Source organism: Felis catus, chromosome A1 (genome assembly GCF_018350175.1).
Source record: "Felis catus isolate Fca126 chromosome A1, F.catus_Fca126_mat1.0, whole genome shotgun sequence".
NCBI lineage: Eukaryota > Metazoa > Chordata > Mammalia > Carnivora > Felidae > Felis > Felis catus.
This window is the reverse complement of record NC_058368.1, coordinates 93,506,583-93,578,671: the sequence shown is the minus strand read 5'-3', so window position 1 is coordinate 93,578,671 and position 72,089 is coordinate 93,506,583. Positions and strand designations below refer to the sequence as shown.

The 72,089-nt window shown below is 41.8% G+C and overlaps 1 long non-coding RNA gene across 1 annotated transcript; it reads left to right on the top strand.

The window, feature by feature from the left end:
• The first annotated feature begins 53,168 nt into the window (after window positions 1–53,168).
• Window positions 53,169–64,814, top strand: LOC123385406. The gene is made up of 2 exons (XR_006597854.1): window positions 53,169–53,231; window positions 64,706–64,814. It is a non-coding gene; the product is annotated as an uncharacterized LOC123385406 (long non-coding RNA).
• The last annotated feature ends 7,275 nt before the right edge of the window (window positions 64,815–72,089 follow it).

Sequence of the window (72,089 nt, the reverse complement as noted above, 5' to 3'; positions counted from 1 at the left end):
TCATGACTTGAGCCGAAATCCGGAGTTGGGCATGTAACCGACGGAGCCACCCAGGTGCCCCAGCTGCCCGATTTCTCTTAGCTCCCCCAACCTGTGGTACCATGTTTATCTTCACCGGTTCCCCCAGAATCCCACTCTCCAGTGTGATTCTGCGTTGTCAGGAGAGTGAATTAGTGATCCCAGCAGAGCCCTTGAAAATGGAGCTGTGTGGATTTTCCTGGACTAACTCTGCTGCATGGCTTGTGTAACCCCTTGCTGTGGATAAACAAAGGCTCAGTTAGGGGAGCTTGGGTGGCTCAGTCGGTTGAGCACCCGACTCTTGATCTCCACTCAGGTCATGATCCCCTACTTGTGAAACTGAGCCTGTGTTGGGCTCCTTGCTGACTGCGGCACCTGCTTAAGATTCTCTCTCTCTCTCTCTCTCTCTCTCTTTCTATCTCTCTATTTCTGCCCTTTTGCACTCTTTTTCTCTCAAATTAAAAACAAAAAAGGCTTGACTAAAAAAGCTAAAACTTGAGTACGTGAGTTGCCAAGGGGCCCGACGAGTCCCCCAGCAGGACGACCCTTCATTTGAAGACCTGCTGAGTGCGTGTCTCATCGTGGACACACCTCATGAAACTCAGGATGAGTTAGGAATATTTGTTCTCTCTCTTTATGAGCTTTTTTGTTTTTTATGATGGAAAAAAAAGCAACTTTGGTTCAAAATAAAAGTTAAGCCCTACAAACCTAAACCAAAGCTCTCCTCCCTTTTTATTTTTAATTTTTTTAAATGTTTGTTTATTTTTGAGAGAGAGAGAGAGAGAAAGCACGAGCAGGGATGGGGCAGGTAGAGAGAGAGGGAGACACAGAATCCGAAGCAGGCTCCAGGCTCTGAGCTGTCAGCAGAGAGCCTGACGAGGGGCTCGAACCCATGAGCCACGAGATCATGACCTGAACTAAAGTCGGACACTTAACCGATTATGCCACCCGGGGTCTCCTCTCCTGTCTTTCTTTTGAGCAGTGAACAAGCCTCTGCTCTTCTCTTATTTTTTAAAAATGTTTTATTTATTTTTGAGAGAGTGCAAGTGGAGGAGGGACAGAGAGAGGGGGACAGAGGATCCAAAGCGGGCTCAGTGCTGACAGCAGGGACCCTGATGTGGGGCTTGAACTCACGAACCAAGAGACCAAGACCTGAGCTGAAGTTGGATGCTCAACCGTCTGAGCCACCCAAGCACCCCATGCCTTTCTTCTATTTCTGTTTGTGTTTTCACTTCTGATGGATTCCACAAAGCCGTATCTACATAGGGTTTTTGTTTTGTCTCCTTTCCACGCACCTCTTGAGGAGGTATAGTATCTTTCAAAGTAGACTCTGTTGGTGACCTTGACGTTCACCTCTGGTGGTCCCGGTCCAGCTGGGTGTGCTGGTGGAATTCCAGCAGGAGAATGACCACCCTGCCCATCTGAGGTCTGCTTGGTGCAGCCCTGCTGGTGGGGGCAGAATCCTGGGATCTGACAAGGGGCTCCCTGGGTTACATTTTGCCTTGTTGGGTTCATTACCGTCACTGTCCCTGAATCGCAGTGTGACGATTTTAAACGTCTAAAGTGAACGGATAATACTGCCTTTCATGTGCTGACTCTCAAGGCCTGCTCCTTTTCCAGATCGCCTTTCATCTCTGAAGGGCTGCAGGAGGCTGTCTGCCCTTGAACTTCCTTCCTCCTTGCAGACGTCATTCACTATAAAGACAGAGTCCTTCGCATTCATTTTGGTTATTGTTGGCAAAGCTGCTGCATTTTTTTTTTTAAGTGTTAATGCTGGATGCTGCTCGTGACCTTTTAAAAAAATCAGGTGCTCAGAGGTCTCTTGATAAGTGCTGTTCTGATCTGGTTTTACCAGCCACGCAGAAGACTGTTTTGGGAGCATTTATGTTACTTACTCTAGGAAAGGCGGGGGAGGGGGGGCATGATCCACAGCCTCTCCCCATGGCCCCCTAATTGCTGCCCCTGGAAAATGGTTGTCTGTGACCAGACTACTACTTGTTATGCTAGACTACTCTGCCCTCGCTGATTACGATCTGCACTTGGATGTGCCACGCATTTTGCTCTGTCTCAGTTCGTAAGAAAATACAGTCTTGGGTAATAGGAGAAATTGGACGTTGCAGCTACCCAGAGGGCCTGGGTGGAGAGACTAGGTTTCAGGCAGGCCTGCTAGGGATAGGCGGGCCATGCATCCTAGAAATAGGGGGTCCTATTAGGCAGGAGGTGGTGACTGGGAAGGTGCTTGGTGGCCTGTGACTCTGTGAGACCAGGCTTCATTTGGCCTCTGAAGCGCCCCTTCCCACCACCTTCACTTGACTTTGTGCTCTTTCTTCTAGTTCCACCAAAGTGCAGTTGTGTTTCTGCCTCAGGACCTTTGCGTGTGATCCCTTCAGTACTCCTTTACCTCCTTCTCTACCGCCCCCCTTCTCACAGCCTTCCCAGGAGTGCCTTCCTCAATTGTACTGTAGGCCAGCTCTTCTCTTACCCGCCTTCCTGGCGCTCTGTGCTTTTTCGCTCTTGGCTTTTACAGTCAGGTTAACAGTTACGTGTTGATTAGTTTGGTTATTCATTTTTGTCTTTAATGCCATCAGGGCAAAGCCTGTCAGTTGCACCTACTACTGCAGACAGCAGGGTGCTTGGTGCACAGGAAGTGTTCAGCAAGGATGTGTTGCATTTGGACAGACCAACAGGAGGAAAGAATGGTCCCCTCTGTGGTCATGGTGTCCTTGGCGGTCATGTTCTTCTGACGGTAAAGAACCCTGTGCCATTTCATGGCACGAGTGGCTGCCTGCTTGAGCCAACCATGAGCTGGCCTGGCTTGTTGCGGCATGTTTGAGGATGGTGGGCTAAACGGCAGAAGGTGATGTTGTAGAGGGAAAATACACTGACGTAAAAATATTTGAAGATGTGATTACAGAGATCTCCATAAAGTCCTTGTGGAACTGGTTAATTTAACCATTTCACAGGTGGCTCAGTCGGTTAAGCGTCTGACTTCAGCTCAGGTTGTGATCTCATGGTTCATGGGTTCGAGCCCCGTGTCAGGCTCTGTGCTGACAGCTCAGAGCCTGGAGCTTGCTTTGGGTTCTGTGTCTCCCTCTCACTCTGCTTCTCCCCTGCTCATGCTCTGTCTCTCTCTCTCTCAAAAATAAGTTAACGTTAAAAAAAAAAAAAGTTCCACAGATGAGGAGTACCTGGGTGGCTCAGTCTGTTAAGTGTCTGACTTTTGATTTTGGCTCAGGGCAAGCCCCACATCAGGCTCTGTGCTGACAATGCAGAGCCTGCTAGGGATTCTTTCTCTCCTCCTCTCTCTACCCCTCACTGGCTCAAGCTCACATTCTCTCTTAAAATAAATAAACTTAAAAAGAAAGTTTTGCAGATAAGTTGATGATCAGAAAAATAAGCTCAAGGGGTAAGAATGCCTGTTTTTCAAATTTCAAATGATATCATTTCAAAAGGGAGTGCTTTGCTCCCATGTCTTTTTTATCCAGTGTGTTGGTAAAGGTCAGCAGCCTGAACCTGGAGGGGCTGAACCCCAGGACCCTATGTCTTTGAGTTCCACATATCCTACCTCTTCTGTGGGTTGAGTGCTGGACATTTTTTTTCTTTTTAAAGTTTATTTATTTATTTTGAGAGAGAGAGAGAGAGAGAGAGAGAGAGAGAGAGAGAGAGAGAAAGAGGGAGAGAGAGAGAGAGAGGATGAATGGGGGAGTAGAGAGAGAAGGAGGGAGAAAGAATCCCAAGCAGGCTCCGCACCACCAGCACAGAGCCCAGTGCAGGGCTCAAACTCACAAACTGTGAGATCATGACCTGAGCCTAAATCAAGAGTCAGATGCTTAACTGACTGAGCCACCCAGGTGCCTCTCTCTTAAATGATTTCTAAGGATGAAGGATAGTGCACATTCCCCTGGGATTCTGGGCATTCAGTTCAAATCAGTCTGCTACAAATGCCACATTTATTTAAAGTTGTTTGGAAAACTCAGCTGATTTCTTATTCTACTGTATAACATTTGTTGTTTCTGTAGTATAGTAATGCTATTAAAAATCTTTACCTTGGAGTAGAATTGCTAATGCAGGAAAGTGCTAGGAGTGTATCTGGGGTGATGGAACCATGTGTCCAGCTCCTGTGCCTGGGCACATCCCATTCGAGTGGCATGGCAATCTGCTTGTCACAGGACAGGGAAACAGTTTGTGGAATGACTCGGGAATGGGAGAGATTATAGGTTCACTTGTGAACACGTTGCTGTGATGTGCACTTGGCCCTAATGTGCAGCAAAAGAAATACACCAATGGGCCCGTGACCATGGGATCCAGGGTTATCATGTGCAACACCCTCGTCCTGACAAACCACGCCAACCTAGAAGCTGCAGCCAGAGAGACAACAGCATGGTCTTTCAAGGACACGGCTGTGGCTCTAGCTTCTTGATAATACCCTGTGCGGATGGGCCTCATGAATTCTACATCAACAACCGACACATGGTGTTAAGTCTCAAGAAGGTAGAATATATGAGTCTGGAAATCAAAGGGGCACAAGTGGAAGGTTGCCTCTCTTGCTATTATTCCCAGTGGAATTTGTTTCTCATTTCTGTGACTCTGAGTTGCATGGGTTTAGAAGTCCTCGTTCCTAGAAGCTCATGTTTCCACTAGGAAACACAAGAAGAATCTCTAGGAGGGTCCAAGCTATGATTGTCTTCCCCTTAGTTACATCAGGCTCCTTGTGCTACGAGAGCACGAGGCAAGGAGAGAAGCCACCATCCTGGCAGGGACAGGTGCCTCTGATTATCAGGAGGAGGTAGGGCTGAGAGGTACTCATTTCCTCAGCTGCCTGGGAAGTCCATGGGCCTGGCTAAAAGCTAATGCCTTCTTGGAAATTGCCCTGGGCTGAAGAGAGCTGCCTCACTCAAGACTATACCCTTATGTCCCTGGGGCAGCCTCCAGCCAATGGCTGGTGGGTCCGTGGATACAGTGTCTGAGCCTCCTTGCCCCAATTTGGAATAGATTTCAAGGATCATCCCAGTTGCTGTGGGATTGACTCAGCCTTTTGTTGTGGCTACATCACCATTCAGTCTGTCCTTGTCTAGCCCTGCTGCCATGACTCCTTTGGTGGTGGTGGTCTCGAAGAGTGCCCCCAATACACCAGCCACATGGAAATCTCGATCTCAGATCTGTTTCCCAGGGAAGCCGAGCTCAGTAGCATGGCTCAGAGATGTGTCCGATAAATAGCTGAAAATAGAGGCTGGCATTTAGAAGGGAGATCGGTGCTGAAGATATAGACTTGGGCACCGTCCATCTAAAGACAATAGTGAAACCACGGTTGGATAGGATGGCTCCGGGAGACTGATGGATTCTGATAAAGAGGAGGACATCTGTTGTATTAGAAGCAATAGTAGTATGTAGATATATAAATGTTACTGTTGATATTTAGTAAGAAGTCTTTTTTTTTTTAAGTTTTTAATGTTTGTTTTTCAGAGAGAGAGAGACAGAGAGAGAGAGAGAGAGAGAGAGCGAGCGAGAGAGACAGAACGTGAGCAGGGTCGGGGCAGAGAGAGAGGGAGACACAGAATTTAAGGAGGGCCCCATCCAGATTCTGAGCTGTCAGCACAGAGTCCGACCTGGGGCTTGAACTCACACCCTGCAAGATCATGACCTGAGCCGAAATTGGATGCTTAACTGGCTGAGCCACCCAGGTGCCCCTTATTTATTTTAGGGAGAGAGAAAATCCCAAGCAGGCTCTGCACTCTCAGTGCAGAACCCAATGTGGGGCTCAAACTCACAAACCGTGAGATCATGACCAGAGCCCGTGGGGTAATTTTCATACAACATCACACTCCAGTTATGTTCCTGCCCAGCTGATTTCAGGAGGCTTTCCTCAAGTTGTTTATTTTCACGCTTGTTCCCTTTTCTGGTATATTTGGAGGGGTGGGGATACTACGTGCCTCTGATCATTCACATTTCCCTGTTACATTCTTTCTCCAATTCCTCTAATTCTGGAGGCTTTTTCTCTGCTTGACTCTCTTCTTTTTTTTGTTACACAGGTGGTTTGGGCCTGTATAAATGAAGTCTGTCTGCCTGAATGTTGGCAGTGGCTTAATGTTGGAATGAAAGTGGTAACTTCTGGGGACACACAGGGGTCAGGTTTCCAAGGACAGTACCAAGGGGCATCATTGGAGCACACGCGAGCAAAGAGGAATCTCCGTGGCCATAAATTAGAACGATTGCCCAACACTGCAATCTAAAATTTGCTACCTCTAATGCTTTAAATAGCTCTCTCTCTCTTTGGCTTGAATATTTACTCGAAGGTCTGTAACAGTGCTCTTTGAGAACAGATCAATGCTATTATTCAAGTTGTATTTATCTTTTAGGTGAGTGAAACTTCCCATTGGCCATAATCAGATTGGATATTTTATAAATGTGAAGAGCTCATCCTTTTAGGCGGATACAAGGAAGAAATCCTTGTAGAGAAGGTGCAGGAATAAAATGATCTTATGTGTGACTTATAATTTTTTTTAATGTTTTTATTTATTTTTGAGACAGAGACAGAGCATGCACAGAGGAGGGGCGGATAGAGGGGGAGACACAGAATCTGAAGTGGGCTCCAGGCTCTGAGCTGTCAGCACAGAGCCCAACGCAGGGCTTGAACCCACGGAGTGTGAGATCATGACCTGAGCTGAAGTCGGACGCTTAACCGACTGAGCCACGCAGATGCCCCTCTTATGTATGACTTTAAAAAAAACTGAGCTTTTTTTTAAGTTGTGCAAAAAAGTAAAAATCTGCTCAGATATTTAAAGGAAGGGGTTCCCTCCCCCTACCCCGCTCCCTTCCTCTCCCCGCCCTCCTTCTTTTTCATGTTTGGTGAAGTAAGGAAAAGCTTAAATTTCAATCTTGGTAGAATCTAGTTTTTCCCAAGAATGGGTTTTTGGTGATTAAGATGATAACGGATGTGTACTAATTTCGAACCAGTAGGAAGACCCTGAGAGGAATTTTTCTGAAAGTTGGGTGAATTTGTAGCATTTCTACCACACTCTTTATTCTGAGTTTTTTTTGACCCCGAGTTACATTTTTATTAGATGTCCAGCTGGGGTTCGTGTATGGAGTGGTCTTTACTGGCTAGGCTCACCCTGAAGTGTCATTTGTTGTTAGATGTCACAAGGGTTCTTTCTCAAGCATGGTGTGTACCCAACAAAGGCAAAGGGAGAGGAAAACGCTGCTCTTTGTAGTTCTTCAGAGAATTGGGCTGATGGCAGCTCCGCCATCTTGGAGATTGAGCTGCTGGAACAGTCATAGGTTGCTGTATCCAGAAGGGCAGAGTTGAGTGTCATGCAAGATGTTTTTAAGAGCGGGGCTTGGAAGTGTCTTACTTTACATTTGCAAACATGCTTTTTGCTAGAACCCAGTCCTATTGCCCTAACCAACTCTAAGGGTTGCTGGGAAGTGTGGTCTTCCTGTGTGCACCAGATTCTGTGAATCCATGGAAGTGTCCCTGCTCAGTCCCGTGATCTTTTTTGCAGTAGATCATACTCACGGCACCTCAAAGGGAGATGAACAGGACACAGATCCAGTCACCTCACCTAGCTCAAAGTCTGAGATCTCCAGGTGGTGGAGTGGTAGTTCAAGTGGGCTCCCTCTTGGTCCTGTGAACCAAAGAAAGAAGATATTTGCCCCCCTTCCCCATATATAATTATGGAGCTACTTTATACTCCCATTTGGAAGGGGAAAGCACGGTAGACCTATAGCAATCACTGGTTCATGGCACTTAGGAAATCCCTCTAGGCAGATGTGGTGACGACCACCCCTCACTTTGGGGATGGGATAGACTTTAATTAGACCCTGCTATTCTTGGGATAATGCGTGCCTCTGGATGCATCTTGACTGTCCTTACCTGATGGAGCCTTTTGAGCAGGTGAGTAATGTCATTGGGGCTGCACTTTGGGAAATGTATTTGGGTCCAAGAAACATGTTAGGAAGTTGTTGAAGAAATATGAACGTTACAGGGGCACCTGGGTGGCTCAGTTGATTGAGCATCCAACTTCATCTCAGGTCATGATATCATGGTTCATGAGTTCAAACCCCTTATCAGACTCTGTGCTGACAGCTCAGAGCCTGGAGCCTGCTTCGGATTCTGTGTCTCCCTCTCTCTCTGCCCCTCATCCACTTGTGCATGTGTTCTCTCTCAAAAATAAACAAACATTAAAAAAAATTTAAAAAAGACACTCAAAAGTTGGAGAATTAGCCTCGGAACCAGTGGGGGTGAGTCAGAATGGGAGAAAGTGATGAATGTTACAGACATGTAAAAAGCCACATTCCAAGGTCTTGCTAACTGGCTGGATACAGTTGAAGAAGGAGAGGAAAGGAGATCTGACTCGAAGGACTTGTTCCTGGGTGACCAGGTCAGTGGTGGTGATACAGGGAAATCAAGAGTCGGTCCTGACTTGGAGGAAGATGACTTTGGTTTTGCCCATCGTGCCTGATCTCACAGAGGAAATGAGCCCATGTCCTCACTTCATTAATGGACAGGAGCCTCCTGGTTATCAATTTTAGTGAAAAACATTTTAAGGTTTAAGAAACTTTAAATAGGGGAACCTGGGTGGCTCAGTTGGTCAAGCCTCTGACTCTTGATTTTGGCTTGGGTCATGAGCTCGTGGTTTGTGGGACTGAGCCCTGTGCCTCCAGTTTGGAGCCTGCTTGGGATTCTCTCTCTCTCACTCTCACTCTATGCCCTTCCCTCGCTGGTGCTATCTCTTTCTCTCTTTCTCAAAATAAATAAATTAAAAATATTTTTAAGTAATCTCTGCACCCAACGTAGGGATCGAACTTAAAACCCTGAGATCAAGAGTTGCCTGCTCTATGGACTGAGCCAGCCAGCCAACCAGCCACCTAAGGGTAACCAGGTTTTAACTCCAGAAGTACACACGGCAAGTTACAGCCTTTTAGGGTCTGGAAGGCAGCATCTGTCCCCCTTTATCTTCTTTCTTTGAGCCAAACAACTTTTGTCTCCAGGCATTGTTTTTGTATGACTTAATCTGTAGGACTCTATAGACTGCTGCTTGAGGTGTCTGCGGGGGCTCACTCTTGCTGTCTAGGGGATGATGCCTCTGTAGTTGCCCCCTCTTTTGTGTATGGTACAAATGATGAATGTCTCTAGCAGGTGCTGTTGGCAGCCCATCAGGTAGCCAGTCCCTTTCTTCTTGCTAACAGAGCCTGTGTCTGTTCAGGCCTCCAGCCCGCCTTCCCATGTCCCCATGCTTCAGGAGAAGCTGTGTCTACTTCAGCCCTGAGGGTGGGTCCTAGCTGATCTCTGAAAGCACTGGGAATCCCAGTCCCCCTGCGAGGGGCTGCTTTAGGTGTGGGATTGTAATCCAGGTCTGATTAATGAGATGTGAGGGGCGATTCCTTGAGGAGAGGAGCTTCTGGGCATGTGAGGGGCGATTCCTTGAGGAGAGGAGCTTCTGGGACATGTTTCCTTACTCCTAAGTAGGAGGCACTGGAAGAAGTGACAGCTTTCTGCCTGTGGACCTTACTGTGTCTGGATGGGAGCCTCCAGCTCTCAAGTCATCTGGAGAGTAAAGCCAACACATGGCAAAAAACAAAGCCAAGTCAGTCCTAGGAATTGGAAGGCCAGGTTTCTAAAATTCTTATTTTTTTTAAAGTAGGATTCATACCCTGTGAAGAGCTTGAACTTACAACCCTGAGGTCAAGACCTAAGCTGAGATCTGAAGTTGGATGCCTAGGGACGCCTGGGTGGCTCAGTCGGTTAAGCATCTGACTTTAGCCTAGGTCATGATCTTACGGTTCGAGAGTTTGAGCCACACTTCGGACTCTGTGCTGACAGCTCAGGGCCTGGAGCCTGTTTCAGATTCTGTGTCTCCCTCTCTCTCTGCCCCTCCCCCACTTATACTCTGTTTCTCTCTCATTAATAAATAAACATTTTAAAATATTTTCAAAGTTGGACACCCAGCCGACTGAGCTGCTGTACCCCACTGAACTTCTGGGTTTTAAAGTGAACCTATTTTTTGGGTGCCTGGGTGACTCAGTTGTTTAAGTGTCCAGGTCTTGATTTGGCTCAGATCATGATCTCATGTTTTGTGAGATCGAGGCCCATGCTGGGTTCCGCACTGAGTGTGCATTCTGCTTGGGATTCTCTTTCTGTCCCTCTCTCTCTGCCCCTCCCCTGCTCACAATCCTTCTCAAAATAAATGAATAAACATTAAAAAATAATCAAGTGAATACATTTCATTGTCATCTGTGGTAGTTTCTGTTCGAGTTTCCAAGTTACCAGCAGCTGAAGGCATCCTAACTGATAGGGGGAACTCTTTCCACGTGAGGCCCTTGGAAGAGAACACAGAACCAGAATGGTGGAAATCCCACCTCTGATATTTCATACAGTGTGCTTCTAAAAATGGGACTTCACTCTGAGATACCTTGTTTCCTTTCTTTTTTTCATAACCCCAGCACACATTTGGCACATACTGTTCTCGTGGACAACTAAGACCTTGAGGATCTTTTTCTCCACAAATTTCTTTCTGTGTGGTGATAAGATTCCTGAAAACCCTTTTTCTGTATGATGCTGTCATGCCAGGGAAATGGTTGGAAGGAGCCAGACTTCCTGATCTGGTCAGAAAATCTTCTGGGGGCGCCTGGCTGGCTCAGTCAGAAGAGGGCAAGACTATTGATCTTGGGATCATGAGTTTGAGCCCCATGTTGGGTGTAGATATTACTTAAATAAATAAACTTAGAATAAACTGGAAGAGAACCTACTTTATGGCATTCTGCCTACAAGTCCACCAATGGAGATACAGTTCATGGATACTTGCAGAAGTTCCTCCAGCTAAATATGCACCTGTGGAGATGGCCCAGTGGCTGCCTCACACATTACTTCTGGACATAGTAGCTCTCCGTTCAGCCAACTGTGAACTTGTCAGAGAACCCCAAGTCTTTATCCTCACCCTACCCCCTTTCTCAACATATCCTGCACAGATTCCAGCCGTCCAACTCTTCCTAGGGTCCACCTCTACTTACGTTCCCAAACACACTGACGTGTGAGCATTTTCCTCTTTCCCATAAACTCTGTCGGTCTGAGCTCACTTGAGAGGTACAACCGTTTCTGTATTTTAATTAAAAATTTTAGAAATGTTTGTTGATTTTTGAGAGACAGAGGGGGAGTGGGGGAGGGGCAGAGAGAGAGGAAAAGACACAGAATCTGAAGAGGCTCCAGGCTCTGAGCCGTCAGTGCAGAGTCCAATGCAGGGCTCGAACTCACAAGCCGTGAGATCATGACCTGAGCCGAAGTCAGATGCTCAACCGACTGAGCCACCTGGGCGCCCCGGCAAGTCCTTTTCTAATCCACTGGTGTCCCCTCTGAAACGAGCTTAGGTTCATCCAGGCTCAGGAGGGTAAATTCATTACCTGCACTGGTTTCTCCTTGCAGGCAGGTGTCCTGGGACTCTGACAGGAGGTTGCCAGTCACATCTGCTTGTGTGTGAAGTCAGTGAAGGGGGAACAAAAAAATGCCAGGTCCTTGACCCTTCGCCTTTCTTAATATGTTGTCAGCTGCCAAAGACAGAAATGTCACCCCCTTCATCCCCTCCCTTCTCCCGAAGCAGGAATTGGCTTTGATGGTTTTGGAGGAAATTCAAACAACCACTTATTTGGGTGCTTGCTGTTAGGTAACCTCAGATGGCAGAGAGGACCATGGCAGAACCTTCCCGCGGAATCCTTTAGCTAAAGCGCTGGGGAAATCCAGTAGCTCCTGGGCTTGCGGCCAATTCTTACAAACCCGATCAGTCATCCCTTGTGCTTCAAAGCCGGTGTCCCCTCTGTGAGAGACAAAAAGGCCCCAGAATGTGAGAAGTGCCTGCAGGCACGGTGCACGTTCCCTGTGTCGTGTAACCGTGCAGTGGCCATGGCTTGATGAGCAGAGAGACTTCTCATAGGGAAGCTATTTGGTGGAGTCGCTTTAGTGGTTGTCAAGAATCATTCCTGACTTTGCATATAGTGAACGTCACGGCAGCTTCTGGCTGAGCCAAGCAGTACAGGGATGTAGGTGTCCTTCTGGGTGCTACCCCAGATAGTATAATGATAAAGCACTGAGAGGAAGAGGGTGTGGAGCATGCAGAAGTCACCGGTCTCTGCTGGTGGCTTTGTGAAAACCGTACTTTTTAGTATGTGTTATCAGGAGGGTCCCTTGAGTCTATGCATTTGGCCTTCTTCTAGAAGAGTCCCAGCTAGCTCTTTCACATAAATTACATCCCATGTTATTTTATCTTCCCGCTAGGTAGCCAGAGTGTCAAGTTTGTTACTTGTTTGTTAGGAGCGATGGAGAAATTGGAACTATCGGATGGGATCCAAGAACGCCCATCATCAGTTACTGCTCCCTATTTAGGTTTGGAGAGAAATAGAATACACAAGGAGGCAATGATCTGTACATCGGGAGCAAAGGTAATTATAAGCAAAGGTAATAATAAGGTAGACCTTGCTGCCTTACTGTTGGCTCCAGTTCTGAACCCAAACCTTGGCTTCTGGGAAGCTGGATAAGACCACCTGGAGTTTGTTTTCAAAGCTAGTGAGCATTTTTGGTTTTATCTCCTGGAACTCACACCTTAGTCTTCAATTTCACTACCAGAAGAAGACCATCCAACACACACATTACCTGTCCATCTGGCATAGGGTGGAATTAGTGGAGGTGGCCTGATGACCCCAGCTCCTCTCTGGAGGGCTGGGTTGAGGTACTTTACAGGAAGCTTGAAAGTGTGCTTAGAACACCTGCAAAACTGAGGCATGGAGAGGAAAACTGAGTTTTGGGGGAAGATTTCTAGAAAAATCTAGAAACTTGTAAGCATATAGTTTTATATTGAAAAAAAAAATTAAGTTTATTTTGAAAGAGAGAGCACAAGGAGGGGAGAAGCAGAGAGAGAGAGAAAAAGAGAATCCGGAGCAGGCTCTACACTGTTAGCACAGAGCCCAATGTGGGGCTCAAACTCATGAACCATGGGATTATGACCTGAGCCCAAATCAAGACCTGGATGCTTAACTGACTGAACCTGAAGTGCCCCCTCTTTCCTCTGTCTTCAAAACCAGCAGTATAGCATCTTCTGACATCCCTCTCTGACTCTAAACCCCTGTCTCCCTCTTACAAGCAACTTCCAATTGGATGGACTCACCCAGATAATCCAGAATCATATCCCCATCTCAAATTCTTAATCTAATCACTTGTACAAAGTTCCTTATGCCCTACAAGGCACATATATTCTAGAGATTAGGATGTGGACGTCTTTGGAGGGGGGACATTATTTGGCCAGCCACAGTTCTTTGGTAAGTTACAATAGTTAAGGACAGAACAAAGTGGGGACAGTCAGAGGGAAAGGAAACAAGGGGATGAGAGGCAGAAGAGAACTCCCTTGTGCCTTTTTGTGGCTTTAGTCACCTTTTCTATTGGCGATTCCTCAACTCATCTTTTATTTATTTATTTACTTATTTATTTTATATATATATAGAGTGCAAGTGGGGTAGAGGGGCAGTGGGAGAGAGAGAATCCCAAGCAGGCTCCACACTCTACTCGGAGCCTGATGTGGCGCTTGATCCCACAACCTTGTGATAACGACCTGAGCCAAAATCAAGAGTTTGATCCTCAAGGGACTGAGCCACCCAGGCTCCATCAACTCATCTTTAAACAGACCTTGCTACTCAGGTCCCGAGTGAGATTTCTGTCCACCGGATGCCTGTGCTCTGTTCCACAAAGTTTAAGTTCAGCCCAGACAAAAATGGGCTTCTTCCCTACCTCCCAAGTCCTCCTTGCTGTTCTCTTGTCTCCATGAATTACACTCATCCCCCTTTATCTATGGTGGGTACATTCCAAGATCCTCAGGGGATGCCAGAAACTGTGGATGGCACCTGCACAAACATACCTAGGATAAAGTTTAATTTGTAAATCAGGCATCATAAGTTTTTTTTTTTTTAAGATACACACATTCCTTTTTGTTTTATCATTTTTTAATGATTTTACTTAAATTCCAGTTAACATTCAATGTAATAGTAGTTTCTTGTGTACAAAATAGTGATTCAACACTTCCATGCAACACAAGGTACTCATCACGACATGTAGGCACCATAAGTTTTTAACAGTAAATAATAGAGCAATTATAGCAATGTACTGTAATGAAACTTATGTGAACTGCCTTCTCTCTCAAAATATCTTTTTAAATTAATTTTTTATTTTTGAGAGAGAAAATGCTTGCAAGTGGGGGAGGGGCAACAGGGGAGAAGGACAGGGAATCTGAAGTGGGCTCTGTGATGACAGCAGACTGTGAGATCATGACTTGGACTGAAGTCGGATACTTAACTGACTGAGCCACCCAGGTGCCCCTCAAAATACCTTTTTAAAAAAATATTTAGTCTCTACACCCAATGGGGGACTCGAACTCATGACCCTGAGATGAAAGGTTGCATGCTTTTCCAGGCAGGCGCCCCTTTCTCAAAATATCTTATGTACTGTACTCATCCTGTTTAAAAAATGTTTATTCATTTATTTACTTAGAGTACTTGAGTACAAACAAGGGAGGGGCAGAGAGAGAATCCCAAGCAGGCTCCAAGCTAAGCGTGCAGAGCCCGACTTGGGACTCAATCCCGCTAACCATGAGATCATGACCTGAGCTTAAAATCAAGAGTCAGCCACTTAAATGACTGAGCGACCTAGGTGCCCCCTCATCCTTCTTCTGATAAGCAGAGATGATGCAGCACCTACCTCCTGAGGTAAAGTGAGGTGAATGACATAGGGGTTGTAACAAAGCCTTAGGCTGCTACCTTCCCACAATGGGTTCATGTGCTTTTGAACTGTGGCTGACCTCGGGTAACTAAAAATTGCAGAAAGGGAGCCTGTGAATGATGGGGGCTGCTGTCCCTACGGTCCATCTGGGTGCCCAGGTTGCTTCACTGGAATCACCGTCTATCTTTGTCACTTCACACATCCAATTACTAAATTCTGTTAAGTTCTATTTTCCACTCCTAAAGTTTATAGTGATAGCCTGTAAGTAACCCTGCTCCAGATGTCTTTCTCTACCACTAGCCATACGGATATAGAGCTTTTTCTCAAAAACAAATCTTCCTCTCATGATTGTGGTTATTCAGTAACCCCTACCTGATTAAGAAATAAGAATCTCATGTTCTACAGACCGAACACATCCCCCTGAAAAGATCCCGAGAGGATCATTGAAACCCTAGGCTCAGCATCCAGGGCCCTCCCTGATCTGCCTCGACCTCCTTTCCTGCCATTCCCTCACCATCCAGGGGTGATTCATGTTTTGGAGACAAAGATGTGTGAGTTCCAGTTCTGGCTCAGCCCCTTGAGAGCTGAATAATCATGGTCCAGTGTCTTAACCCGAATCTCTATCCATTACCATGTATGTAAAGTAAGTTCAGTGATTGTGCTTACATCGAAAAGAACCGAGAGAGTGAATTGAGATAATGTATATGAAGATAATAGCAGGATGCTTAGCAAATGCTAAGGTCTCCATGAACACACACTCGTTACATGGATTTTTACGTTCCTCGTCTTGGTGCACCATAATTATTTACATATTTCTCTCTCTCCTATGTATGACTCTATACTTCTTGACATCATTCAGTTCAGAATCCCCATCTCTTAGCCTGGCACAGAGTAAGGTATTTCAAAAGTGTTTGAGTGTTGGTGAAAGCCTTGATTGGTAAAGCTCATTTTGTAAATCAGGTTTTTAACATAAAAACAACTACAAAAATATTTGAAGGTAATCAATTGTGCATGTTATATTTTGTTAAGAGTGCTTTAGCTTTGAGGCGCCTGGGTGGCTCAGTCGGTTGAGCGTCTGACTCTTGATTTCGGCCTCAGGTCATGATCTCATGGTTGGTGAGATTGACCCCCAAGTCAGGCTCTGTACTGACAGCATGGAGCCTGCTTGGGATTCTCTCTCTCTGCCCCTCCCCTGCTCACGTGCTCTTTTTCTCTCTCAAAATAAATACATAAGCATTAAAAAAAAAGTGCTTTGGCTTTTATGTAAGTGACCCCTCTAACTTGCCTTCCTACAAGACAGTAGTGCCTCATTTAATTTTATAAAGATGGGAGGATGACTTCAGAGAATAAAAAGCACAATTTTTGTCGTTTGAGGAGTGTTCTGCTGAAAGATTTTTAAAAGTCAGATATCATTTTTGCAACATGAGCGCAAACGTCTTCACCTCTCAGGATTTACCTTTATGTCCAGAGCAATTAAACTGAAAACCAGCAGTATCTGGAAACTGGAGCCTGCCTTATGCTCTAGGAAATCAGCAATCAAGATTTTATTTCATGTTTGAGAGAGAATTGGTCTTATCTTGCCTCTGCTTTTTAAGAATGACCATGTCAGATGAATTTACTTAATGGAGTAATTTTGTTTGATGACAGTGGTAGGTATCAAAAGCCTGTGTCTCTTATTCTAGTCATTTGTTTTCTTGCTTATTTTCATGGAAATTGTCCTTAAAATAGAAGTACACATGTCCTTATACCCTTACCATGCATTTCAGGACTTACGTACTTTAAAATTATTACCCAGAAGTAGGTTTCATGGACTAGCTACACAGTATGTTATTTGACTAGCAATTATTAAAATTTGTGGGTCTTTTGGGGCACTTGGGTGGCTCAATCGCTTAAGCATCTAACTCTTGATTTCAGCTCAGGTCATGATTTCATGGTTTGTGGGATTGAGCCCCGCATCAGGCTCTGTGTTGACAGCATGGAACCTGCTTAGGATTCTCTCTCCCTCTCTCTCTGCCCTTCCCCTATTTACTCTCTATCTCTCTCTCAAAAATAAATGAAAAATAAACTGAAATAAATCTGTGTGTGTGTGTGTGTGTGTGTGTGTGTTTTGCGTTAGAATTGCCAGTCTTTTGTAGGTGTCTGGCATTATGTGTTCAGTGTCCTCACACATTCTTCTTGGGTCATTTGCTCATACCTTACGCATCAGCTCCTTGGGGTATCTAGCTGGATAACATAATCGAGCTGGGAAGAAATTCAGGTTGCTCTTTGTTGCTCGGCTGCAGTCATTTGAAGGGGATATTTTATGCAAATGGTTGCCTTTATGTAACACAGGTAGTTTGGCCTTGGCTGCGTATAACCAGAGTTCTGGATTCCATCAGGTAGAGGGAGGTGAGCTGCCCTGGCCCCCTTCCCTGCTAGACTCACTGTTGTCCAGCATAGAAGTTTGGGTTAGGGATGCAGAGAACAGGGCAGAGGTGGTGGAGAGGAGACTGGGTGTTAGAGGAGAATGTCCTTCCCCCGATTCTTCTGTGGCAGGTGTCACAGTGCAGACTCAGTCTTCCGTGTTCATCGTGAAACCCTAAATATCCTGGACATCTGTACTGGGGAAAATGAAAGTTCCTTACAATACATCCCTCCCCCAAGAGTTTCCAGGTGAACTTGTTTGGTGAAGGAGCCACCCCCTCCCCCCGCCACCACCCGACGTTTGGTTTTCTTTGCCAGTCCCCACATGGGCTCCAGGACTGTGGTATGCAAAATACTAGTGGATGCACAAGAGATGATTTTAGATAGTATGGGGGTGAACACATTTTCTTTTAATGTTCCGTATATTTTGGGTAAACCTACCTACTGAACTTAGGATTTCATGGTTATTATCACTTTTAACTTACACTCATTCGTATAAAAATATTGGTTGATTTAAAAGCATTTTTTAAATGTTTATTTATTTTTGAAAGAGCATGAGCAGAGGAGGGGCAGAGAGGGAGGGAGATACAGAATCTGAAGCAGGTTCCAGGCTCTGAGCTATCAGCACAGAGCCTGACAGAGCCGGGTGCGGGATTCCAACCCACAAACTGTGAGATCATGACCTGAGCTGAAGTCAGAGGCTTAAATGACTGAGCCACCCAGGTGCCCCTGAAAAATATTGGTTGATTTTAAAGAAACAAGTAGGTACTAGCACAAGTCGGATAGAATACGGCAATGATTTTGAAGGTTGTATTCTTTTTTTTGTTTAAAAATTTTAAACATTTATTCATTTTTGAGAGACAGAGACCGAGCGTAGTTGGGGGAGGGGCAGAGAGAGAGGGAGACACAGAATCTGAAGCAGGTTTCAGGCTCCGAGCTGTCAGCACAGAGCCCGATGTGGAACTTGAACCCACGGACCGTGAGATCATGACCCGAGCTGAAGTCAGTTGCTTAACCGACTGCGCCACCCAGGCGCCCCAGTATTTTTTTTTTTTTTAAGTTTACTTATTTTGAGAGAAAGAATGAGTGAGGGAGAGGCAGAGAGAGAGGGGGACAGAGGATCCAAAGTGGGCCCTGTGCTGGCAGCAGCGAGCCTAATGTGGGGTCCGAACTGAAGAACTGTGAGATCATGACCTGCGCCCAAGTCGGATGCTTAACCTACTGAGCCACCCAGGCGTCCCTCATAGTAGTATACTATAATAATCATTAATGGTATTATTCTGTAATTTGTCTTGACCTAACTGTACCGGACATGTGTCTGTGTCAGAACATACTCATTTTGGTTGTTTTAATGGGTGTATACAATTCCGTTCATAGACGCACCAAAAGGTACTTATCGAGCAGTGTGTGATGATCATCATATGATTATGGCCAATGTTCTGTCTTCATAATCAGTGCTGCCGGGTGTATGTGAACATGTGTATGTGCGTGTATTTTGTGCATTCATACAAGTGTTTCTACAGGAGTAATTCCTCGAAATGAGAGTGATGAAGGTTCTAAACATTTACTCTTATTTTGGATCATGTCGGTTTCCCTCCAAAGTGCTCTAGGATTTACGTTCCTACCGTTAGTGCCTGAGAGTGCCTGTTTCTCTATCCTTGACTGACACCAGACATGATCAGTTTTCTTAATCCTTGTCAGATTCCAATCCTTGGACTGCTTCCGTGGGCAATTCTCTTTCTTTTGTGAATTGCTGGTTTATATCCAATGCCCATTTTGCTTTTAGGTAGTTCGCGTTTTCTTCAATGTCCCTCAGTAGACTTTTGTTATTTTCTTCATAAAAGCTCCATTGTATTACTAGAATTAGCTCCAGAGAACTTTAAATGTCCCTGAGCTCACAATAGATTATTATAATTCAGGTGTTCTATAGAAACCAGATGGTTCGCACTGGATGAATTTATCTTGACGGGGTTATCATATTTCAGGAGATTTGTTCTAGGAATTTCTGCAGTTTTTGAAGGCAGAATCATGATCTGATCAATGTATGAAAAGGTGTCTGTTCTTAGAACTTCTCTACCCAAATTTGGCGCGCAAAAGACTACTGAATAAACCAGACCATCAAATAAAAAAGCCTACTATAAGAAATAACAAGTACTAATACATAAATAGTAAGATATAAATGCAAGCAAACATTTATCAAGCACCTACTGTATATTAGACACTTTGTATCTTATGTGGAAGATACAAAGGTGGCTAAGAAGTGGCTCTACTTTTTCTAATTTTTAACTTAATTAAATTCAAGTTAGTTCACATACCATGTAGTATTGGTTTCCGGAGTAGAACCCAGTGATTCATCTCTTCTATATGACACCCAGTGCTCATCCCAACAAGTGCCCTCCTTAATGTCCATCATCCATTTTGCCTATCTCCCACCCCCTCCCCCCCAACAACCCTCAGTCTGTTCTCTGTATTTAAAAGTCTCTTAAAGGGACACCTGGGCGGCTCAGTCAGTTGTGCATCTGACTTCAGCTCAGGTTGTGATCTCACAGTTTATGAGTTTGAGCCCCACGTCAGGCTCTGTGCTGACAGCTCAGAGCCTGGAGCCTGCTTCAGATTCTGTGTCTCCCTCTCTCTCTGCCCCTCCCCTGCTTGAGCTCTGTCTCTCTCATATGTAAATAAACATTAAAAAAAATTTTAAAACAGAGTCGCTTATGGTTTGCCTCACTCTCTGTTTTTCTTATTTTTCCTTCCCTTCCTCTACGTTCATCTGTTGTGTTTCTTAAATTCCACATATGAGTGAAATTATATGATGTTTGTCTTTCTCTGACTTATTTCTCTTAGCATAATATCCTCTAGTTTCATCTATGTTGTTACAAATGGCAAGAATTCATTCTTTTTGATTACTGAGTAATATACCTGTGTGTGTGTGTGTGTGTGTGTGTGTGTGTGTGTACATCTCATCTTCTGTAACCATTCATTAGTCGATGGACACCACTTGGGCTCTTTCCATACTTTGGCTATTGTTGATAGTGCTGCCATAAACATTGGGGTGCACGTGCCCATTTGAGTCAGCATTATTGTATCCTTTGGATAAATACCTAGTAGTACAATTGCTGGGTCGTAGGGTAGCTCTATTTTTAATTTTCTGAGGAACCTTCATACTGTTTTCCAGAGTGGCTGCACCAGTTTGCATTCCCACCAGCAGTGCAAGAGGGTTCCTGTTTCTCCCCATCCTCGCCAGCATCTGTTGTTTCTTGTGTTGTTAATTTTGAAGTGGCTGTACTTTCAAAGAGCTAATACTCCTGAAGGAACAAAGAGACACACATTTATACGTGTAATTGCAGTGAAATACTGTAGGTGTTAGGATCTCATATGCTGGGCAGATTGGGGAGTTCTTTGTATGTGTGACAATGTGAAAGGATGGTTGCCAGGAAGGCTTTGGAGAAGAGTGTCTGAGGTGGAGTCCTGGAAACTGAGGTGGGAAGAAAACTCCTTGCCCAAGGCAGGGCTGTGTGAAGGCCCCCTGTGAGGTTCCAGGGGGCCTCAAGGGCTTCTGTACGACTAGGGAATGGGCGGGTTCATTGGGGACAAGCTGCGGTCAGACTGTGCAGGATCTTTTATGCTATCGAAGAGTTGGAAATCTTTCCTGCAGCAATGTGGAGCCAGTGGAGGCGTTAAGCAGGGGGCTGGTGTGGGGGATGTTTGGGTTTTGAGGGGGTGGCTCTGATTTCAGATGGAGCATGCGTGTTGCATGGATGGAATGTTGCATGGATGAGATGTGGTGGTTTGGGGGCGAGGGAGGGGGCAGAGAGCAGAGTCTTTGGCTGGCTGGGTGATAGTGGTATTAACCTGCCTAGGGAAGTGAGAAAGAGGGCAGGTTTGGGGGAAAAGATAGGTCTGCCTTACTGATTGAATGTGGGGTGTCCATGGGAAGCCATGGTGGAGAGACCCAGCAGTTGGCTGTGTGTGCATGACTCAAACGTACTCATTCATTTGGTGAATATTGATTAAGTGTCGTGTGCCTTATATCTTAGATTAAATGAGGTGCTCCCAAACCCCTGAGCCACTATAGATGATTCTTTTGTCACTTTTAACCATCCCTTAAGTGATGAATATCCTTTCTGTGTTTCATTTCTCCAAAGTTTATTCTCAACTTTGTGTGATCACCTTGCTGTTTCCATGAACTGACCCCATACAGTTACAGAGAGACAGAAGAGTAAACTTATTTGTTAAACTACATGTATTTACTTCAGAATTTTTTCTTCCTTTAAAAATGGTTTATTTATTTATTTTGACAGAGAGAGAGAGAGCACACATGAATGGGGGTGAGGCAGAGAGAGAGAGGAAGAGAGAATCCCAAGCAAGTTCCCTGTTATCAGCACAGAGCCTGACATGGGGCTCAGTCTCATGACTGTGAGATCATGACCTGAACCCAAATCAAGAGTTGGATGCTTAACCGACCGAGCCACCCAGGTGCCCCAGAATTTTCATTTGTTTCAAATATATCCTCTAGAATAAATGCACATTGTTCAGTTCAAGGCTTGTATCCCAGACTATTATATATTATATTTCCAGAGTTCATCTGTGTTGTTAAGACGTATTACAAAAAACAGACATTTACCTAAACACCTAAGGAAGATTCATGGGTGATTTTTATTATAAATTGTAACATTAATGCTGATGACAGCTACCATTTATTGTGTACCTTTTACGTAACTGGTCTATCGGGGACATTCTGTTTGACTTACATGCATACATTACGTATGTATATACCTTCTGGGATATGTATTGTTATTTGCACTTTATGGAAGAAATTCTGCCTCTTCATTCCTTTCCAGAAACTCTTCCATGAGATTTTTTTGTGGGCTCATCTTTATCTGGGCGTCTTTTGTGACTGATGATTCCAAGGTCATTCATCTCTCCATTTACATCTCCTCTGACCAGTTTCACCGGGTACCTGGCTTCCCTCACTGTCTGTGTCCCAATGATTCTCATCTCCACATGTTCTGCCTGGATCTCTGTTCTGAGCTCCAGACGAGTTAGTCCAGTGCCCACCAGTCCCCTGCACTTGGCCGTGTCGTTGGCACCTCAAATTGGTCACATCTGGAATTACACTCATTGTCTTTCCAAGGTGTGCCCAGGCTCCCAGAGTCCCTCTTTTAGAAAGCTCATTGCTGTGTGTGCCAGCAACCTGGAAGTTATTCTTCCCTTCTTTCTTGCTCCTCACATTCGACCTGTCTCCAGACTCTGTTGGTTCTGGTCCCTAACTCTCTCTCATGCACACTCTCTCTTCTGTTTCTCCTCTGCCAGGGCCTAACATTTATGTAATATTTTATAAATTTTTAATGTTTATTTATTTTTGAGAGAGAGGGAGACAGAGCATGAGCAGGGGAGGGACAGAGAGAGAGAGAGAGAGAGGGAGACACAGAATCTGAAGCAGGCTCCAGGCTCTGAGGTGTCAGCCCAGAGAGCCCGACGCGGGGCTTGAACTCACGAGCTTCGAGATTATAACCTGAGCTGAAGTCAGAGGCTTAACCAACTGAGCCACCCAGGTGCCCACATTTACATAATTAAAAAAAAATTTTTTTAATGTTTACTTATTTTTAAGAGAGAGAGACAGAGCGGGAGCAGGGGAGGGGCAGAGAGAGAGAGGGAGACACAGAATCTGAAGCAGGCTCCAGGCTCTGAGATGTCAGCACAGAGCCCAATGTGGGGCTTGAACTCACGAACTGTGAGATCATGACCTGAGCTGAAGTCGGACGCTTAACCAACTGAGCCACCCAGGCACGCCACATTTATATAATTTTTAAAATATGCTTATTTATTTTTGAGATAAAGAGTGCGAGAGGGACAGAGAGAGGGAGACAAAGGATCTGAAGTGGGCTCTGCACTGACAGCAGGAAGTCCAGTGTGGGGATTGAATTTACAAACTGTGAGGTAGTGACCTGAGTCAAAGTTGGAAACTTAACCGACTGAGCCACCCAGCTGCCCCTGGGGCTCCTAACATTTATGACCGCCACTATGGTGACAGCTTCCAAAGTGACCTGTTTTGCTAGGTCTCTTCCCTCCAGTGCTTTCTCTACAGACCTTGTGAGATTAAGCCTTCTAAACACAAAACTGAGATTCTGCCCTCTCCTCTTGCACTCAGTAGCTGCCCATGAATATCACGATGCCCTCTGGATGCTTGTGGGGAACAGGTAAGGTCTTGTTTCCACTTCATTTTCTGCCAGGCTCTTTCCTACCCGCCACTTTTCAACCACATCCTGCATTTCCTTGTCCTGTTGTGTGCTCTCTCGTCCTTGGGGTCTCCGTACATGCTGCCCTCTACGCCAGGAACATTCGTCCATCCCCGATTGCTGATGAGCCCACGCTTCTCCCTTTGCGCTCAGGCTGGGCAGTACGTCTGCTAGGAAGCCTCTCCCTCTTTATGGAGCACAGGTATTCCTCTGTCCTCCCAGGGCTTTCTCTGCTCCTCACCATCAGGTACCCACTGCACTCTTGAAATGATCATCTGCCCTGCCATGGTCTGAACTCCACAAAAGCAGGGAGGGCATCGATCCTGGCGTAGAGTAGGTGCTCAGTAAAGGTACTCATGAAGGAGTGTGTGAATCCAAAGCTCAGGTTAAACAAAAATTTTTAACGTTTATTTATTTATTTTGAGAGAGAGAGAGGTAGGGAGTGAACAGGGGAGAGGCAGAGAGAGAGGGAGACAGAATCCCAAGCAGGCCCCGCACTGTCAGCGCGGAGCCTGATATGGGGCTTGAACTCATGGACTGCAAGATCATGACTTGAGCTGAAATCAAAGGTTGGGTGCTCAACTGGTTGAGCCACCCAGGCGCCCCTCTAATAGCTCGGGTTAAAACCAGGTCAGCCTGCCTTTGGAGTCCATAATCTTGGTACCGAGTGCTTACTTAGAATCTTCTGCTTTACAGTCTTGCTCTGGACACAGTAACAGCAGGGTGTGGATGGGGTGGGGTGGGAGTGGCATCACTATGTAGTGTTACCTTTGAGAATGAAGCAAGGCACTCTTGCCCCAATCTGAGAATGATGTTGTGTTCTACTTGCACAACAGGTGAAGAACTCACTGGATAGAACCCTAGCCCCGGGTGCAAATCTTCCAGGGGAACCACCTCTGGACCTCCCGTCTGGGCTTGCCAGTGGCATGGGTGTGGAGCCATTTAAATACTTTCAAGGCAATTATGGGAGGGCTTGGAATATCAAAGTCAATACCAGAAGCCCATTTCAAAAAGTAAAAGGGAATAATGCTTATTAGAAATTGAAAGTCACGTGAGCAGCCCTGGAAATGGACAGGGAGTTAGTGGTGCAGCTGTATTTTGAACCAGTTAAAAGCTAGAAATAGAAAGCAGAGGAAGAGCTGCTAAGAGACTATATCAGAATAATCCAAGCCTGCGTTCCCGCAAGCACGGGACTCAGGTTTCAAAGAGGTGAGTAGCTGTTTCTGACTTGAGTACTCTGAATGATGCTCAGCTTCTGACATATGCCTCGTTCTGGGAAGAACTGGCCCCAACCCATGATTACGGTCCTTCTCTACCGCCTTCAGGGACCCTTCAAAGTATTTGCTTTTTTCTTGCTCTCTTCTCTCTCCTCCCAGCCCCATGCACTCTATACGGAGAGCTTCTAGGCACCGGTACTTATTTATCTTCCCTGGCCATGCGAAGTGCTTCTGCATGTTCGTTAGCAGAGCTGGCTCTCGACAAATTCATTCAGTGACTGATAAGCCGTTTATAGGCAGGCACTCTTTTACTCATCTTTGTATCCTCAGTGCCTCACCTGATATTAAATGAAACTGAAGCAAAAGGTTAATCTACTGAGCTGGATTTAAAACAAAAGATTAAACGGACAAGCTGAAACGGAACATGTAATTATTGCGGTTGTAGTATTTGAATTTGTGCACATAGGCAAGCCCTAAAGATTCTTGAAGTAAGCCCAAGCATGGGGAGACACAAATTACATAATAAACAGTTTGGAGTTCTTGAAGGTGGTGTCTAAACATTGTCCCGGAATATAGGGAAATCAATGAGAGGCAACAAGTACATGAGTAAGCGTTAAGTGAATTAAGCAGATAGTGTTTATTCCAAGTTCAGAAGTGAGATCCTTCTGGAGTGCATTTAAGGAAAAGAAATTAAGTTGGGTCAGGAAGCTGGGGTAAGATTGGAATAATGAAGATTGGGGGCAGAAAGGTATCTGAGATTAGGACCAAGAACAAATATTTTGTGCTTCGTCATGACCTTAAACAATAGCCCAAGACCATAGCTAGAAACAGGCCAAGCAGTCTTTGAAAGGCTAGAGGGAAAAAATAGAGAAAATGTAGTCAAATGTGGTAGATTTTGTCTTTTTTAATTTTCCAAATACAGAACATGTTTGTTTGGATTTCTTTCCAATGTAATGTATCCTATGTTCCTGGGTCTCTCCGTTTTCTCTGTTTGGTGGTCGACTTTTTGTAAGAGTCTTAAGTGTGTCAATACAGGTGACATGGGGCGCCTGGGTGGTTCAGCTGGTTAAGCATCCAACTTTGGCTCAGGTCATGATCTCGTGGTTAGTGTTTTTTTTTTTTTTTTTTTTAAAGTTTGTTTATTTTGAGAGAGTGAGCAAGCAGGGGAGGGACAGAGAGAGGGAGAGAGAGAGAGAGGGCACGCGCATCCCAAGCAGGCTCCACGCTGTCGGCACAGAGCCTGATGAAGGGCTTGAACTCACTAACCGTGAGATCATGACCTGAGCTGAAACCAAGAGTTGGATGTTCACCTGACTGAGCCACCCAGGTATCCCAAATTTGGTATATTTTAAAATCTTCTTTTTCTGAATCAGCGTAAGGATTTAGATATTCCTCTGATGTCGGAATGAAGATTTATGCTGGCTTGTTCCAGGAGTAGCTTCCCAGGAAGGCAGTTCCCTCCTTCAGGGAGATGCAGGACACCATGTCCCTGGTGACATTGTGAAGAACTCTACTAGAGGCCGGATGTCTACCCACCAGGGACTGGGAATATGGGTTTGCCTTACCTCCTATTACTGAGAAACTAGTGTTAAAAACATCTAAGAGGGTACTTTACTTTGGCTGTGTCTTCTTGCCTTCTTCCTGTTTCAGTGGAACAAGTTTTTTGCTTCTGTCACTCACCAGCCCGTTGACTGTGGTTCTGGATCTCATCGCTGTTCACCTCCATGGCCTTTGCTGCTTCTGGTGTCTTCCTAGTGTTTCTGCCAGCTTGTTGCCCAGTTTCTCTGCTTCCCTGCCATGCTGAACTTCTCAGAAGAAATGTCCACTTTGTGTTCTCATCATTCTTTCCCATCTTGACACATTTCCAACTTGTCTCCCACCCCATTACACCGTGTTGAGCTCTTTGCAACATACAATACCTCTCCTGCCTTCTTGTAGTATCTTTGTGTCTGTTACCTTCTTTTTTAAAAATTTTTTTTAAGTTTTATTTTATTTATTTTGAGACAGAGAGTGAGTGTGTGCAAGCAGGGGAAGGACAGAGGGAGAGGGAGGGAGGGAGGGAGGGAGAGAGAGAGAGAGAGAGAGAGAATGAATGAATGAATGAATCCCAAGCAGGCTCCACACTGTTAGCACAGAGGCTAACATGGGGCTCAAACCCATGAACCATGAGATTGTGACTTGAGCCTAAATCAAGAGTCAGACGCTTAACTGACTGAGCCACCCAGGCAACCCTGTGTCTATTCTTAACCAATTATCCCAAATTAGTGGTTTGAATGAACATACATTTATTATCTCACAGGTGATGAGGGTCAGGTATCTAGGAGTTGGGTTTCTCATGAGGGCAGGGCTGCTGTCATCTGAGGGCTTGACTGGGGCAGGAGAATTCACTTCTGAGATGCCATACTCACATGATTGTGGACTGGAGGACTCAGATTTTTGCTACCTGGGAATCCCCATAGTACTGCATGGCTAAACTCAAGACATGGCAGCTAGCTTCTCTTGGAGTGAGTGATAGAGAGATAGAGAGAGGGACAGATCGAGAGAGAGAGAGAGAGAGAGAGAGAGAGAGAGAGAGAAGGAATGACTAAGACAGGAGCTGAAGTGTCTTTTTATCACCTAATCTCCCATGTCACATGTCCTTACTTCTGCTTTATTTTATTCATTAGAAGTGAGTCACTAAGTCCAGCCCATGCTTAAGGGTAAGGAAATTAAGCTCACCTGAAGAGAAGAATTTTGAAGAATTTGTAAACATATTTTTAAAACCTTTTGATTCTTATCTCTTGATTTTGCCAGGGTCCCTCTTTTTAAATTCCACCCCTCCCCCTCACTTTATTGGCTGCTCTTCTGTGATGCTAGCCCACCCCTTACCTCCTTTCTGTCCTCATATAATGTGAAAAGCTTATCAAGACTCCATCCTGGGCTTTTCTCCCCTTCAGTCTTTCCCATCTCCCCTTGTGCTCTTTCCTTCCAGACACTTCAAATACTGTCAGTTTAACAGTATTACCAAGTTTCTATCTTCAGTGCTGGCTTCTTGTTAGGTATTTAGACTTATATTTCTGTTCTTTTCACCTTCATAGTTGGAAAGATTTTTACATTTCTCAATGTTAACTCTTGGTCTTCAAAACCTGCTTCTCCTTTACTTTTTCCCCATCTCTATAAATAAAACAGCTCAAGCTGCTGTTGTTGAAGCCAGAAATGTGAGTGCCATTTTTTTTTTTTTTTTTTTTTTTTTTTTTTTTTTGCCCCCTTGCCTTACCACTTCCATTCTGGACCTTTTTATTGGATTATGTCTCCTATTTGTCCTCTTGCCCCTCCCCTCATCTTCCTCAAGCAAAAAAGGACATTTAAAAAATATCTCCTGAACCAAACAAAATGGTTTTTACATTTCTTTTTCGTTTTTATTTTGTGTGTTTCACTCCATACATTATTTTAAAAAGAAAAAAAATTTTAAAAATGTCAGCTCTGTACCCATCATGGGGCTTGAACTTCTGACCCTGAGATCAAGAGTTACATGCTTTACAACTGACCCAGTCAGGTGCTCCTAACTTTATAAATTACTTTTGTCATAGTTTAAATGTATAATCTTAAGTTCTACATTCTCTCCTTTTGGTTTAGAAAAAAGAATTTGTTGTCTCACGTGATTAAAAACACCAAGGTAAATGTGTGGCCTTGGGGCTCTAGGATGAGTCTCTCTCCACCTCTTATCTCTGTGTTTCTCCTGTTAATTTCAATCTTTGGCAGGCTCTTTCCAAGTGAGGGTGGCATTCAGAAGCTTTTATTTTGATGTAGTCCCAATAGTGGTTTTTTTTTAATTTTTAATTTTTAATTTTTTTTTTTTGCTTCTGTTCACTTGCCTGAGGGGACATATATAGAAAAGTGTTTCTACAGCTGATGGTTAAAACAAATCACTGGCTATGTTTTCTTCTAGAAGTTTTATGGTTTCGGTGTCACATTTGGGTCTTAAATCCACTTTGAGTTTATTTTTGTATATGGTGCAGAAAAGTGGTCCAGTTTCATTCTTATGCATGAAGCTGTCCAGTTTTTCCGGCACCATTTGTTGAAGAGACTGTCTTTTCTCCATGGTATATTCTTGCCTACTTCATCATGGATTAATTGACCATATAAGCTTGGGTTTATTTTTGGGCTCTCTATTCTGTTCCATTGATTTGTCTATTTTTTTTTAAGTTTATTTATCTTGAAAGAGAGAAAGAGTGGGAGAGGGGCAGAGAGCAAGCCTGGGAGAGAATCCAAAGCAGTCTCCATGCTGTCAGTGTGTAGTCTGACATGTGGCTTGATCTCACTAGCTGTGAGATCATGACCTGAGTCCAAATCAAGAGTCAGGTGCTTAACTGACTGAGCTACCCAGGCTCAATGACTATTTTTTAAAATTCATGTTCTGTGTGTCTGTTTTTGTACCAGTATCATACTGTTTTGATACAGCTTTGTTGTATATCTTGAAATCTGGGATTGTGATACCTCCAGCTTTGTTTTTTCTCAAGACTGCTTTGGCTATTTGGGGGTCTTTTGTGGTTCCATGCAAATTTTAGTATTACTTGTTCTAGTTCTGTGAAAAATGTTGTTGGTATTTTAATAAAGATTGCATTCAATGTGTAGATTACTTTGGGTAGTACGGACATTTTAACAGTATTGTAATCTATGAGCATGGATATCTTTGTGTCATTTTTAATTTCTTTCATTAATGTTTTATACGTTTTAGAATATAGGTCTTTCACCTCTTTAGTTTATTCCTAGGTATTTTGTTATTTGGGGTGTAATTGTAAGTGGCATGGTTTTCATTTTTTAAAAAAAAGTTTATTTACTTAGTGTGTGCACATGTGCACGCAAGGGGCAGAGAGAGAGGGAGAGAGAGAATCCCAAGCAGGTTCCGCAGTGATAGTGCAGAGCCCAACTCTGGGCTCCAACTCATTAACTGTGAGATCATGACCTGAACTGAAATCAAGAGTTGGATACTTAACTGACCAGCCACCCCCACCCTGTAAATGGGATCATTTTCTTGACTTCTCTCTCTGCTACATCATTATTAGTGTATAGAAATGCAACAGATTTCTATACATTAATTTTGTGTACTGTGACTTTACTGAACTCACTTAACAGCCCTGATTGTTTTTTTGGTGAAGTTGTTAGGGTTTTCTATATATAGTATCATTTCATATGCAAATAGTGGCAGATTTACTTCTTCCTTCCCAATTTGGACCCCTTTTATTTTTTTTTGCATGTGTGAGTGCTGTGGCTAGGACTTCTAGTACTGTGTTGAATGGCAGTAATGAGAGCAGACATCCTTGTCATATTCTTTTTTTTTTTTTTTTTTAATTTTTTTTTTCAACGTTTATTTATTTTTGGGACAGAGAGAGACAGAGCATGAACGGGGGAGGGGCAGAGAGAGAGGGAGACACAGAGTCGGAAACAGGCTCCAGGCTCTGAGCCATCAGCCCAGAGCCTGACGCGGGGCTCGAACTCACGGACCGCGAGATCGTGACCTGGCTGAAGTCGGACGCTTAACCGACTGCGCCACCCAGGCGCCCCCATCCTTGTCATATTCTTGATCTTAGAGGAAAAGCTCTCCGTTTTCCACCATTGAGTATGATGTTAGCTGTGGCTTTTTCATATGTGATATTTATTTTGTTGAGGTATGTTCCCTCTAAACCTACTTTTTGAGGTTTTTTTTTTGTTTTGTTTTGTTTTGTTTTTTTTTTTTACCATGAATGAATGTTGTGCTTTGCCATATGCTTTTTTTTTTTTTTTTTGCATCTATTGAAATGATCATTTGGTTTTTATCCTTTCTTTTGTTAGTGTTATGTATCAAAATGATTAATTTGTGAATGTTGAACTACTCTTGCATCCCTGGAATAATTTCCACTTCATCAAGTTGAATGATGTTTTTAATTTTTTGTTGGATTAGGTTTACTAACGTTTTGTTGAGGATATTTGCATCAATGTTCATCAGAGTAGTTTTGTGTAGTGTCTTTATCTGGTTTTAGTATCAGGGTAATGCTGACCTTATAGAATTTATTTTGAAGTTTTTCTTCCTCTGCTATTTTTTGTAATAGTTTGAGAAGAATAGGAGTTAACTCCTCCTTAAATGTTTGGTAGAATTCATCTATGAAGCCATCTGGTCCTGGACTTCTGTTTGAGTTTCTTTTTGTTTTTTTTATTACTGATTCAATTTCATTGGTAGTAACTGGTCTGTTCAATTTTTTTTTCTTCTTGATTCACTTTTGGAAGATTATATGTTTCTAGGAATTTATCTATTTCCTGTAGGTTGTCCAATTTGTTGGTATGTAATTTTTCATAATATTCTTTTACAATCCTTTGCATTTTTGTGGTGTCTGTGTTATTTCTCCTCCTTAACTTTGATTTTATTTATTTGAGTTTTCTCTTTTTTTGAGGTGTCTGGCTAAAGGGTTATCAGTTTTGTTGATCTTTTCAAAGAACTAGCTCCTGGTTTTACTGATGTTTCTATTGTCATTTTAGTCTATTTCATTTGTTCCTACTTTTATCTTTATTATTTCCTTCCTCTTATTGGCTTCAGTCTTTGTTTTTTTATTTTTCTAGCTCCTTTAAACATAAGATTAACTTGTTTATTTGAGATTTTTCTTGTTTCTTGAGGTAGGCCTGTATTGCTATACACTTGCATCTTAGACCAGCTTTTGCTACATCTCAGATTTGGGACTGCTGTGTGTTCGTTTTCACTTGTCTCCAGTTGCTTTTTATTTTCTCTTTGATTTCTTGGTTGACCCATTCATTGTTGGGTACCATGCTATTTAGCATTCATGTAGTTGTGTTTTTTCCATATTATTTTCTTGTGGTTGATTTCTCGTTTCATGCTGTTGTGGTTGGAAAAGATGCATGATAGGATACCAGTTTTTTTGAATTTATTGAGACTTATTCTGTGGCCAAACTTGTGACCTATTCTGGAGACTGTCCCATATACACTTGAAAAGAATGTGTATTCCACTGTTTTTGATGGAATGTTGTAAGTATATGTGTTAGGTCCATCTGGTCTAATGTGTCATTCAAAGCCACTCTTTCCTTTTTGATTTTTTGGTGTACTTTTAAAAATCCTTGGGATCCTTATGTATAGACTCTGATGTGGAGGATACCCATGAGGTAGTAGTACTGAATTATTTGTCCTAAAAATACTTTACATTTCAGACAATGGACTTCTAGAGACCCACTTTATCTACTTTTCCCTAAGGTACAAGGCATCACTAAAGGATTACTTTCTTAAATGCATGTAAGAAAAATTATTCCTTTAATTTTCAATATATCACAGATCATACCAGCTCCCCTAATATCAAATTTAATTTTTTTCTGCTTCAGTATCATCTCTTAAACTCTTATCAGTAAAAATAATCATGTTCATGTCATTCTTATATTAGCCTTTCATCTATTCAAGGAAATTACTAAGTTTCCCTTGAGTCTTTTTTTTTTTTTTCTAGGTTAAATAAGCCCTGTTTCTTTACATTTTCCTCATGGGGAATACTTCCTAATCATTTTCATTGTTCTTTCTTGGGCCCCCTCCAAATACTCAGTATCAGACTTCAGTTGCTGAGCCAAAAACTGGTCAATTAATTAAAGCTTGACCAGTGCTGAGTGGGAAGGGAGGCTGATCCATGGTTATTTCTTACATGGCTAATTATAGATCCTGTGTTATCATGAAGGACTTATTCCCAGTGAGGAATAATCTAGTTCCAAGCATCCACAAAATTTCATTTATTTCTTTATAACCTTAAAAACACCTCCACTAGATCAACTCAACAACTGAATATTAAAACAATGACTGTTTCCTATAGGAAGTCTGAGATTTTGCCAGTGAAAGTGAGCATATTTTTCAAGGTTGATTTCCTGGTTCATCCTTGAAGCATTGCATTGCTTTAGCTGAATTTTTATATATATCTGGGATGCTTAGGTGTGTCTTTATTTTGGCGCCTGTGTGCTCCAGGGTATGGTTTTCTTACTATGCCTGTTTCTCCAGGCATCACCCTCATCTGAGTAATGCATCAGGCTATGAGGAGACTTGAAGAGCAGTTTCTCTCAATCTCTCTCTCTCTCTCTCTCTCTCTCTCTCTCTCTCTCTCTCTCTCTCTCTCTCTCTCTCCCCCCCTGTTTCCTTCCCTGTCTCCCTCCCTCCCTCTCTTCCATCCTTCCTTCCTTCCTTCCTTCCTTCCTTCCTTCCTTCCTTCCTTCCTTCCTTCCTTCCTTCCTTCCTTCCATATTTCTCTCCTAAAAACTTGGGGATTTCCTTGAATATGGGGGTATTGGACAACTGGAGAATAGAACATTCTGTATCACCCTTTCCTCGGAAGAGAGGTCTGAAAAGAGAGGGCTGAAAAAAGAGGGTTAATTCTGTTCCCTCTATGCTCAGCATATTCTCCACAGAGCATTAGTCACTTCAGCTCCTCAAGGGCACTGAGAACTGGACACAAATATAATTCCATTGGCCTTCACTAACTGATGCATTCTTTATATCGATGACTTTTAAACATAAAACCACTTGTTCATCAGAGTAGTATGCAAACACTGGTCACTAGATTTATTGCAGAAGAACCCCTGACTCTGTCAGCTCAGGTTCAAAACTGGTAAACACCCCTATGTCGAGCAATGGCACCGTCCTCTGTCTCCTCCAAGCGTTAAATTCCTTGCTGTAAACTATGCTCTGAGTTACTGCTGTTTTAGCATCTTTGTATTTCTGGAACTCCATGTCTGACACTGCTGGTGAGATTATCCACAAACAGCTGGTAAAGAACAGCTGCTTCATAATTTGAATGACTTTCTTTTTTTTGATGAGCTAAAGTTCCTCATTGCAGATAAAAGCATCGTTATTGATCTTTGGAATAACTCTTTTAGCAGAAGCTCATTGTTGTTGAGGGAGAAGTGGGTGACAGTAGGTATGTCTTATGATAGAATTTATTCATCCATTTTTATAAAAAAGATGATTTTTTGGAGCAGTTTTAGGCTCACAGAAAATTGAGGGGAAGGTACAGACCTGTCCCACATACCCCCTGTTCCCACACATGCTGCATCCTCCCACACTGTGAGCCCTCTGTACCAGAGTGGTACATGTATTGTAATTGATAACCCTGCATCGACACATCATTACCACTCAAAGTCCATAGTTTACATTACAGTTTGATCTCAATGTTGTACATGCTATGGGTTTTGACAAATGCATAATGACACGTATCTGCCATTATAGTATCACACAGAGTTTATTCACTGCCTTAAACATATTCTGTGTTCTGCCCACTTATCCGTCTTCCCTAACCCATGGTTTTTTTTGTACTGTCGCCGTAGTTTTACCTTTTCCAGAATACCATATACTTGGAATCCCGTCGCCTTTTCAGATTGGCTTCTTTCACTTAGCAATGTGGATTAAAGTGTCCTCCGTGTATTTTCATGGCTTGATAGCTCGTGTGTATCCATTTATCCACTGGAGGATATCTTTGTTGCTTTCAAGCTTTGGAAATTATGAATAAAGCTGTGGTCAACATCTGCGTGCAGGCTTTTAGGTGGAGGTTTTCAAGTCCTTAGGGTAAATCCCAAGGCACATGACTGCTGGACTGCTTCATCCATTTGTAAATCTCACATTCTCCCATAGCAAAGAGCTAGCATATGTTGAAGTCCTCCTTAAGTGTCAGAATTTTCAGTAGATTTTGTCATTTCATCCTCAGTATTACTTTGCAACATAAGTTTATTTATTTTGAGAGAGAGAGAGCTAGAGTGTGTGAGCATGCGTATGAGTTAGGGAGGGGCAGAGAGAGAGGGAGAAAGAGAATGCTAACAGTGCAGAGCTAGATGTGGGGTTCCATCCTACAAACCCGGAGATCATGACCCGAGCTGAAATCAAGAGTTGGACGCCTAATCAACTGAGCCACCTAGGCGCCCCCTCAACATGATTTTTTTTATATGAGAAGAGACTGATACATAGGGAAGTTGAATAATTTGCTTAAGGAGTCATTTGAACAAATGGATGATTTTTTTAAAGTTTTTTTTTTGTGTGTGTGTTTATGTACTTTTGAGAAAGAGAGAGAAAGAGTGAGACTGAGCGCGAGCAGGGTAGAGGCAGAGAGAGAGACACACACAGAATATGATGCAGGCTCCAGGCTCTGAGCTGTCAGTACAGAGCCCGACATGGGGCTTGAACTCGTGAACCACGAGATTATGACCTGAGAAGTTGGACGCTTATTCGACTGAGCCACCCAGGTGCCCCAAACAGATGGATGATTTAAGCAGAGAAACTTCTAGTCTCATTTAACCAGAGAAACTTCTAGTCTCAGTGTTCTTCAGTTTCCTCTGAAAGAAGTTAGAGCTGGAAGGGACCTTAGAGAGGTTTGCTCTGGCAGGCATACCACTAACCTTTGTGAGGCCTAGGGCAAGAAAAGACATGAAGACCCACACATAGCAATTGTCTAAATGTTTAAAGACAATAGATGAGGCCAACACACTGTAAGAAAGATGTTCTGTCCTCCTACCCGGGCAAGACCACCTTCACAACAATCTAAAAGTCCCAGTTTGAATCTGGAATTTTGCAACTTCCCAGAGTTCAATACCAGAATGTGGCAGCATGGGGGAAACTACCATGGTACCTCCACACCCCTACCCTGTCTCTTCCCTCAGTCGTGCACAGCAAGGGGCCTGCAAATTCTTTTTGCACCGTCTGCCAACAGCTGTCCCTTGGCAGTTGGATGTACATGATGGGGTGTGTCCTTCTGTTGGGAGGGTGGACCCGGAGAAGAGGTCTATACTGACCTTTGAGATAGGATTATTGCATTTGGGCAGAGTATTTGAGGGTCTCAGGAGTCGAAGGCAAGCGCCAAGTATCATCTTCAGGTAGACGGATTACCTTGACCCCATGGTCTCCCCACCTCACTGGAAGTGGGAGAAGAGAGCATTTGGCCAAACAGATCGAGAATTGGGCCCAGAGCAAGGTCCGTCTTGCCCCAGTCTAAGGATGGAAGTGGATTTAGGAGCCCTGGTTCATAAATAAGTAAACAGGCCAGAGAGGTGGTGAATTTCTCCAGGACATGTGGCTAATTAGTGGCTACACTGAGATACCCTGATTCCCAGCGCTTTTCATAAGGTTGGCCTCATCTGGCCCTTTTCATAAAGGTTGTTCTTTATATGTATTTATATAAACTCACCCCAGGAATTAAATCACAATGTTTTTCACCAAAGAGCTAAAAAACCCACCAAAAGGGATCCTTTCTACTCACACGACCGGTGCTCTTGAATGAACAACCGACCATTTAGGTGACATCGCGAAGCTATCAATACCTCCAGGAGATTTCTGAAAGCTAATTAGCAACTTGTGAGGGGTATCAATCACACCACAGTTCCCACATAATTTCCGAATCACTTCCTATAGAGGTCAGCTTTTATTGATGTGCTTGTATGAGTCAACTGGCTCACCAAGAAACCACAATTAGAAATGTGATCAACATAAATGGGGCTTGGAACAACTGGCAGATGTTTTCAGTGATTTGCATATAAATTAGGCACCAGCTTTAGAAATCCAGCTTATTAAGGGTTGAGATTCTTTCATACATTTTCCCTTTTGTTGGAATGTGGTGAAAGAAGCCTTCTGTTGATTAAAATGTCATAAGTGTCTTCTAGAATTTAGGGTTTTACTCTGCATATTTAATTCCTGACATCATTTGCTCACACATTTATAAATATCTGTATAGATACCTTAACATTGGAATAGCACTTGATTTCTTATAATGGGTGTTGGATATGCCTTTTGCTTTGATTCTTATGAATGCCCTCTAGAATAAGTTGGGCACAGATGTTATCACAGCAGTAGTTTCCAGATGGAGACACGGAGGTGTTAAGAGGTGCTCACCCCTGGAACAGGAGTTTGACTCCAAATCCCATACATTTCCCATTATACCCTCAGCCTCTCTTAGGCCCCACAGTGGCTTTGATTTCTGGTCATTCTTGTGAATGTCCTCTGAATGAGTTAGATATAGAGATTTATGTTATAGTCCCCAGCCCCCATATGACACATACTCCTTCATGATGACAAAATGCAGAGGGATTCTGCAACCTTTTTTAAAAAAACAGAAGTCATTTAATAATAGAATAAAGCACCTAACATACACATAATATTTATGTTTAATTGAAATAAGTATTTATTATTATGCATTTTGTCCCTCGACTGTATAACCAATGACTCAAAGCCTTATCTGCTGTTTTTTTTCTTTGCTAAAGTTAAAGCAGAACTTTCTCTGCACTTATCCACACCTGATGTGAAGCTGGCTCTTTTCAGTACTAACCTAATTAGCCTCACTAGTACTAACACTAGTGACACAAAACAGGGAGACAGGTAAGAAGAAGGCTAATTCTGTTGGGAGTGTTGCCGGACCACTTTTTCATCATTTGAGTTATTCAGTATTTCTCTCCTTGATACACATCACACTGTTAATACCACGAGGATATTACTACACCGTAAACATAATAAAGAGAAAAAGGGACACAGTTTGCCTGTGTTGAAGGTGTGGTCTCTCTTCTTATAAGAAATGATTTCTGAGGCGCCTGGGTGGCTCTGTCAGTTAAGCGTCCCACCCTTGATCTCAGCTCAGGTCTTGATCTCAGGGTTGTGAGTTGAAGCCCCACATTGAACTGTTACATTTTTAACAATTTAAAAACCATTAAACAACTTAATTGTTTATGAAGGGCTAGCAAATATTTTTCTGTATGGGGCCAGAGAGTAAGTAAGTACTTTCTGTTGTAGTGCCAAAGCAGGCCTGGATAGTAGGTAATCAAATGAGCATGGCTGTGTTCCAATAAAACTTTATTTATAGGAACAGGGAGGCCACAGGCTAAATTTGCCTCATGGGGTATGGTTTGTCGTCCCCTGGTTTATATATTTGGACATGCTTCTTTAGCCTGTTAGGCAACTGTCTAAAAAGACGCTGTTCCAATGGGGATCCTCTGTCCCTATTGGTTACCATTACTGTCCTAAGCACAAACCCTACTGATTTCATATATTCCTTCCTGTATTGCCCTCTTTATCTGCCCTCCTCCTCCCTTTTTCTCTTTGCATTTACAGTGTCAGTTATCCAGTGCCCCAATCATGCTGTACAATAGACACTCACAACAACAACAACAACAACAACAACAACAACAACAACAACTTTATTTACTGGCACCCAGTAGGTTCGTGGCTCCTAAATCTGGGGTTAGATGGGGGCTGGCCAGGTCACTGTACTGATCTGGCTGGGCTCACTTCCCTTAATTGCGCTCTGCTGGCTGAGGTGATGGCTGACTGGCTCCAGTGGACCAGCTGGGCTAGATGAAGGTACAGAGCACCAGCAGAATTGTTCAAGGCTTCTCCAAGGCTGGACTCAGACTGGCACACTCTTCCTTGTGCTTCCTTTCACTGAAAGAGTCCAGATTCAAGAGGCGAGGAAACACACCCCACCGTTTGAGTGGGAATCACTGCCATGGCGTGTGGTGAAGAGTCTGGATACTGAGAGGGGTAAAGAATTTGGGCTATTAGTGGGATCATTCCATCAGCCACTAAGTCCCCTCTCCCTCTGTTGTTGTTTTTCTAGTGTAGCTCTTACTGCCTGAGGTCAGTGGATAATGACTCTCCTCACCTGCATTCTCTCCTCCCCCGAGCTACTGAGCACTTCTTCCTTATGGTTGAGTTGTGGTCCTATCATTCCCCAAACTAAAAACATTTAGTGCCTCCCCGTCAAATTCACTTGCATTGATTTTCTAGGAATTGTGTCTTTTAGCTCCATATTCCCTTTTCTGCTTTGTATCACCCTTTGTTGGTCGCCTATAGCCGAAGCAACCTACTCCTTCCTCTTTCTCCATTCCCTAATTAGTATTATTTTTTCATCTTGAGTCCTCATTGATGCTCTGTGTCCCTTCAGTATGCTTCTTTACCCTGTCTCTTCTACCCTGTAGAAATTGTGTTCCTCCTTGAAGATGTGACTGGGGCAACTCTTCCTTTCAGAAACTGGCTCAGGTTTTCCTCCCTGGATGGCTGACGCTCTCCCCCTGAGAAGTCAGGATCCTTTCCTTCCTTATCAGCATTTGGCACATTTTACCTGGAGGGACAGGGCATTCATTCAGATCATGGCTAAGCACTTCCGACACATGTAAGCTTCTTTAGGATGACCCGTGGCTGTTTGACGTCTCCATGTCCCTGTCCCCGTACCAGTCACTGAGTCAGCCTTCCAAAGAGGTCTGTTGATGGGGCTGATGCTTGAATGGATGTGGCTAAGGAAGAGGGTGCCTCAGCCTCCAGGGCAATATTTTGAGGTTTCAGAATTGCTGCTTCCATCGTTCAGGTTCCAACAGAAAAAGAACACATCCCCTTCTGTGTATTTCCATTATAAAGAGCTAAGGTTCACAAACAGCTGAAGACAGCCTGTCCTTCACATTATGTTGAAAGAGCTCTCTCTTTTCTTTTTCAACACAAACCCTTCCTTTTGTGGCCTGGTGAATGTCTTCTTTTTCTAACAGGACCCTACTGGGTGAGGAAAATGTGACTCCTACCGGCTGCCTGTTCTGTGATTTTCATCCCCCCTCTCCCCAGGTTTGAGGGTAGAATGATGGTTGGAACTCACCACAAACCTTCTCCTTTCCCTGTAACTCCCATGCCCCACAGACCTCTGAATATTAGATGATGTTCTTTGTGGATCTTTTTTCCCAGCGACCCCTCTGGCTGGCAGACAGTCTTCCTCTGTCTTGACACTTCCTATCCCCTCAGTAGATACGGACTTCACCTTTTGGGGGGTATTCTTACTTTATGGGCCTTCAGATTGAGTGCAGTGTTGCTTCTTGGCTTTTTTCTGAAAAAACTCCAGTGAAATCAGGGAAATAGGCCAGTGTTAACAGATTATTCACCTTGCCCTTGACTTCTGTGCTGTCTCCTTTCGTTGTTTGTGGATCATGCTTTTCAGCACGATTTTCCCATTTGTTTCATTTTTTCCCCCATAAGTCTAGATGACATGTGCTTACAGTTGATTGGTCTTGACCCATTTTTATTTCTTCTTGAGTTTGAACCATTGGGCTAATGTTTATTTTATGCTTAATTTGTCTTTTCATTGAAAATGTGAATGCTTTCCAAGACTTGCTATCTCTAATTCGAGCTTGTGGCCTATTTTACCATTTACTTTTTTTTTCAAGAGCTATGTTAATTGGAATCAGCTGGAAGTTATGGCCATGATTTTTCTATCTGCTTTTCTAACTTTCTTCTTTGCAAGGAAGATACTACCAGAGAGGTTGTCATATTTATGCTTGGGAATATCTGAATTTACATCCTCCTTTTGAATTTCTTTTGTGTGCTGAAGTGGAAGAGCTTTTTATTTCTAAAGGTAAACCAGTGCTGTCAGTGAATAAACAGATTTCAAATGGCCACTGGGAATGGTGGTCTAGAATTAGAGCAAAGATTTGCCTTGATTCCTGGCAAAATTTCTCTTATGTTTTTTTTTCTTATGTTCTTAAGTGGAAAGACCTGTAAGAATATAAGAAATTTATTAATTTAGTTCTGTTTTAAAATTATTTTTAATGCTTATTTATTTTTGAGAGAGACAGAGACAGACTATGAGTGGAGGAGGGCAGAGAGAGAGGGAGAGACAGAATCTGAAGCAGGTTCTAGTCTCTGAGCTGTCAGCACAGAGCCCGACACAGGGCTTGAACCCACCAACTGTGAGATCACGACCTGAGCTGAAGTTGGACGCTTAACTGACTGAGCCACCCAGGCACCCCTATTCATTTAGGTTGTTTTAAAAGTAACCTCCGCTCCCAGTGTGGGTCTTGAGCTCATGAGCCCAAGATCAAGAGTTGAATGCTCCACCAACTAAGTCAGCCAGGCGCCCCTGTAAGACATTTATTTTTCACGACTTTTTCTCTCTTCTTTGTCTCACTAAAATTAGGAGGCTGTGTACTATAGAGTTAGCAGCATGGGTGGTGGGCTCAGTGTCCCCCAGTTCAACCCCCAGAGTCCCTGGTTCCCATGTGTAAGATCTTGGGAAATTCATCTAAACCAGTGACTCTGTTTTCTCATCTCTCAAGTGGGGGTTGGTATGTGGATCACGTGTGATAAGATATATGAAGTCATTGGCATAGTTCATGGACGTATGCGAGTAATACCAATGCTCTTATTCTTATTAGTACTAGTACCCTTTTGATCCTTGCTTCAATTACCCAAATTTTCCCATAAGCAAAAATTATAGTGAGAATCTCACTCATGTCACAAGATAGGCAAATGGAAGGAAAGAGTAGAAATGCTATTAATAAAAGTAGGTGGAATGCTGCCCACATACAATTATCAATCCACTTGGAACACATCATATAGCAGTTGTACCTTTTTTTTTTTTCACTGTGCAATTTAATTCACAAAATAATGAGCTGCGCTGTGGCAGATTACTGTCTTCACAAAGCAGATAACCACTGAGTGCTAGGAAAGTACCCTCCCGAATATGGCCTTTCCTCTCAAGGGCCGTCAAAAGCATGCTATGTTTAAACTGATGAATCTTTACAAGTTTTCTTGTGTGATTCACTGAGGGATGCCAAGCTTACTGTTCTTTAACCTTAAATTATAAAGCGAGAGTTCAATATTTTTATGACTCGCCATTTTATAAATGTTCCTATGAGTAGTTATTACTTTTAGCTCTCATCAATAATTCTTTGAAAATCTGATTGTTAAAAGGACCATATAATGTTCCATTTTAGGGAAGAAGCATTATTTTTTTCTATAGCTGACTAATACTTCAGCTTAGGTTCTTTCCTCAGACCCAGGGCTCTCTTCCCAGACATGACACTATTATCAGGCAGTAGTTAGTAAGCAATTAAGACTGTTCTGGACACGGTGAAGGAAAAGACAGGTCCTTGTTCTTGGTTGGATAGAGCATCCTGGAGAAAGAGCGCTCGTGTCCATTCTTTTTATGGTCAGAGAGAGAGAAAAAAAAGGACGACTTGAAATGATTCTGAGAAAGAGAGGAGAGTGAGAAATGGAAAGGAGTAGAGAAGAAGCCCTTGCAGGTCAGGAGTTGGGTCTTTGGGGGGATGTAAAGTGGTAGATGGGCTACTCTGATGAAAACTGTACAAACATTTGTGAGCCAAACCTCACTTCTTACCAAATTGTAAATTTTTAAAGGAGTCCTACTTAGAGTCTATTACTGAGACACACCTCCCCCGACTTCTACACTTGCAAATTGATCAAGTGGAAAAACCATCTGATTTGGTTTTCATCTCCAGAGGAGAGTGGATTTTCCAAAAATAACCATCGGCTGCGTGATGCCATTTTTCACTGGCAAGCAGCTGAAACGGGTTTTTAACCCACTGTCTTCTCTATTTTTGGTTAAGAGCTCAGGAAAAGCACATATGTAAGCACAATTTGGAAAGTTTTTGAAAGGTCTAGGGGCTTTGGGACTTCAAGCATTGAGTTCAGCAGGTGGTTATCTTTTCATTAAGAGATTATAATCATATTAACTTGCTGCTTCTTTCTTTTAGATTCTCTGAGACATTTATTTGGTGTTCCAGCAGTTACCATGCCCCACCTCACAGCATGTAGAAAAGCCTACATTATTTTCAAATTCCCTTCCATAAGAATTCTCAGCTCTTTGTTAGTAACGTCATCTGTAGCTTGCAGAACTATAGTATTTTGGGCGAAAGCATGCAAAAAAAAAAAGTACTTATTGGACTTGCCATGACTGTAGAAAATAGACACAAGGATGGGAAAAATGATGTAGCACATGCCTGTCCATCAAAACTTGGCTTCTCCTTCTTCCAAAGTAGGGGGGCCCTGCTGTTCCCCATCCTTACTGGCAGTTAGTCTTGGTCACATAACAAAGTCCTCTCTGGTGGCACGAGAGGAGAAATGATGGGTACACTCCCAGGCATGTCCCATGGAACCACCTGGGACGTTTGCTAGAACAGTTCTGCAACCAAATAAAATCTATATTACTGTCACAGCTCTCCGCTAATTGTAGGTTATGTGTCTGAAGTAGACAGGATAAACCTACCTCTTCCTCCATATGTCTCTTTAGGGCCCTTTCTAACTCCAGATAGTCTTGATTTCAAAACTGAGCTCAGAATGCTGCTTCAAAATGAGTCAGTGATTAGAATTAAGGGCCCTTAGGTTGATATGTATAGATAAGTGACCAGGTATCTGTGTAAGGCAGGTCAGTATTAGGGGTTTAAGAGCTCAGGCTTTGGGGTCACACTCTCCAGGTATAATTCTTTCTTATTTTAAAATTTTAAGTCAAGTTAGTTAGCATATAGTGTAGTCTTGCCTTCAAGAGTAGAACCTAGTGATCCTGAAAAGTGTCCTCCTTAATGCCCATCACCCATTTAACCCATCCCCCCCACTTCCCCTCCAGCAACCCTCAGTCTGTTCTCTTCGTTTAAGAGTCTCTAAGGGTTTGCCTCCCTTTCTGTTTTTGTCTTCTATTTCCTTCCCTTCCCCTGTGTTCATCTGTTGAGTTTTTCAAAATTCCACATGTGAGTGAAATCATACGGTATCTGTCTTTCTCTGACTGATTTCACTTAGCCTAATACCCTCCAGTTCCATCCACGTTGTTGCAAATGGCAAGATCTCATTTTTTTTCATCACCCAGTAACACTCCACTGTACGTATACACCACATCTTCAGAATTTTGCCAATTTCTAGTTGAGTGGTGACCTTGGGCAAATTCTTTTAACAATTTGGGTCTCCGTTTTCATAACAGTAAGGCAGGAATAATAATAGCATTTCCTATGGTTGATGTGATGATTAAATAAGTTTGTACATATAAAAGATGTAAAGAGTACCTGCCACAAAAGTACCCAATAAATGTTCACTATCACTGTTCGTAAATACACAAAACAGGTCAAAGAAGCAGGAAATCAAGTTTTAAATCATAACACTTCCCTACATACCTATGTTTAGTTTGCCACACGTAATAATCAGCAATGTCTCGTTCCCTTTCGGTCTGGAGCAAAGTCCCTGTCAGTTATGATGGTTTGACTTAATTCTTCGTTTGCTGGCTCTGATGTAAACGGACTGAAAAGATGAAGAACTGGCAAGTAACAAATGGTTCTCTAGACAGTAAAATATAGGCCAAAGGGAATCTGCTTCAAACTAATTGTAATTCTAGCCTCATTAGTGCCTGTTAATTGCCAGGCTTCCTCTTTGTCTAGTTTGGGGCTGAGAGGTGCAGTTTGTAAGGAGCCCATCTGCCTCCCTGCCTCTTGGCCCCATGTGTTCTCTGTGGGGGGTATTCTGAAAAATGACCCAGTGAACACATTTCCGGGCTACAGGAGTGCAGCTGTCATCAGCCTATCATTTCCAAGCCTTCTGGAAAAGGAAAGAGTAACTCTAAAGACCTAATGATACACACATGAGAAAGTCCCTCAGGATTTTTGTGCCCTGTGGGTTACGGGGCTTGCATAACAATGAGTGAGGTAAATTGGGGGAAAAATAACTTTACTGTAGAAGATCCACTTTTGTTAATGGACAGGATAATTGCAAGATACAAGGCTGGAGTCTGGGAGCCCATTGTATTTTTTTCTGCATTATCTCTTATTATCTGAACTGAGAAGAGACCTAAGTTCTGTCCCTACATGTGTCATGTCTGTGTCTCTGCAGGGCTGGGGAGGAAGACTAGTGGAAAGAGTAAGAATATGGCTTTACTACATAACCCGTCTGTGAACTTGGTCACATTTGCCAAGTCTTGAAGGCTTAGATTCCTCACCCCTAAAATGGGCATGAAGTGGGCGGATACTGGTCCCTCCCATTGGGCAGTTGGAATGGCTATTTGTACTCTGCAAGGAAGGAGGCACTTCCATGCCTGACAAATTATGAGTTCAGTAAACGATTGCTTCGGTCGTACCTGCTGTCGAACGTGCTTTCAGACTCTCAGTGCGCTAGACTCTGATTTGTTTCAGCAAGGGATCTTGTACACTCAGGAAATTCCTTTTACTTTAGAGTCTTGAGGGTGGATTCTGAATGTTCTAATCTACTTGTTTATGAGGAACAAAATGTTAATTGGGGTTTTCAGGCATGGTGCTCAATGCACAACAAAACTAAATTGAAAGCCCAGAATGCTGCATATTTACAGGCTGGGTGAAAAAAACTTTTATATCCCAAAGAACACAAAGCAACAGCTAGGATTGATTCGTAAATCATTATAAGGCTGCTGGTACATAATGATTTTGACAGTTATGAAAATGGTGTGTGCACTCTTATGAACCTTGTACCTTATTTGCCCAATCTTTTGTTTTTATTTTGCAAATGTCTAATTTAATTCTGAGTTGGTATCAGGCATTGGAATAGATGCTGGAAATACAATGATGAACCAGGCAGACGTGTGCCTGCTTATATGCATTTAGCATTTGAATGGGAAATATAGGCAAATGCTGTTAAGAAAGAAACTGAATTAGGGTGCCTGGGTGGCTCAGTCGGTTAAGGGTCCAGCTCTTGGTTTCAGCTCAGGTCATGATCTCACAGTTTTGTGAGTTCAAGCTCCTCTTCAGGCTCTGGCCTGTCAGCACAGAGCCTGCTTGGGATTCTGTGTCTCTGTCTCTCTTTGCCCTCCCCCATGCATGGTGTCTCTGTCTCTCTCAAAATAAACAAATAAACTTAAAAAAATTTTTTAAAGCAAAAAACTTCCTATATTAAAAAAAAGAAAGGGGCGTCTGGGTGGCTCAGTTGGTTAAGCAACTGACTTCGGCTCAGGTCATGATCTGGTTAAGCAACTGTCTTCGGCTCAGGTCTGTAGTTTCGGGCCCTGCATCGGGTTCTGTGCTGACAGCTCGGAGCCTGGAGCCTGCTTCGGATTCTGCGTCTTCCTCTCTCTGTCCCTCCCCTGCTCGTTCTCTGTCTCTCTCTGTCTCTCAAAAATAAACGTTAAAAAAAATTAAAAAAAAAAGACACTGAATTATTAGACATAATTGTAAATTGTGGTAAATACCATGAAAGAAACCAACAGGAATCTGAAATAAGAAGTAATAGCAATAGAGTGGGGCAGGGCAACTGTGTTATATTTGAGAAAGGGTGGAAGGACCTAGCCATCTGGAGAGTGGAAGGTGAGGCCAATTTGGAAGGAAGGAATAGCATTACAAACACAGGTGATAAGGTTAGAGATGGGTTGAGCCAGATCATGCAGGATCTTGCAGCTATGATAAAGAGTTTAAATTTTATCCCACAGAAGGCAAGCCATTAAAGGATTTGTTTGAGGGGGAAAAAAATCACTTATTTTTTAAGTTTGCCCTGGCCTTTGAGTGGAGAATCTGGGTAAAGGAAGGATCAAAATGGCAGCATGGAGACAGGAGACTACAGTCCTAGTTCAGGTGGCTTGGCCTTGGGATGGGGCTACTGGAGATGGAGAAGGGTAAACTGAGTCAATCAATCTGTATGTCCATCTATGTATTAGGATTGATGTCCATCTATGTATGTAAAGGTTAAGTCTCAGATATAACTCTGGGAGTGGCTGGTTTATGTACATTATGGTGTTTAAAGCCAAGTTAGGGAGAAAGTCTCCTAGGACATGTGTGGAGAGAGAAGAGAGCCCACAAAAACACACCGCTTTAGAACTCAGGTGAAGAATGGCAAAGGGGATTGAGAAGGAGTAATTGAAAAGACAAATCTTGGAGAGATTTCTTATAGAAACCAAGAGACAAGAGAGTGTTCAAAGGAGGGAATAACCAACTGAGTTGAATACTGGCAAGAGCCCCGGTGAGATGATGGCACAGAGGTTGCTCATTTGGGTGACATGGAGATACAGCTGGTGACTGTGATAAGAGCCACTCTAGAGGAGCAGTGCCGTTGGACCGGGTTACGCAGCGTCGGGATCATAATGGGATGGGGATGAACAAATTGATCCTGTATATATAGTCATCTCTTTTGAGAAGTTTAGCTATAATTAGGTCAAGAAAAGAGGAGGGCTTTCAAAAGCTGGGTTTTTAGGAAGCATGTTTGCATGTGATGGGAATGTTCCTTCAGAGAGGTAATAACCGAAGAAGCACAATCCTTGATCGAGAGCACGGGGGAAGGGATTGGTTTGGAGAGAAGCAGAAAAACTTCTTTTTGGTAACAGGAAGGCAGGCAGATGTATGAAGAGGTCAGGGTCTTGCCCATTTGTCTGTTTTTTTGTCAATAGAATAGAATAAATAGGCAAGACCATCAGGTAAGGATAGGGATAGTTTTGAAAGAGCAAAAGGTATGAGATGATTAAATCAAACATTGGGAGCAGCCCTACAAGAAAAACAGCATAGGATTGTTGGTCTTTCTCTCCCTTCTCCTCCCCTCCTCCCCCTCCCTTTTCCCCTTCCCTCTTCCCTCCCCTCCCTACCCCTCTCCTCTCCCCTCCCTTCTCCCCTTCCCTCCCCTTCCCTCCCCTTCTTTTCTTTTTCTTTTTTTCCCAGACAACAAAGAGATTGTCTTATTTTAAAAAAATTTTTTAACGTTTATTTATTTTTGAGACAGAGAGAGACAGAGCATGAACGGGGGAGGGTCAGAGAGAGGGAGACACAGAATCTGAAACAGGCTCTAGGCTCTGAGCTGTCAGCACAGAGCCCGACATGGGGCTCGAACTCATGGACCGCGAGATCATGACCTGAGCTGAAGTCGGCCGCTTAACCGGCTGAGCCATCCAGGCGCCCCGAGATTGTCTTATTTAATGATTTACAAGAATCACAGACATACACTATTGTGTTAATTTTAGGTGTACAGCAGTGATTTGATATTTGTGTACATTATGAAATGGTTTCCACAATAAGTCTAGTTGCCATCTGTCACCATACAAAGTTGTTATAATATCATTGACTATACTCCTTCTGGTGAAGTGGCTTCTCTGTGTCTTATCTATTTTATGACTGGACGTTTGTACATGTCAACCCCCTCACCTGTTTTGTCCATCTTCCACTTTCCCTCCCTTCTGGCAACGATCACTTTGTCCTCTGTATCTGTGTGTCTGTTTCTGTTTTGTTTTTAGAATCCACATATAAGTGAAATCATAGAGTATTTTCCTTTCTCTGTCTGACTTATTTCACTTAGCGTAATACCCTCTAGGTCCATGCATGTTGTTGCAAATGGTGCTATCTCATTACTCTTTAGGGTTGAGTAATATTCCATTGTATATATGTACCACATCTTCTTTATCCATTCATCTATCATTAGACTGTTAGGCTGCCTCTGTATCTTGGCTATTGTCAATAATGCTGTCATGAATATAGGAATGCATAGGTCTTTTAAAATAGTGTTTCCATTTTCTTCACATAAATACCTAGAAGAAGAATTGATTGGTCATAGGGTAGTTCTATTTTTAATTTTTTGAGGAAATTCCATACTGTTTTCCACAGTGGCTATACCACTTTACTTTTCCATAAGCAATGCACAAGCTTTCTCTTTTCTCCACATCCTCACCAATGCTTATTATTTCTTGTCTTTTTGATACTAGCCATTCTGACAGTTGTGAGGTGATATTGCATTGTGGTTTTGATTTGCATTTCCCTGAAAGTTAGTGTTGTTGAGCATCTTTTCACGTGTCTATTGGTCATCTGTATGTCTTCTTTGGAGAACTATCTTTCCTATGTGTACATTCAAATGAATCAATTTCAAGTGAGGCCTCTCCATCAGCATGTAGGCTCTAGAGAGCAAGCATCTTGTCTGTCTTCTTTGCCACTATCTCCAGTACACAACAGAGTCTCAAGCAATACTGATTAAATACATGAATGAGTGGATGAGCTTAGTTGTTAACTTTCTCTGGTAATACTCAGTTGCTCATTTAAAGGCACTGAGAAGGTACAAGGTGAGACTCACAGAGGACTGGTGTTTTCCCAGGGAAAGATGACAGAGAGCAACCAGGGAGTCGAGGGTGTTAGCAAGGAAGTGATTATAATGATGAGCCATAGAATCAAGGATGGATAAGAACAAAAGGAAAGTGAATGGATAATTAACTAATAGATAGTGGGGAAGTGATTTTGAGGTCATTAAGAGGTCAGAAAATTTGGCACTAGGGGTTGTTTAGAAAATCTTCTGGAAGAATAGGGTCATGATAAGAGAGTGGCAGGTTTGACATTGGGGGTTGCAAAGAAGGTTGGATGCCAATGATGGGCTAATTCAGGGTGTAAATATGTTGGGAGCCCAGGGAAAGCAGAAGAAAGTGTTACTGATCATGTGGTGGTCAAAGAACTGACTTTCCCTCTTTTCTCTTTAGTATCATCTAATACATTACGCTTATGATTCTGGCCATGAAGAAAAGCAGGTGAACTTTAAGATGAATTTGAAATAATGTAAATGTATATTTTCTACTCTCTCTATCCCCAAACACATGACTATCATGGATGTAAGGCTATTGACGTGGTCATTTGGGGAGTTAGAGTATATATACTCTGTAGGAATTTGGTCAACAGTCACACATAATTGAGTCATTTGAATATAAGATGGCTAGAAGAAAGGCTTCATTGGGCATAGGTACATAGTTGAACCCATTAATGGGGGTTGGTGAACTGTAGTTGTTGACAATCTGAATAGGCTATCATTTTGCCAAATATGGAGTAATGATATTAGGCCTCTATTAGGCTAAGGTGATTGTGATAGCAGTTATTAAATTCTTGTATATTTTTTAATGTTTATTTATTTTTGAGAGAGTGAGAGAGAGAGAGAGAGCGAGCACACGCATGAGTGGGGAAGGAGCAGATGGAGACACAGAATCCGAAGTGGGCTGCAGGCTCTGAGCCCACTCCACGTGGGGCTTGAACTCATGAACAGTGAGATCATGACCTGAGATGAAGTTGGAACTTAACCGACTGAGCCACTCAGGCACCCCTAAATTCTTAATCTTTTAAAATCTGACCTGTTAAGGATTGGTAGAGCAGGTGATGAGAGACTCACCAGAGAAGTATGTGGATTCAAGAACAGAGGGTGCTGTGCCCTGCTTCCTTTGTCATTGCCTTGGGAAGGTGCAATCTGTTCCATATTACCAGAATGTGGAAGAACAGAGATCAGACATCCATCCACACTGGGTGTCTAGGCAGAGGGGCCTAAGGCACAAGTCTAGATGAGGCACCCTGGATGGGGTGTGGGAACAATGAGATGTCATTTTGCCATGTGTCTGTCAGTAGTATGGCTGTAGTGAGAAAAGGCCAGTATATCTGGAGGGGCCTCATGATTAGGGGGTGTGGACCTATCAGTAGATGTCACATGGATCTGAAGACTGGAGGGATATAGATACCTAACTGGTTTACAACTTGAAAGAGGCCAGCATATCTTTATCATGGTCAGGTTGACAAGTCCTACCTCATATGGATACCAGAAATTCTCAGAGGACCAGAAAGTGGAGGAAACATTAATTAGTGGAGAAAGCTCTGATTGGCTGAGAAAACTTTGACTTGATTATGGTGATTTTTTTCATCATCAAATTAGATGGAGCTTGAAATAGAGATGACATCATGAAAAATGAACTTACATTTCTTGCACATTTCAGCATGTGGAGTGAGAAATTCATACCAGTTACATAAAAGATACTGTTTATTATTTTTAATTAAAATTGTTTTTAATGTTTATTTATTTTTGAGAAAGAGAGAGCATGAGCAGGGGAGGGGCAGAGAGAGATGGAGACACAGAATCTGAAGCAAGCAAGCTCCAGGCTCTCAGCTGTCAGCACAGAACCTGATGTGGGGCTTGAACCCACAAACCATGAGATCACGACCTGAGCTGAAGAGTCAGATGCTTAACCGACTGAGCCACCTAAGTGCCCCAAGACACTGTTTTAGTTATGACATTGGTATGGCTGTTAGCAAAGGCCCAAAGAACAGTTCCTTAAAGAAGATACAGGGATACCTGACTGGCTCAGTAGGTAGAACATGTGACTCTTGATCTCGGGGTTGTAGGTTTGAGCCCCACGTTGGGTATAGAGACTAGTTAAAAATAAAATCTTTAAGGGGCACTCAGTAAGTGTCCAACTCTTGGTTTCCACTCAGGTCATGATCTCATGATTCGTGTGTTTGAGCCCAGTGTTGGGCATTGACTGGCAGCATGGAGCCTTTCTTGGGATTCTCTTTCTCTCTCTCTCCCTCTCCCCCCACTGCCCCTACCCCACTCACACTGTCTCTGTCTCTTTCAAAATAAATAAATAAAGAAGTAAAATCTTTATAAATAAAAAGAAGATATAAATATAGTTTTCTCTCACCTAACAATCTGAACATAAGCATTACAAGACCAATATGGTGGCTTCACAATACTGAGGATCCTATCTTGTTCCCCTGGCATCCTTAGGGCATCCTTTCCATCTCAGAGTCTAGGACGGATGCTATGCTTGTTGGCATCACAGCCCCATTCTAACCAATGGGAAGGGTAGAAATGTGGAGACCATGGCCTGTGAGTTGCAAGTGTCACTCTCATCCCATGGACCAGAATACAGTCACGTGGCATAATGGCTTCAAGGGAGCCTGAGAAATGTCCACTTGAGCTGGTCCACCATGTGTCAAGCTAAAATGTGGGGGAGGTACTACCTAAAGGAAAAAAAGAGAGAACGCATTTTGGAAGATGGTTGGCAGTATCTGGCACTCAGTGCTCTCTGTGCCTTGGGGAACTGGATGAGGTATTGAGAAAGAAGCAGCATGGGGAGTGTGAGGTATCCCTGCCTTGAACAACGACTCTTTTGGCAATGGGGGCTCAGTTTCCGCTAAGAATCCATGGGTGGTTCCTCCACCCCCGGGACCATTGAATTCCTGACTTCCTGAGTGAGCTCATGTCTGGCCCTACCCTAATGGCTTCTTCACTTTAGTAGTAAGTTCTGGAAGTACAACAGAGGCTGCTCTTGAGTTTCTGTGCTGAAGCTAATTTTTGGTAGCTTCTGGATAATGGATCTGTTTTATTCATATTTTTATTAATAAAAAATATTATATGACTATATATATATAGTGTGTGTATGTATGTGTGTGTGTATATCTATATCTATATCTGTATATATATATATATATATATATAGTGTGTGTGTGTGTATATATATATAGTGTATATATAGTATGTATATATATATATATATATAGTGTGTGTATATATATATATATATATATATATATATATATATATAGTATATATATATAGTGTATATTTGGTGGCCTGTTTACATCCATGATGTGGTTTGCTCTTCACAGACGTATTATAAATAAGTACTTAAATACTAAATATTTAAACTCTCCCTGTCTTCCCAGGTTTGAAGATCCATCAGCACATTCCAATTCTCCTGTTTCTTCACTTAATGACTTTTGGAGCTTTCTGTACATGCCTTGGTTCATTTCACCCGAAATCCTTTTTCCTTCATTTCATTTCATTTCATTTCATTTCATTTCATTTCATTTCATTTCATTTCTTTCTTTTTTTTTTCCTGGTTCTAGGCTGTTTCCTATAGGTCCTTTATGGAGCTTCCTGAACATACTGAGTTTATTTTCTATGCGTTTCCCTTTCCTTTATTTCTCTGCTGTTCTCCTTTTCCCTCCTTTACACCTTGGTTTCTTTCAAATCACAGCCTCTTCTCTGGAGCAAGTCCTATACGCGTGCTTAGGTCTGTGGGGGAAAACTCCTCTTTCATCCTATCCCTCTCATTGACTTCAGTTTTTTTTTTTCCATTTTTCTTGGCCTTTTCTCCTACTGTCCAAATAAGTCTATTCATTATTTTTACCTGTGTCTTTCTGACGCACCCTTAACCGCTACCCTTTCTTTTACCATACTAGGAAGTGTTCCCGCATCTTTTGGGTATCCGTAACCAGACCACATCTTATCCATTTTTTTCTTGCTTCTTGAAGATGACCCAGGAGACACGTGTTCCTTGACTGTAATCTGGGCCTGACTTGGGGCTTTGCGTATGGCATAGTTTTTCAACTTCTCCTGCTAGCAGCTGTTTATTTTTCGATTCCATGTGCCCGGTGATTTCTCTTGACTTCCCAGTGGCTCGCACACGTACAGCTGCCTTTCAGAGTCGCCGAAGCTAATATGATAGCTTCTCCTTTGACAGTGCTCCCTCCATGGCTGTTTCACTTCCAGCCTATAGGTCCACTCACTCACTCACTTGCTCCTTTTGTCTCTCTGATGACACAGTAGCACTCTCCCTCTGAGCCACTGTTTTCTGGTCATCAGGACACGGGGCTGTCTTCCTTCTCTGGGATAGATGATACTTTAAATCCTTGGATTGCAGTTCCAAGGAGCTGGAACCTGTATCACATCATGTCAAAACATTAACTGTCTTGCTCCTGCGGGCTGCCTGAACTTTTCTGGGCACCAGGACTGATGCTGCGAACTTGCCTTGGAAAGAGGGTCCACCATACTAAGTGGTGAGGTCCTCTGCACATGTAACTGGGCTATTCTTATGCAGTTGGGGCGGAGACACATTCTGATTTTTAAATTATTTTCTTCATGGCAGAAATGTGGATCCATAATTATCTTGAAAAAATTTTTTTAAATGTTTATTTTTGAGAGAGAGAGAGAGAGCAGAGGAAGACCAGAGAGAGGGAGACAAAGAATCTGAAGCAGACTCCAGGCTGTAAGCTGTCAGCACAGAGCCCAACATGGGGCTTGAACTCACGAACTGAGAGATTATGACCTGAACTGAAGTCAGAGGCTCAACCGACTGAGCTACCCAGGTACTCCACACAGTTACCATTTTTTTTTTAAATTTTTATTTACTTATTTGAAAGAGAGAGATAGAGTATGAGCAAGGGAGGGTCAGAGAGAAAGGGAGAGAGAATCCCAAGCAGGCTTTGCATTTGTCAGCACAGAGCCTGATGCAGGGCTCAAACTCAGGAACCATGAGACCATGACCTGAGCTGAAACCAAGAGTTGGATGCTTTTTTTCCCCCATTTATTCAATAAACATTTTATTTTTATTTTTATTTTTTTAATATATGAAATTTATTGTGAAATTGGTTTCCAAATAACACCCAGTGCTCATCCCAAAAGATGCCCTCTTTAATACCATCACCTCCCCCTCCTCCCTCCCACCCCCCATCAACCCTCAGTTCTCAGTTTTTAAGAGTCTCCTATGCTTTGGCTCTCTCCCACTCTAACCTCTTTTTTTTTTCCTTCCCCTCCCCCATGGGTTTCTGTTAAGTTTCTCAGGATCCACATAAGAGTGAAAACATATGGTGTCTGTCTTTCTCTGTATGGCTTATTTTACTTAGCATCACACTCTCCAGTTCCATCCACGTTGCTACAAAGGGCCGTATTTCATTCTTTCTCATTGTCACGTAGTACTCCATTGTGTATATAAACCACAATTTCTTTATCCATTCGTCAGTTGATGGACATTTAGGCTCTTTCCACAATTTGGCTATTGTTGAGAGTGCTGCTATAAACATTGGGGTACAAGTGCCCCTATCCATCAGTACTCCTGTATCCCTTGGGTAAATTCCTAGCAGTGCTACTGCTGGGTTGTAGGGTAGCTTTATTTTTAATTTTTTGAGGAAACTCCACACTGTTTTCCAGAGAGGCTGTACCAGTTTGCATTCCCACCAACAGTGCAAGAGGGTTCCCGTTTCTCCACATCCTCTCCAGCATCTATAGTCTCCTGATTTGTTCATTTTGGCCAAGGAGTTGGATGCTTAATCAACTGAGCCACCCAGGCACCCCTGGATTCACAGTTTCCTTAAATCACTGTGGGCTTAGATGGTTTTAGATACTGTAGGACAGTTTTGTATCTATTCTTTTATGAAACATAAAAAGTATGCTTGAATTCATAAACAAAGAAAAACTTCAAGTGAGGGATATTTAGATCATACCATTTTCCTCCTCTTGTTGAATATACATGGCCCACTTTCTGAAAGAAGTTTCTGTAATTTTAGTGACTATTTAGAGAATGGTAGTGAATGGTGAGTCTGTTAATTTTCTCTGTTTACTCTTGAAAGAAAATCAGGATGGGTGGAAGTTCAGGTTCCAGTAGGGAAATTTCTAGAGAGTCTTCTACAATAGCTATCATCTTACTTGTTTACACATCTATTTGGTCAGTTATTTAACTGTATGATCATTATCTGTTTACAACTCTGCCTCTCTCACTAGATTGTGAATTGCACAAAGCAGTGATATTGTCCTCTTCTTGGTGAGTGGCAGTTGTTGGAATCCCACAAGTGTTTATTTCATGAATGAGCAGATGGAGAAGTCAATGACGACACTAGAATCAGAGGAAGTAGTAAGCTGTGTGGTCTTGGGCTGTGTGTTAACCTCCTTGGATCTCACTTATTGCAGCTGTGAATTGAGGGTGCTGACAAAGCAGAGGAAATAAAGAGGGTTAGAAGGGGGGTGCCTGGGTGGCTCAGTCAGTTAAGCATCCGACTTCGGCTGAGGTCACGATCTCATGGTTTGTGAGTTCACAGCCTGCGTCAGGCTCTGTGCTGACAGCTTGGAGCCTGGAGCCTGCTTTGGATTCTCTGTCTCCTTCTCCCTCTCTGCCCCTCCTCTGCCTGTGCACGTGTGTGCTCTCTCTCTCAAAAACAAATAAATAAACGTTAAAAAAAAAAACAAACTAAAGAGGGTTAGTAGTATAGGGTACCTCTGAGAAGGGACCTTTTTCCTGGTGAAGGGCACCAGTGTGAAAGCGTGTGATCCAAAGGCAGGGGAGACCCGTCCTTCACACTGAGTGATCAGGAAAGACAAGTCACTGAAAATTCAGCACCCTTCATTGTGTGGACAGAGCAGAATGGAAATAGGGACATGCTGTGTCCAGATGGAGGTTCTGATAGAGCTATCAGGTTTCTTATAAATCTGATACTGACAGGGGAGAAACATACATACTTCCTAGTACCTGCTCATAGGGTAAGAGAAGTAGTTGAAGGAAGCCCCAGGACCTGAGGAAGCCTCTCATTGGAGGAGGGGTGCATCTGAGGGAGACTGCAACTGACCAGGCACCCACCACACAGGGTGCACGGGGCTCTGCTCAGTGACTGGAGGGAACCAGGACACCCTAGCAGATGTCAGTGTAGACAGATGAGGTCATGTCTCAAGGCCATTTCCCATGCTCTGATGCTCAGTATTCGTCTGTGCCCCTTGTTTGTCCTTGGGACTTAGTTGCAAGCCTAGGGATAAGGGTCGAGAGAAGAAAACTCCGACTTGAGGGATTTTACCCGGAAGTGTCTGATTGATGTTTCTACCAAGAGAAGGAATGGAAAGTTTGAGATAGGAAGGAAGGTCATATATAGAAGACAAAGTTGAATTTTGGCATACTTGAGTTTTGTGGGTTGAGATTCTGTACCTCCTACGTATGTGCAATGTTAATGCAGCCAGGAGCACTGAGCAGTAACTGATGACAGAGAGTCCAGGTGGTGACTTTAGAAATGCAGGGGCGCGAGTGGGGATTTATCCTGGCTGCGGTTCTCCAAGCATAGATTTTGGGTTTCATTTCAGGATCCTGCTGATGTCCCTTCAGCCAACCAGTAATCAGGATTTTATGTTGTTCTCTCTCTCTCTCTTTCTTGTTCTCATTTATAATGTCCATAATTTACATATATTTGCATTTTAATGTTCCTAGTGGAAAGAATTGAATAAATACGCCATCTCTGCATCCCGCTGGAGCAAAACGCACCACAAATCCAGTGGTGTGAATAAAGGTCGTGGTTGACCCTTACTTTAGCCCCAACTGATTTCCTAAAGCTATTGGTGTACTTTGCTTTTTTGGCACCTGAATTGAGTAATTTTATTCTATTTTAATTTTTCCGTCTGGTGCTGAAAGATTCTAGAGGAGAAGTTTAGACCAAGTCCTTCATTTTACAGATGAAGGAAGGGGGGTCACAGAAGTGACTTATCGAGGACCACTAGTAATGGTTAGAGAGGTAGTTTGATAAACCGGCTTCCACAATTACTGTGCTTTTCCTTTTATACCCTTACCTTAGCTGTCCCTCTAATTCTGGTGACAGCTTCCTACCTTATGGAAGCTAGCTTTTATAACACATTTCTGATAAAAGCATTGAAGATTTGTGTTGTTTAATTTTTTTGTAGTTCAAACATGTAAGAGTTAAACATTTTGATAATTTGAAAGTATGAGTGCAGCTAATGGTGGTCGGGGTATGTTGACAGTGAGGAAAGAGGGGCTTAGGAGATAGCTATATCTTCAGAGTGAGAATCAAGGGCTACTATCTAAAGTTAATGGAATAGAAAATAAGGTTTAAATGAAATATGCAAAGTAACAGTTTTAATAACTACCAAGACAATCTATGATTATAACAGTGGGCCATAGAATCAAGGATGGATAAGAACAAAAGGAAGTTAATGAAGTTGATAAATCAATGAAAAGAGGTATAGCACATTGCCTAGAGTTACAGAAATAACAACTTTGGTCAGTAGAACTTAATTTTTCCCCTTAATCTGAAAGTCTTTTACTTTTAGTTAGTATGTTCACTATGTTTACACTTATTAGGATTATCGATCTAATTGGATTTACTTCTGCTATTTGATTTTTTTTTGTGGTTTATTTTGGTTTTTTGTTTTTACTTTTTATTAAAAAAACCTTAAGCATAATAAAAAGTATGATAAACCCCTATACTCATCTCACACAGATGTGACAATGATCAATGTTTGCCGCATATACTTTATTTAGCTCTTCTCTCTCCTTTTTTGGCTGAAGGATTTTATTTTATTTACTTTTAAATAATTTTTATTTATTTTCTTTATTTTTAATACATTTATTTTTTAATAAAAAATTCTTTTATTTTTAAAATTTACATCCAAATTAGCATATAGTGAAATAATGATTTCAGGAGTAGATTCCTTAATGCCCCTTACCCATTTAGACCACCCCCCTGCCACAACCCCTCCAGTAACCCTCAGTTTGTACTGCATATATGAGTCTCTTCTGTTTTGTCCCCCTCCCTGTTTTTATATTATTTTTGTTTCCCTTATGTTCATCTGTTTTGTCTCTTAAAGTCCTCATATGAGTGAAGTCATATGATTTTTGTCTTTCTCTAATTTCACTTAGCATAATACCCTCCAGTTCTATTCACGTAGTTGCACATGTCAAGATTTCATTCTTTTTGATTGCTGAGTAATACTCCATTGTGTGTATGTATGTATGTATGTATGTGTGTGTGTGTGTATGTGTGTATGCGTGTATATATTACCACATCTTCTTTATCCATTCATCCATCAATGGACATTTGGGCTCTTTCCATACTTTGGCTATTGTTGATAGTGCTGCTATAAACATGGGGGTTCATGTGTCCCTTCGAAACAGCACACCTGTATCCTGTGGATAAATGCCTAGTAGCGCAATTGCTGGGTTGTAGGGTAGTTCTATTTTTAGTTTTTTGAGGAACCTCCATACTGTTTTCCAGAGTAGCTGCACCAGCTTGCATTCCCATTGGCTGAAGGATTTTAAAGGAAATTGCAGTATCATGCCATTTCCCCTTAAGTGTGAATGATTGAGTTTCGTTTTTTTTTTTTTCATTTTCTCTCTAAATGTTTGAAATTACATTGACATTCTAATTGTTTTAAACACACATAGCTAGTCAAAAGAGCCATTGTTCTTCCAAACAAACACAGACTTTAGAACTGACTTTTCCCCTCACACGTTACTATCGTCTAGTAGCTTAGTTCCATCTTGGTGTACTAGCTGGGGCTCATCTGTACTGTGGTAAATAAATCCTGAAATCTCAGTTGCTTTACATGAAGGTGTTTTCTTGCCTACATCCCAGACTCATATGGATTGAGAAACTGCTCTCCAAGCAGGACATCAGGGAACCAGCCTGCTTCTGCCTTGTAGTTACGGCATCCAAATATGTGACTTCTAAAGTTTCTGGGGAAGAGAAGAAAGAGCTAAGAATTTGGGGAGATCATTTTAAGGGCCAAGACCTTAGAATACACTCACTTTCCATTTCTTTGGTCTAACTCAGCCACACAGACTCCAAGGCTATCTGAGACAATGGCCGGGAAATGCAGTCTCACTATATTTTTGGAAAAAGGTCTGTATAGCGTATCAACTCTTACTTAAAATTAACTTTTTAAAAACTGCTTGAGAAAAAGATTAAATTTGTTTTTCCTTTTGGCTGGATCCCCCATTCTATATCTAGTATTAGTGAAGAAGCTTTGGCTGCTAGACTCAGAGAATCCTGACTCAAAATGATTAATCAATAAGGAAATCTATCATCTCCTATGTTTGCGTCAGGTGTGGTACAAAGCAAGTGGCTCAGTAATGTCGTCAAGGACCCGGGCTTTTTCTGCCTCTCCATCTTTCTGGTATTGGTATTGGCTTAATCCCAAAACGACTTCTGACATTACTTCAGGGTGGCCTTCAGAGTAACTGGGGCTATCTACTTGTCTTCCATGTCTACCTGCCTACCTCTGGACCGATAACTGTGCTACTAAGGCCATTTCCTACAAGTAGTAGTACATCACCCTGATAGTTCCCATGGCAACATGAATTCAGGTGAGTCATCATTACTGGTAGTTGTCTGTAGCAGAGGAAGAACACAATGCCAATTATGCTGTTAGTTTGTTAGTGAATGTCTTAAGTCTCTAATCCTAATTTGAGGACCCATAATAGATTACACACCAGGGTGTAATGATGCTACATAAAAGGGAGCATTTAAGCCAGTCTTTGTTTGACTTTGGGAACATGAGGCAGCTTTGGGACTTACAGGATAATGAGGGAGGCATTGAAAGACACCTGGCTGGTTAGGCCTGGAGGTTATGGCGAAGATTTTAGTAAGTCACTTGAGATGGTATAGAAATTGAATAAACATTTTCTATATTAATTGCATGAGTAGAAAAAATACATCTGAAAAAGAAGTGCAGTGTTTACTGGCTACCTGAACTGCAATGCACTTCAAGTTGTGGGCATCCCTTCTCCCCAATTAGAGAAAGTGTTAGACTCATAATGAGTATGAAGCAGCTGTTCCATCAAGCTGTTTTCCAAATGGGCTTTCACCATTATTGTTGTTGTTAGAGAGGGAAGTGATTTGAGTGTGAATGTGAAAATGAATTAATGTTGCCTGTCAGGAAACAAAACCAGTGCCAGGAGATCAGCTTATGCACAGCTGAAAGATGGAAAAAGAAAACTCCAGGAAATCAGAGAGCTAAGAAGACAATGATCCCCAGTTCACTCTTGTCTTAGAGCACGGCACTCAATTTTCCACTCCAGAGGTGGAAACTGCTTCAGATAAGGCATTTTTGGTCACTAAATCCAGGCAAACTTGAAGAGTAATGGTAACACCAGCACTAAGATTGTCTCATTCCCAGCCTTGCCACCAGATGAAAACATTGCTTCCTTGACCATTTGAGTCAGTCTGGGATAGGGTTGCCAGACTTAGCAAAAAACAAACAAACAAAATAAAACAAAAAACAGGTTGCCTAGCTAAATCTGAATTTCAGGTAAACAATGAATAATTTTGGGAGGTATAAGTATGTCCTAAGTGTTACATAGGTCACAGACTAAAAATTATTATTATTTTTTATTTAAATATTTCATGTGTCTGTTATTTTTTTATTTAAAAATTTTTTTAGTTAGCATCCAGTGTAGTATTGGTTTCTGGAGTAGAACCCAGTGATTTATCACTTACATATAACACCCAGTGCTCATCCCACCAAGTGCCCTCCTTAATACCCATCACCTATTTAGCCCATCTTTCCACCCACCTCCCCTCCAACAACCCTCAGTTTGTTCTCTATATTTAAGAGTGGCTTACGGTTGGCCTCCCTCTCTGTTTTTATCTTATTTTTCCTTCTCTTCCCCTATATTCATCTGATTTGTTTCTTAAATTCCACATGTGAGTGAAATCATAATATATTTATCTTTCTCTGACTGACTTTTTGGCTTAGCATAATATCCCCCAGTTCTATCCATGTTGTTGCAAATGGCAAGATTTCATTCTTTCTGATCACTGAGTTATATTCCATTGTATGTATGTATGTGTGTGTGTATGTATATATGTGTGTGCATGTGTGTGTGTATCACATCTTCTTTATCCATTCATCAGTCAATGGACATTATGGCTCTTTCTATAATTTGGTTGTTGTTGATAGCACAGCTATAAACATTGGGGTGCACGTGTTCCTTCGATTCAGTACTTTTGTATCCTTCAGATAAATACCTAGTAGTGCAATTGCTGGGTTATAGGGTCGTTTTATTTTTAATTTTTTGAGGAACCTCCTTACTGTTTTCCAGAGTGGCTGTACCAGTTTGCATTCCCACCAACAGTGCAAGAAGGTTCCCCTTTCTACACGTCCTTGTCAACATCTGTTGCCTCTTGAGTTGTTAATTTTAGCCACTCGGACAGGTGTGGGTTGGTATTTCATTGTGGTTTAGATTTGTATTTTCCTGATGATGAGTGATGTTGAGATCTTTTCATGTGTCTGTTGGCCATCTGGATGTCTTCTTTGGAAAAGAGTCTATTCATGTCTTTTGTCCATATCTTCACTGGATTATTTGTTTTTTGGATGTGGAGTCTGATTAGTTCTTTACAGATTTTGTATACTAACCCTTTATCTGACTTTATACTAAAAATTATTCATTGTTTATCTGAAGTTCAAATATAAGGGGGTGCCTCATGGCAACCCTAATCTGGGCTAATTAATAATATCCTAATACCCAGAATATTGTGATACAGTTGCTTTTGAACTCTTAGCTGAATTGCCAACATTGGACTCTTACTAATCCTTCATGTCAGGTTATATAGATCATCCCGTATTGTCTTCTGATAATGTGGCATTAACACTCCTCCACTGAGAGGTGGGGTCTAGGTGGGCTTTATAACTGCCTTGACTGAAAGAGTATGACAGAGTGATACTCTGTGAGCTCTGAGATTGGATTATTAAAGGTAGGACAACTTTCAGTAGTCTCTCTTTCTCTCAATACATGCACTTTGGGAGTTCTGAGCTGACTTATAAGAAGTCTGGCTACCCTGAAGCCACCAGGTTGGAGACCCACATGGCAAATCCACACAGAGACAGTGAGGATGCCTGAGGTGCCCAATTATTCCAGTCTCCAGCTATTCACGTCTCCTCCATTTCGATATTCCTAGCTTTGAGATGACCCTAGTTTCAGCTACTCTTTGATTGCAACCTCTTGAAAGACTGAACTAAAATTTCCCAGCCATCTCACTCCCACCTACCTTTCTGACCCATAGAAATGTGAGAGTTATTAAATGACTATTGTTTTAATCCACTGTGTTTTGGATTGATGGAGGGAAGATGAGTAACACCATTTTTTTTTTTTAGGTTACCTTCTCTAATAGTCTTTACGTAGTTGTGGTTTTAGAGATACGGATACCATAATATGCACAAATCTTTGTCAGGTTTTGAAGTTTTTACTCTTGTGTCTTCAGCTACTCTAAAAAAAAAAAAAGTCTAAACAGAGGTCTAAACAAGTAGTACTATAGGAAAATGGAATTGTCTGTAAGGAAAAAAAACACACAAAACTCTGTCCCAGTTTTGTATAATGGAATGAGTCCTGATACAGGAGATCTAGGTTGTCTTGGCTTTGACAGTAAATAGCTACTGGACTTGGAGCAAGTTACTTGTTCTGTAACACTCACTTGTGTCTGCAAAAGGAGACCTTATCTCAGATAAGCCATGGCAAGCTACCATTTTCCCTAGCAGGGATCGCCAATGAATTGAAGCCTGCATTCCATAGGAAATGACCTCTGAGTCCTTCTCAAAGCAGAGCTCCCAGCAGTCAAGAGCAATCAATCATAGTTGGCCATAATGACAAAATCATTTGTTGTCTTCCCAGACCTTGAACATGTCCAGCATTACTTCTAGTGTTAAAATTTAACATCTCTATAATCTAAGTGATTTGCCCAAGTTCTTGGAGAGTTGCTAAAGTCCTTGTGGAAGTCATGTTGGAAATACTTGAGGAATCCTAGAACAACGTAATTGTTCAACGTAGCCATTTATGTACTGTGATAGATACGGTGATGAGAAAGATGGTTTCTCAAAGGGAGAAAAAGATACACACAAGTAACTCCAAATGAGACTGTTTTGCTGTTTTGATTCGAATTAGGCCAAGTTTGCTCCAAGTTTGCTTAACTGTGGTCTTGAGGGCAATGTATGAAAGGAGGTAGTGTCTCAGGTACTTTGCTCACGTTGGATCTAAGTGTATCCTAAGGATCCAGCTGCATAGCAGCTCCACATACAACTCCAGTTCTGAAAGAAGTCCACATTCAGTTTCTCTCGGGTCTCCATGCCTGGGCTTATTCCCAGCAATCTGTACTCTTACGTAGCACTGTGGACAGCTCCTATTTTGCATCGTTTCCTTACACTGTCTTCTGTTATTTTAGACCTTCTTTCAGCTGTATTTCCATCTGTTTTTTTCTCCACCCTAGGTTTGGAAACATCCCCTAAAGGCCATCACCAATTCCCACCCCCCACCCCCCACCTCTTTTTTTCCACATGCCCTCTTGTTTGATGATTAGCCATTCGTTATCTTTCCCTATCCTGGACCAATTTTTTCAAGATTTTTCTCCAGGCATGTAGTTAGATTTTTTTTTTTTCTAAATTAGATGCAGTTTTTATTTTTGTTTTTATATAACTAGTTTGCAGCCATTACACATAGTTGTAAGTTGTCACATTCAGGTGCACATTCTCAGCGTAATTTTTTGAACCCTTGAACTATATAGCGTAAGACTCCCATTTTAATATCGTCCACATTGCCGTATATTAAATACTGATCTCTGCTCGTAGACTATTCCACATTAAACCAAATAATAAAGTAGCTGATCTCAGCAGAAGAGAGAGGTTCATTTCTAGCTGTAAGAATTGCAGAAGAAACTCGAGGTGAGTGACCATCTGGCTTGACCTTGAAGGACAAAGAGAAATCAGAAGGCAGAGTAGGGTGGGATAAAGATGGGGAGGGACATTACAAACTGAGGAAAAAGCAGGAGCAAGGCATGAAGACAGAGAGGTAGGAGAGTGAAATATATTTTTGCCTGCAGTGTAGTAGTCTTACAGTAGAAGAGAGATGGAAGAAAGACCATATGGTCAAAGCCCTTGATATCTTTGGATTGGTTGATTAAATAATTGAAGGCTAGTCCTGTGTCACTTGCTTTTTTGGAGTAGATGGTATATTTGCAAGTGGTTCTCTGGTACTTAGTTTCTGTTCTATTTTTGAAAATTAAGGTTTGGAAAGGATGGCTCCCTCGTCTATGTCTCCAGCCTTTTCTGTGGGAGAGAAATGTGGCAAAGGCAGATATTCAAAGTGGTGAAGATTCACTGTGCATTTAAATGACCATTTTAACAATCTGCTTGGAATTCTTCCTTTTCCCACTATAGACATTCCCTAAGCCTCTAACAGTTGATCCTTCTAGCATACACTTAAATACAAATATATACAGTGGGTTTTCTAGGTGCCACCAGAGAAGTAACATAGATTTCTTCCACAAAGGGCTCTGTCTAATGGTCATTCTCCATTTATTCATCCATTCAGGAAGTGTTTGTTGAATATCTCCTAGGTATGAGGCAATGTACTTGATATTGCATATAGATTGATGTACAACATAGAATATCCTTTGCCTTCAGGGGATGAGCTCTTGAGAACAACATGTTAGACATAAGCCATCAGGAGAGTTTAACATCCAACAGTACAGGTGATGACAAATGCCAAGAAAGAAACTAACTGGCTGTAAGAATACAGGGAGACAAAATTGGAAGATTGAATCGTGTTGCCATATTCTAGTCAACACCAATCTCAGTCTTTAGAAATAATAGAGAAGCCTGTTTAGTCAATGTATTACATAGACAACACTAGCTGGTATAACAGATAAACCCCAAACTCTCAGTGATTCCACATCGTAGAATTTTATTTCTTCTTCATGTGAAATTCAAAATGTGTGTTTGTGGGGCGCCTGGGTAGCTCAGTCGGTTAAGCGTCCGACTTCAGTTCAGGTCACGATCTCGCGGTCCGTGAGTTTGAGCCCCGCGTCGGGCTCTGGGCTGATGGCTCAGAGCCTGGAGCCTGCTTCCCGTTCTGTGTCTCCCTCTCTCTCTGCCCCTCCCCCATTCATGCTCTGTCTCTCTCTGTCTCAAAAATAAATAAAGGTTAAAAAAAAATAAAAAAAAATGTGTGTTTGTGATGAACCCATGCCTCTCATGCAGGAGGTGATTTAGCGCCCTGATTCCTTTTATCTTCTGGCTTCAACAGGCAGCCTCCAAGGTCACTGTGTTCATCAGCTCAAGCCTTAAAGGAATCTGGTGGATCAAAGTTGAAGATTTTTATCGTCAAGACCTGGAAATAAACACTTCCTCATTTTTTTGGCCATACCTTTTTGGAGGGGAGGCTGGGAAATATTTTCTGTGTGTGTGTAGAAAGAAGAGGAAGCAGTTTTGCTGAACAGCGTGTGTGTGTGTGTGTGTGTGTGTGTGTGTGTGTGTGTGTGTGTGTGAAACATTACCAAACAGACCATGTGTTAGGTCATAAGGAAACCTAAATCAATATAAAAAGGAAAAAATCATACAAGCCGTTTTCACTGTACAACACAATCCAAGAAGTTATTCTCAATAAAATTCAGTTCCTACTCTAAAAAAGATTTACATAAACACCCTTTTAAGTAATTATTGGCTTGGTGAGATTATAAAAACAAAAGTGACAGAGTATTTACAAATGAACAACACTGAGAACAGTATGTAAAAAAAAATCTGTGCTTTGGGATATGGCTGAAGTGGTAGTCAGAGGAAGATGTATGGCTTTAGAGGCACAAGTCAGCAAATGAAAAAAATAGAAATTAAATCAAACTGAACGTTCAATATAAGAATTAAGACAAAGAACAAAATAAATTAGAAACAATTAGAAGGAAAGACTAAGAAAGTTAAACACATGAGCAAAATAGAAAACAAACAAACATAAATGTCCTTGAGTAGATCAATAACGGCAAAAACTCGGGGCACCTGGGTGGCTCAGTTGGTAAACTTTCTGACTTCAGTTCAGGTCATGATCTTGCAGTTCGTGAGTTTGAGCCCTGCATTGGGCTCTGTGCTGACAGCTCAAAGCCTGGAGCCTGCTTTAGATTCTGTGTCCCCCTCTCTCTCTGCTCCTCCCTTGCTTGTGTTCTGTCTCTCAAAAATAAATAAAACGTTAAACAAGTAAGGTCAAAAACCTAAAAAAACAATACATACAAAATGGCAGGTTTATCTAGAAAATAGAAGGCACATAAAACATTAGTGAGAATGTTGAAAGAGAATATAATTGTAGATATAACACATTTTTAAAATTTCACATAAATATTACAAAAAAATTCTAAAAATATTAAATATTTGAACAGTAAGTAAATTAGAATATTTTTTAATAAAATATAAAATGTTAAAATTGGATAAAGAAATAGGAAACCTGAATAAGTCTAAAACCATTGGGGAAAAAAAAGAAAATGTGCAGTTTTCTTGAGGCTTAAGCAGTTTTGTGAATAAAGCCTTCCAAAACTTAAAGGGGAAGAGAGTCCTTATGTTCTAGAACCAAGAAAACATGGCCTGATACTCAACTTATTTCAAGAACCTAACACTTCCCTGATTGCCAAACTGAACAAAGGTATCAGACCTGTAAAAAAAAAAAAGTGTAGGAAATCTCATTGGTGGACATGGGGGCAAAAATTGGCAATGAAATATTTATAAATGTAATTTAGCAGTGAATTCAAAGACCAATAGATCTCGGGCACCTGGGTGGCTCAGTCGGTTGAGCGACCAACTTCGGCTCAGGTCATGATCTCACGGTTTGTGAGTTCCAGCCCCGTGTCGGGCTCTGTGCCGCCAGCACAGAGCCTGGAGCCTGCTTCTGCTTCTGTGTCTCCCTCTCTCTCTGACCCTCCCCCACTCATGCTCTGTCTCTCTCTGCCTCAGAAATAAATAAACATTAAAAAAAAAAACAAAAAGACCAATAGATCCTCATCAACTTAGAGGGAATTACAGTGATGGAAAAAGGGCCAACTTTTAAAACTCCATCAACATAATGACTGCATTAAAGAACTTAGAAGGAACTATCAGTTGATTATCTCATTTTACCATCTCACTAAATGAGGAAAAGCAGTTGGTGAAAATACTCATTTTAGGGAAAAATCCTAAGAAACTAGGATTGAATGGAATTGCTTTAAGTTGATGGAGGCATCAACATCAAACAGTATTCATGGGTTAGATGAAGACTTACGGCAGTGGCTTCAATACGTATCTCCATATCCTTCATAAAACAACACGAAGCAACAAGAATACATAAAATCAGACCAGCAGCATGAATAAAGGGCAGAGCAGATTGAACTTTAAATTACCTTTTAATAAGAGATGAAAAAGCACCTATTTCCAGTGAGTGACTGCTCATGGTTCTGGAGGCAAGTAAAGTCAGCCTAAATAAAAGCTGTGAGGAAAAGAGAAATGGAGAGCCAAAATGGACTTGATACTGCTTCAGCACAACTACCAGAAAGAGAAAGTGCACTTGAAATATAAACAATAAAAAATGTCCCGTTAGATAAGATCACTGATTACAGGAAGGAGTCTTAAAAATATGCATGACGTGAGGGGCACCTGGGTGGCTCAGTCGGTAGAGTGACCAACTTCTGCTGAGGTCACGTTCTCATGGCTTGTAAGTTTGAGCCCCATGTTGGGATCTGTGCTGACAGCTCAGAGCCTGGAGCCTGGTTCGGATTCTGTGTCTCCCTCTGTCTCTCTGCCCCTCTCCTGCTTGCTCTGTCTCTCTCTCTCAAAAATAAAAACAGTAAAAAATATGCATGATATGAGGTTGCAGTCTTTAAAAAGCACAGTTTCTTGGGGAAGAAGCAAAAAGGAAGGGAAAGAACGCTTAATAACTGGGTGGTAAGGGAGAAGAAAAGGGGAAAATTTACAGTCCTTCAAGAGAAAAAAGGGAAAAACCAGGACCATAATTCCTCCTCCCCAAACAAAATAAAATAAGATACCCCCAAACAAACAAACACACAAACAAGTAAACATAGTGCTCAGAAGTTTCTAAAAAATAAAAGGATAGAAACATGTCAAAGAGACACAGGAATCAACTTGAAAAAATGATCAGTGGTCAAAGTTGAAGTATTTGGGGCACAAAAAATAAATGATGTGGCACTGGATTATAAACCATCCATAGTTATAGATGAGTTCATACCAATATAAACATAGATGACTATAGATGAATGTATACCAATATAAATAAATGATCAGATAAAAAACAAACTGGGGACAAGAGACCGCTTTTTGTATAGAAGAGTTCCACATAATAGACACCCCTTTCCAAGGGGTGCAGCTTACACCTTCCCTTTGGACTGTGGATTGGATTCTGTGACTTGCTTCCAAAGCATAGTGTATGGAAAAGGAAAAATAGTAACTTTACAGCAAAGAAATGTGGTGAATATTACCTTAAGTGAGTGATCAAGTTTCACATCACTAATGATAGTGTGAGGATATCCTGTACTTTGTGATGTGATAAGCAAGTCACTTCACCTTTGCGGTATTCTTTCCAAACCCTGTGTTGGTTCTTTCTAAAGTTAAACTTAGTCTAATCTGAGAAAAACACTGGACAAACCCAAATTCAGGGACATTCTACAGTTTATCTGACCAGTCATTCTAAACACAGTCAAGATCATGAAAAATTAGCCAAGTTTGAGAAAATGCACAGACCACAGGAAAGACAGTAGATGGCATGTGGTAACCTGAACTGGATCTTGGAACAGAAAAATATGTCATGGGAAAACTGGTGAAATCCAAATAAAGTCTAGTGTTGAATTAAAAATGATGTACCTATGTTGTTTTCTTAGTTTTTACAATCATCACTCGGGGAAACGGACTGAGGTCTATACGGGAGCTCTCTCTGCTCTTTGCAACTTTGCTATAAACCTAAAATTATTTCAAAATTAAAAGAATATCTAAAGAAACACCCCAACCTATCCAATAGAGAAAGTGGACTTTGCTTAGAGGATGGTGTCTTTGAATTAGGTATCTAGAAAACCACCTCAGATTCATAAAATGAGTAGGAAAAGCAACAGATCTGTATAAAATTACTATATCAGAAAATGAGAATAATTCTGCCTCAGCTAATGAATATTTCCCCATCCAAAGAAACACAGAAGTATAAGAAAATCAACCAATAAGTATAAGAAAGCTATCAGGCAACACTCCAAACTGATGAAATATATTGAAATAAGCTTTGGGGGATATGATAGCCTATCTTGAATCAGAAAGACAAAAATTAACAGAAATAGACAAAACTACATAAAGAAATGAAGAGAGTTGATTAAACTCACAAAAGAAAATAAAAAGACCAAATCATCTCACAAATAAAGACAAAATTACAAGTTGCCCAAAGGAGAATAAACTCAAAAGGAAATTTAATGAGGAACATTCAAGAAAGATGGAAAGCAACCAAGAGAATAAATATGGGATGAAGATAAAGTGAAAAGAGTTTGAGAGGAAGTGGTTGAAATGGAAGACAGAAGAAATAGAACAAACGTTTGATTAAAGGCCTTGAAAAGGAAACAAAACAACAAACCAAAACTGATATTTGAAACCGTAATTCAAAGAAAGTGTTTCACAGAAGACTATGGGGGAAAAGAAGAAGAAAAAATAGTTTCAAAGGAAGGCAAACCATAAGAGACTCTTAAATACAGAGAACAAACTGAGGGTTGATGGGGGGTGGGGGAAAGGGGAAAATGGGTGATGGTCATTGAAGAGGGCATTTGATGGGATGAGCACTGGGCATTGTATGTAAGCGATGAATCATGGGAATCAACGCCTGGAGCCAAGAGCACACTGTATACACTGTACGTTAGCTAAGTTGACAATAAATTATATTTTAAAAAAAGTGTTTCAGAAATGAAAGATCTAGATTTATATATTAAAAGAGCCCGCTAGATACATATGGAAATTAATCTAGGAAAATTAACTTTAAGACATATGTGAGAAAAACAGATTTAAGAGATAAAAAATCCTTGAGGCTTCCAGGCACAAATATCAAGGAACAAAACAGGAGTCAGACTGGTATCAGTCTTCTCAAAAATAATATAAAAACAAGGCAATAAGAGAACAACTTTTTCAACAAAGTAAAAAAAAATTGTGAAGTAAAAATTTATATCTGGGCAAGCTATCCTTTAACTACCAAAGGTATCAGTAACCAACTTTAAACACAGAACAACTTAGGGAACTCCCATTATCTTCACTACTAGTTAATATTATATTGGAACTTTGGCCAATGCAATTAGACAAGCAAAATCCACTAAGGAATAAGAGTTGGTAAAGAAGAGGTAAAATTATTTCAATATGCAGATGATGTGATAGCATACTTGGAAAGCCTTAGAGAATCAAAGATAAAATTAACTCAAACAATAAAATTGTAATAAAGTACATAAAATTATACATAATTTATGTATACATAAATTATGTATACATTATGTATGTATATGTATGTATGTATGTATAAATTATGTATACATAATTTATGTATACATAAAATTATACATAAAAAGTTATAAAATTAACATACAAAAATAAATAGCTTTCTTATGCACACACACACACACACACACATACACAATGAGTTAGAAGTTACAAATGTGCAAACCTTATTTGAGGGAACTTTAACACCCTCTTGGAAGACTCAAAACTACACTTGACATGAAAAGACACACCCCTACACTTAAATGAATACTTAAATTCCTGTGTGAGTCTAATGTAGTCCCTATAAAAATACCAATAACTTTTTTTTCCCTGGAGATAGCTATGTTGCTTCTAATGTTACTGGGAAAGGAAAACATGAATGAATATTCAGGCAAGCAGCAAAAAAGTAAAAATTATAAGAGACTAATCTTTTTTTTATTGTCAAGTTAGCTAACATACAGTGTAGTCTTGGCTTCAGGAGTAGATTCCTGTGATTCATCACTTACCTGCAACACCCAGTGCTCATCCCAACAAATGCCCTCCTCAATGCCTGTCTCCCATTTTCTTCACCCCCATCAGCCCTCAGTTTGTTCCCTATATTTAAGAGTTGCTTATGGTTTGCCTCCCTCTCTGTTTTTATCTTATTTTACCTTCCCTTCCCCTATGGTCATCTGTTAAATTTCTCACATTCCACATATGAGTGAAAACATATGGTATCTGTCTTTCTCTGACTGACTTATTTCACTTAGCATAATATCTTCCAGTTCCATCCATGTTGTTGCAAATGGCCAGATTTCATTCTTTTTCATTGCCAAGTAGTATTCCATTATATATATAAACCACATCTTCTTTAGCCATTGGTCAGTTGACAGACATTTAGGCTCTTTCCATAATTTGGCTATTGTTGAAAGTGCTGCTCTAAACATTGGGGTACATGTGTCCCTATGCATCAGCACTCCTGTATCCTTTGGATAAATTCTAGGAGACTAATCTGATCAGACATTCAACCATAATAGAAAGTCTCTTTAATTAAGTCACTGTAATAATGGTACATGAGTAAACAGACTAGTAAAATAAAAATTTGAGTAAAAGACTCAAGTACATAAGGAAGCATGTGGCAAATGTGACATCTCAGTTAAGTCAAATTCAAGCCAAAGGTGCACTTTTTTTTAAGTTTTTTTTTTTTTTTTCATTTATTTAGAGAGAGAGAGAGCAAGTGAGCACACAATAGGGGAGGGGTGGAGAGAGAGTGAATCCCAAGCAGGCTGTGACCCTCAGGGTGGAACATGCTGTGAGGCTCGAATTCACAAAACTTGAGATCATGACCTAAGCTGAAACCAAAAGTTGGACACGTAACTGACTAGCCACCCAGATGCCCCCTCCCCAAGGTGCACTTTTAAGTAAATAGCTCTAGGGGCACCTGGGTGACTCAGTCCGTTAAGTGGCTGAATCTTGATCTCAGTTCAGGTCTTGATCTTAGAGCCATGAGTTCAAGCTCTGTGTTGGATTCCATGCTGGGTGTGGAGCCTACTTAAAAACAAGTTCTAAAACACCTGTTTATTCCTTTGGAAAAGATAAAATTAGGCCATTTCCTTACAGCACACACAAGAATAAACCCCAAATGCATATTAAAATGCCTTTTAAACATAAAAATGAAGCCAGCCAAGTAATAGACCAAAAATGGGTGAGTATCTCTATAACTCAGGTAGAAGGAGAGGTTTCCTAACTATGATTCAAAATCCAGAGTCTATAAAGAAAAATATTGATCAATTCCTCTCTATAAAAATAAAAATGTGTATGTTGGAAAGCACCATAAACAAAGGATAAGTGACAATAAATTGGCAGAATATATTTCAACATATATTGTAGGTAAAGGGAAATGCCTCTATTAAATATAGAACTCTTAAACATTGAGAGAATAAAATCCAAAATCTCGATAGGAATGTGAGCCAATGATATGCATTGAGTAACAAAAAAAAGATAAAGATTGCTCTTTATTTATTTATTTTCTTAGAGAACGAGTCAGTGGGAGAGAGGGGCAGAGAGAGAGGGAGAGAGAGAACCTTAGTGCAGAGCCTGATGGGGGGCTTGATCCCATGATCCTGGGTTCATGATCTGAGCCAAAATCAAGAGTCCGATCCTTAACTGACTGAGCCACCCAGGCACCCTCA